The sequence below is a fragment of the Hyaena hyaena genome, unplaced genomic scaffold (genome assembly GCF_003009895.1).
Source record: "Hyaena hyaena isolate Hyena2069 unplaced genomic scaffold, ASM300989v1 scaffold_553, whole genome shotgun sequence".
Classification (NCBI taxonomy): domain Eukaryota; kingdom Metazoa; phylum Chordata; class Mammalia; order Carnivora; family Hyaenidae; genus Hyaena; species Hyaena hyaena.
Window position 1 is genome coordinate 114,550 of NW_024081184.1, and position 70,309 is coordinate 184,858.

Sequence of the window (70,309 nt, forward strand, 5' to 3'; positions counted from 1 at the left end):
GTTAAGCAGCCAACTTCAGCTCAGGTCATGATCTCACAGATTTTGAGTCTGAGCCCCGAGAGCCTGGAGCCTCTTTCATATTCTGTGTCTCCCTCTCTCTCTGCCCATCCCCCCACTCACCCTCTGTCTGTCTCCAAAAAAAGAATAAACTTAAAAAATTTAAAAAAAATTCTTATCACAAGGGAAAAAATTGTAACTATGTATGGTGAAGGATGTTAATTAAACTTATTGTGGTAATCATTTCACAAGACAGTTGACCCTTGACCAACATGGATTTGAACTGTGTGGTGGTCACTTATACGGAGATTTTTTTATAGTACAGTCATGTATTTTCTCTTCCTTATGATCTTCTCAATAACATTTTCTTTTCTCTAGCTTACTTTTTTTTTAAGTTCAGTATAGTTAACATACAGTGTTCTATTAGTTTCAGGTATACAATAGGGATTCAACAATTCTATACTTTCCTCAATGCTCATCCTAAGTGTACTCTTAATTCCCTTCACCTATTTCACCCATCCCCCTACCCACCTCCCCTCTGGTAGCCATCCATTTATTCTTAAAGTTATAGCTGCTTACTTTAAGAATACAATATATAGGGGCACCTGGGTGGCATAGTCGGTTAAGCGTCCGACTTTCGTTTAGGTCATGATCTCGCGGTTCATGGGTTCGAGCCCCACGTCGGGCTCTGTGCTGACTGCCAGCTCAGAGCCTGGAGGCTGTTTCAGTCTGTGACTCCCTCTCTCTCTGACCCTCCCCTGCTCACGCTGTCTCTCTCTCTCTCTCTCTCCTAGAAATAAATAAAACATTAAAAAAAAGAATACAATATATAATGCATATAATATACAAAATATGTGTCAATCAACTGTTTATGTTATTGGTAAGGCTTCTGTCAACAGTAGGCTATAAGTAGTTTTGGGGGAGCCAGAAGTCATCTGTGAATTTTTGACTGTGTGGAGGTCAGCATCCCTAACCTCACATTCTTCAAGGGTCAACTGTACATACATATATCAAATCACTATGCTGTACACCTAAAACTAATACAATGTTTTATGACCATTATATCTCAATTTAAAAAAACAGAGCAACTTTCTCCTAAATATATGGCTGAATTTTAAGAAGGTAAGGAAAACCCTCCAAGATGAAAAATGTAGGAAGAACTAAAGACAAAATTAAAAATTTAAGCTGAGACTAGGACTACCTGGGGGTAAAGAATCTATCTTATGAAGCCAGGGGCTTGACTTTTGGTTTTCTCTTTTTGATTGGTTATGGAGTTTCTTTTTTAAATAAACTTTTTTTAGTAAATGTCTTTGAAGTATGACAAGCACAAATCATAATTGCATGCTTTGATTAATTCTAACAATGTGAACAGATCCATGTAAGCAGCACTCACACCACGAAGCAGACTTTTTTGCAAGCGATCCAGTAGCTTTCCTTGTGTCCTGTTTAGTCACTACTCACCTCTCCACGGGAAATCCTAACAGCGCCAAATTACTTTTGCCTGTTTGGCCTTTATATAATGAAAACACACAGTAGGTACTCCTCAAAGTCTGGCCTTTTTTGCTTAACATCATGTTTGTAAGATTTATCTATGCTTTTGCATTAAGTTGTGATTCACTCGCTCTCGTTGGCATATAGTAGTCCGGTGTATGAATATACTGTAATTTGTTATCCTTTCTACTGCAGATGGACATTTGGGTTGTTTTCACATTTGAGTTATATTGAATAGTGCTACTGTTAACATACTATACCTACCTTTTTGTTAGCATCTGCACATATTTTTCTGTATATACCTAAGAGCAGAATTGGTTGACCATAGAGTACATTCCTATATTCCTACAAAATGTAAGTGTAGGATGCTGATAGTTCAGTAGATACTGCCAAATAATTTTCCAAAGTGGATGTACCAATTTATTTATTTATTTTTAGGTTTTAAAATTTTTTATTTTTTTAAAGTTAACATGTGCATAAAGGGAAACTGAGAAACACAAGAAGCAAAGAACAAAGTCATCCGTAATCATCACAAGCAGTTTCTAGTTTGACTTCTAGGTCCCATGTGTGTACCTACACAACTAAGCATTTTAATGTAATTAAGACTGAACAGTTACGTATCATGCTTTTTTACACACCATGAATATTTACCATTTCAAAGTCTCAAAACTACGAGTATTTTGATAACCAAGAATACACTACACCAACGCCATCTGAAAGAAAAAAATGTAATCCTGCGTTTCTTGGCGACAAACATGGCAGCAGGCCTCAAGATAAAGATACTGGCAGAGTTACAATTAAAATACCGCATTCCCTTAATGTTCAATTAAAAATGAGACAAAGTAACAGAGTATACAAAGTATAATGCTTCTAAAAGAATTCATTCTCCAACCTATACTATTCAAATATTAGCAAGGAGGTATGTTTCCACTGAATCACTTAATGTATTCCTATAGGGATGTACCAATTTATATTTCAACCAGCTGTATGAAAGCTCCACCAACACTCAGTATTGTTTGTCATTTTCATTTTGGCCATTCTGATCGGAGCACAGTAGTATTGCGTTATGGTCATAATTTGCATTTTCCTGATTACTGTTAAAGTTGAACACATTTTCATATGTTTCTTGGAAATTAGGGTATCCTCTTTTGCAAAGAGCCTGTACAAGTCCTTTGCCCATATGTCTTTTGGGTTGTCTGCCTTTTTCTTATTGATTTGTAGGAGTTCTTTAAATGTTCTGAACTATAAGTCCACATATATACAAAAGAAGTCATTTTTTTTCTGTTCTGTACTTGGCTTTTCATTGTCTTCACGATGTCTTTTGATAAATACAAGTTTTTAATTCAATATAGACCAGTCTAACAGTTTCTTTCATTTACGGGTAGAGCTTTTTGTGTCTTTAAGAAATCTTTGCTTAGCCCAAGGTCATGGAGACATTCTTCTATGTTTTCTTTTAAATATTCTATTGTATTTAACATTTAGATCACACTCCATCTGGAAGTTATTGTTTCTGTATGGCCAAACTTCATTTCGTTTCAAATGGATATCCAATTGACACAGAACCATCTTTCTACTGCAGCATCCTGTTTTTCATAATTCAGGTACCATATATGTGTTTCTGGACTCTATGTTCTGTTCCACTGGTCTGTCATCTATCTTTGCACCAGGACCATGCTGGTAAGACTGGTAAGATAAAGACTGGTGTAGAATGAATCCTTACAAAGCTACAAAATAGAAGAAAATCCTGTTGTGAAACATTAGTAGACCCAGTTATGGCATATCAGACACTTCCCCCGAGAATCTCAGGGAAAAGAATTACCATCTAGAGATTATTTTAAAACATGTTTAAGATACATAAAAAGAAGAGATCAGAAACGGGAAAAAAAGCAATGTTTTTTTAATAAAAGACTAAGATGACTGAAAAATGAATCAAATAGAATTTTGAGGAAAGTAACATAAACTCCTTAAAATTGACAGTATTCATTGAATCCATGCAAGTGGCAGACCTTAGTGAAATATGTGATAGGTTTTCACCGTGGAAGCATAAACATGACCCCTGATTATTGTCCTTTCCAACTGCAGACATCAAGCAAACTTCCATCTTTTAAAAAAAAAAAATGTTTATTTTTGAGAAAGTACAAGCAGAAGAAGGGCAGAGAGAGGGGGACAGAGCATCTAAAACTGGCTCTGCCCTGACAGTAGTGAGTCCAGTGTGGGGCTCGGACTCACGAACCTCGAGATCATGACCTGAGCCGAAGTCAGACATTCAACCGACTGGGCCACCCAGGTACCTTCCATCTTTTGTTGTGACATGCTTAATGCAACAGCAGACAAGAAATAAGCAGGAAATATTCTGAATGGACTGGGCATCCCTACCGATTCATCTCCAGAGTATTTGTCTGCCTTAAATGTTAAATGTCATAAATGTTAGTGAAACACCACCAAGAAGTAGTGCTCAAAAAATGACCCAGCATGCTAAAAAAAGGAAGAAGAAGTCTTACACCACTCCCAGGAAGAATAAGCATAAGAGAAAGAAGGTTAAACTGGCAGTTCTGAAATACTATAAGGTGAATGAGAATGGCAAAATCAGTCGCCTTCATCGGGAGTGCCCTTCGGATGAATGTGGTGCTGGAGTTTTTATGGCTAGCCACTTTGACAGACATTATTGTGGCAAATGTTGTCTGACCTACTGCTTTAACAAACCCGAAGACAAGTAATTATATATGGGTCAATAAAAGACATGAACTAAAAAAAAAAAAAAAAAAAAAATGACCCAGCAAAATAGAAATTCAAAGGGAGCTTTCCAGATGGTTAAGCAGTGAGCGTTGGAGGGGTTTTTTAATGCCACCTACGCAAAATAAGCCGCATCTGGTTGATTCAGGCTCAGGTTGTGTTACAGAATTATGGAGACATAATTCTCCATATTTACTTTCCCCAACCTGGACAGTGGAACCGGCTTTTGGAGTCAATTCTGGATTTAAATTCTGGTTATACCAGTTATTGCTGTATCTGGCCCAGAGCGGACATCTAGTCCCTGAGGCCTCCTTTCTCCCATTCCAGAAGCCTTAACAGAGCCCGAGTACACACAACGATCGTGGTTTTGCCCATCTGAGTCATAAGGACCCTCATGAAATGGTAGCGATTTACAATCACCGGGTCGGTCACTGCGCTATTTTACATACATTATTTCATTCCAATCCTCGCAATAACCCTGAGATAGATACAGATACAGATAAAGATAAATTTTCCCATTATTCGCCCAAGATCACACACTAAATTGCACCAGAAATGAGATTTGAACCTGTGTCTGTTCTGGGTTCTTTCCATAACACTAAGTTGCCTGACTTGTGGTTTATTTCGATGCTTTTTATGTTCCGCTTCCTCCTGAACAACATATTTTCACAACTTTTTACACACTGGCAAGTAAAGGCCTCTGCTGATTTTCCTCTAGGCAGCTTTGTGGGGCCTCAGGACAGTCTTGTTTCTGTTGCGGGTCTGGCGGCTCCCCTCAGCTGTACTCGCTGCCCACTCTGATGCAAACCCCTCCTCCAGGACAGGCTTTATTGATCTTTATTGATGTTGCCTTCAAAGCCAGGGCAGCCATCTGAGAGGATGGAAGGAACCAGTAAAAGATTGGATTCTGGGGAGCCATCCCAGGTAGAGCTGGGTTTTTACGCACCAGCACGTTTGTGAAGCAAAATTGGTGTGCTCAGAACTGCAATTAATGAGCACAAGTGAAGTTCAGTTCTTTGTGTCAACAAGGGAGAGAGCGTGTTTCTGAATGTAATTCCGACTGCATCAAGGTCATTTTAGAGCTGGTGGAGCTCTATTTGTCTTAGGAAATCTCGAAAACTTTTATAGGGAATTCGGAAAATATTTTCAGCCAGCAGGAAAGATAAAATCCCTGCACACAAAGTACAGGCATGGGCCCAGAGACTGAACAGACAGACTGCTGTAAAACCCCCGTTTAATAAGGCATTAAAATGCCATCGACCTGGACACATTTAAAAAAAAAAAAAAAAAAAAGAGCAATGAAAACAAATACCATTCAAATAATTAGGATCTTATGCTTGAGGCCAGCCCTGATGCCAAGCAGGGACTCCCCTGCAGGAATCGGCGCTGAGCCTGAGCCGAGCCCCGGAAGGAGGGATCGGCTGAGACAAAGGCAGTTCTGGCCCCGGAATGTGTTCCAGCCCCGGAATGTGTTCCAGCCCCCCTCCTCCCCGCCCGCGCTACCCCGGCCCCTCGACGCTGAAGGCAGGGCATTTGAAGGAGCGTTCCTCGCCGACGTCTTGGGCGACTTTACGGCCCAGGAACTCACGTGGGGCTTCGGTGCTCGGTGCTCGCTCGGGAGGATTACTGAGCTGCCCCGGGAAGGGTCGAGAGCGCGCTCCCTACCGTGGCGGCGAGGCCTGCGGCGCCGCGCTCTTCTGTTCCCTGAAGGACAAGGAGGCATTTGAAGGCCTACTTTATTGGGTAAATATGCTCCAAATTGGGGTGAAGGTTGGAGAGTGAACATTTGTTTACGAACGTAGCCGTGAGGGGAAAAAAGATGTCTTTTCACTAGCTCCTGCAAATACGGAAGCTGCCCCCGAGCTATTTCCTGCCGCCCAAGCTCCCGAGTTGCTGAAGGCCAGGTGCACAGCAGCGCATTTCATTCCCACCCTCCCCCAAGGTAGTTCCCCAGGGCTCAGCCCCAGAAATTAAAAAAATAAAGGACTTGTCTTCTCCTTATTTCTGCGGTGATCATTTGTTTGCTGTGCAGTGCTGTGCAAAGTTGCTGTTACCAAATGATGCCTCCCACGTCTAATTGGAGGAGCTTCCGTACAATTGAATTTTAAATACCATTATTAAGCCTCTGGTACAAATGGAGAGGGTCTGGTACTTTTCACCTTTTCATTCGCTTTTAAAACTTTCTCCTCTGAGTCTGTGTCACTGATCAGTTAACTTTTGTTAAAGACTCCTGTAGACCAACTTGTGACTCCCTGAACATGTTTCTAAGATTTTTGTTTCTTCCTCTTCTTGTACATTTCCTTTTCTTCCAATAGATTGTAATCTCCAGCAAAATTTGTAGAGGAGAGGCTGGAGAAAGGGAGAGAAGAAGAAAGAGAGAAAGGAAAAAGAATGGAAGAAATATAATTAAAGTCTAAGCACTTTCTGGGGTTCATTTGAATTGGACCAGTTGGTTTCGTTTTGCAATACAAAAGAAAAATTCAGGCCTTGGGGCCTAAAACTTTCATTAAATTCAGCTTTGGTGAGTTCTAATAATACAGCGGTTTATTAAAAGCGTGAAAAATGTCATTGCAGAGGCCTTCCCCAAGCAGCAGCCTCACCTCTTGGGTATGACTCATGCTTCCTCCATGGGCGCCCGAGCTGTAAAGTTGTGGGCAGGATATTTAAGTTCCAGTGAACCAGCTCCTTGAATCTTTCTTGCCATTTTACTGGGATCATGTCCCAATTAGCAATCTTGCCATCCAGAGCAGTAGCTGGACAGCAAAAGTGAGAGAGGGGCTGGGTGCTTAGGGCTGTTGGAAATGATTAGGCCAAAAGAGTGGCGTAAAACTTAGAACTTAGTCCCTGGCAGGAGTCTGCTGGAGGAAATGAAGGGATCAACAACGCGAGAGGAGCACTGTGGCCGATTGTTTCCGACCACAGCCACAGGCTTTTCTGTGTGTGCTGGAAATTGACCTCGTCAAACGCTGAGGATGCAGGCTGGGCAAGGATAATGATAAGGCAGGTGATGATACTAAATCATCCACCTCTCGGAGCTGATGAGATTGTTCAATACCTTGCCAATCGTACCCCCTCCTTAGTCTGTAAAGAGCAGTGATTTTTTTTTTCATGAAAATGCAGAAATTGGCGTGGGCTCTTGCTACCTAGACCAACAGGAAGCTTAATAATTGCAATCCCTTTCATTTCTTACTATTTTCATGCAGAGCATCTCATTTGGCCCATGAGCCATGCCAAGCCTAGGCCGTTGGCAGCACGAATAGAGCTCATCCTTCTTTGTAAAGAGGAAATCAGAGCCAAGAAAGACTGAGGGATTGTCTAAGGTCTCCAACAAAATAGTGGCAGAGTTGGGACTTTCTTTCAGGAACAAATTAATGTCGAATGTCACTGAGCATGGCAACGAGTTTTGAACGAAGGAGCAAAAAACTCAAGCTGTCTCTTCTTGAAGGCACAGGTGAAGACGGCTGGCTTCTCTGCTAGAGGGATACCCTTTCCTAAATGTCCTTGAATGATGTCTTGAATCCTGGATGAGCCCCAAACCCCTGGGAGTGTGAGGTGCTCAGAGGACTGGAAAGACAGAACAGGATTCTTCCCAGCATGGCCCTCCGGCTCCCCTCTGCACTCTAGACCTAACTGCACGTAGGCTTTGGCGTCTGTTAAAGAAGGCTTAACTGTGAGACAGGAGAAGCTATAAAGTCCCGAAAAGCAATAAAAGGAATTTCCCAGAAAAGAAAATGTCTACATTTTTTCAGCATCTAAAATAAAACCCGTGCAGATGGGCATCCCATGTTAGGGAAGGGGGAGAGCATTAATTGGGCACAGTTTTATCTGTGTTATCTCATTTGATCTGTTCTTTAACCTTGGAAGATAGGTAGCACTTTATTATCCCTAATTAAATGTAGGGAGATATTGGGGCTCACAGAGATGAGGCATACAGCTAGTAAGTGATAGGCTGCAGGCCCATTGTCTCTCCACTACCTCACTGCGCCTCTCCATCCAAAGCTCGGGCAAAGCCATCTCTGGGAGGTCATGCAGAGCACAGAGCCTCACAGTGACTGCTCTAGCACGCCTTAGTCTCCATCCATCCTTTTTTTTTTTTTTTAATGTTGGGGGGGTCATGCATGTATGTGTGCACACATGAGGAGGGGCAAAGAGAGAGGGAGACAGAGGATCTGATCTGGGCTCTGCACTGACAGCTGAGAGCCCACAAAGCCGCAAACCCGAGATCATGACCAGAGCCGAAGTCGACGTTTAACTGACTGAACCCCCAGGTGCCCTTCATCCTTTTTTAAAAATCTCACCTCCCTTCAGCAAAAAGCTTTAAAGCACATATCCCCATATGTTATTTATTATTTATAAAGTTATTTATCAACTTTACATATTAGATTAGAGCCAGATTAGATATTTGAAAAGGATGAGATAAATATAAATAGAAAAAGGAATTTCTGTATTTCCTTCCATTGCTCTTTTTTGGAGCAAGTCCTGCTATAGATCCAAACACAGCCCTGGTTATCACTAAGAAATTCATGAGTGCAGACGTTATTATTCACGGACTCACAGACCTTCAAGGGAAGGTGAGGAGCGATGCAGAAGAAGGGAAAGGAGGCTCAAAAAGAAGGCGAGCCACACAGCCTTCTTGACGGAACTGTGACTAGACCCCACATCTCTCACACCCTGTCCCAAGCGCTTTTCACTGCAATAAGAAAAAACCAAAAGCTCATTTTCTTGGGCTAGAAAATTCAGGTCTGCAATGTGACAGGCCAGAACCTGGCCTGAGCCTTCAGTGCCGCATCTGGAGTACACTCAGGTCCATCGACTGCCCTGAAGAGACAGCCCTTGGTTTTCAGTCTGGGCCACAGAATATATGGGCCAGGCCATCAGCACGTGGGGTCCAGGGAAGGAAGGCTGTTATTAAAAGCAGCTCACATAGTTTCCATCATTCCTAATGGAAGCACGTCATTTTACAGACCCAGCCCTTGCTTCAGGCACCCCAGCTAGGAATTCTTGGTGTACAGAAGAGTGACTCCAGAACACGTCTCTTCCAGGTCATCCCGAGGAAGGACTCTGTGGCCACGAGTTGCAAAGGCAGGGGGAAGATACCCCGGCTCTGCCACCCAAGCCAAGGGGGTCTTGAGGCCATCCCCCAGACACTTTAAACAGTTGTTGTAGAGATACTTGGATTACTTACTAACCCTGCTAGTTTGGACCAAGCTGACCCAGCCTGGTGGAGAGGATGAGACCTAATGCAGTGACAACCTACCTCCCTGTGAGGTGCAGGACAGCAAGTCCACGGCCAGCTTATGGGAGTGGAGGCAATTATAAATTGAGGTGCCACGAGTTGTTCACTAAGTTGGATTTGGAGGAGTCTCCCAATTCCTTAGACCTAGCTAATCATTCCTAACCATCATTTCCTAAGCATGACCCTATTCTAGGTGCTTTATGTAGGGAGCCACATTTGGGGACTTATGTCTTTGGTTTGGTTTTTCTCTTCTTTTTTTTAAACCACAAATTTATTGATTTTGAGAGAGAGAGAAAATGTGCACAAGTGAGGGGCAAAAAGAGAGGGAGAAAGAGAATCCCAGGCTCCTCGCTGTCAGTGCAGAGCCAGAACCAGGCTCGCTCTCACAAACCTCGAGAGCATGACCTCAACTGAAATCAAGAGTCGGACACTCAAGTGACCACGCCACCCAAGCGCCCCTGGTTTTTCTCTTCTTTAAGGAGAGACAAAGCCAGTCCTCTCTTGGCATAGGATGGGTGGTCTCCCGTGGAAGGGCTTGGGAGAGGGGACAATTTGGAATCCCTGAAAGAGAAAGAGATATAGGTCCGCAGAGGGCAGATGCTGGAAAGAGCACTGATTTGGTATTCCCAGGGCTCATTGGCTCCCTAGCAAGCAATTGGAGAAGTTCACAGAGAGTTGTCATTGTGAGCATCACACTCTCAATGCCGGCCTACAGGGCAGGAGCGTGCTCAGATAGCTTGTGACCCTGGGGGCTAGCCTGTGACCCTACAAAATGAGCTGCAGGAGGGCCCTGCTTTCTCCCCACCCCCATGGTGGCAGCCAGAGCAGAAGAATCAAGCCACACCAAGCTGAAAGCAGAGTCACTGATGAAAACAGCACTCCTCCATTTGAGCAGCCTCTCCTTTTTTGCCTGGGCAGTTCCCTGGCTCCACGTGTCTGAACAGCCATCACCCCGTGAACAATGCTCTAGTGCCCTGGAGTGGTGCTCCGATACCGCCCAAAGCCCTGCAGCCTCCCACATCTAACACTAGAGAGTAGGCAGCCCAGACCCAAGGATTTGCCTCTCTGGTGGACAGACAGACTTCACGAAAGAGAGAAAAAGTAAACAGATGTAAGCGATCTTTAGAAAACAGAATCCGCACAGGGGCGCCTGGGTGGCTCAGTTGGTTAAGTGTCCAACTTCAGCTCAGGTCATGATCTCTCAGTTGGTGAGTTCAAGCCTCGAGGCAGGCTCTGTGGTGACAGCTCAGAGCCTGGAGGCTGCTTTGGACTCTGTGTCTCCTCTCTCTGCCCAGCCCCCACTCATGCTCTGTCTCTCAATATGTTAAAAAAATTTTTCTTTTAAATAGAATCTACAGAAATTAGCAAGTGTTTAGGGGTGGGCAGGTAGGGAACTGAAGCCCAGGTTTCTGACTTGAGCAATGAGACATTGGCTGGCAGTGCCGTTTACCAAGACAGAGACGGCAAGGGGATGTTTGGAGGGCTCGGGTTTGAACAGGGGGAGTTGGAGATCCTGAATCTCTTCAACAGAAACATCCAGAGACCGTCTCAGGAGAGGGAAATGAGATTAGACTGGAGATTTGCCTATATGTTGGTGAAAGAGCCGTGGGAACAGATGGCATCACCCAGGAAGAGTACCTGGTGAGAAGACAAGGCTAAATAAAGCTCCAGTCCGGGAGCAGCGGCAGCACTGAAGGCCCGGGCGGAAGGAAGACAGCCCCAGGATCCGGAGGAAAACCAGGAATGTGAGGGGGCCCAGAGGTCAGTCTCTGTCCACCTGACTGGCAGCAGCAGCCACTTCCCAGGGTTACAGCCATAGCATTGGACGCGGTTTCTTCTCCTCTTTTTATTCCAGGCACTTCTATAATCACAACTTATTTTTCTTTGTTCTTCAATTAAATCTTTTACTTACAGAAGAAATACATGCTCATTGTAACAAGGAAAATAAAACAGAGATGTATGGGGGAACTATCGGAAAAAATTCCTCCTAAGTCTTCTCTTAGCCCCTACCACCCCCCCACCCCCCCACACACACCATGCACACACATATATGCACACACACGGAAGTTTGTTTTTTGCTTTATATTTCACACAAATGGGAAACCATACCTATTACTTAGACAATTTTTTCACATAATATATCATGGACCTATATATTTATCTATATCATTCTCTTGTCGATTGCTATTTAATGATCGGTAGTTTGGTTGCACCAGTGTATTTTTTTCATTCCCAAATATTCCTGAGATCATCCTCTATGTTATGATCCCCTTTTTTCACTTAGTATTAAATCAATTCTCCATGTCACTAAATACACTTTGTAAATATATTTTCAATGACTACATCATAGTCCAGAATATGAGTATATCATAATTTATTTAACCATTATTTACTTTCTGCCAATTTGGGCTATTAAAAATAATACCGTAATGAACATTATAGAGCATTAAGCTATGTCTACATTTCTGGTTATTTTCTTTAGGATATGAACACTTTTAGAGTCTTTGTCCAAGTTACCAAGTTGCTTTTTCTCGAGAGACTATAATAATCTGTGTTCCCACCAGCAATGATTGAGAGGTGCTCCCCACATCTTTTCTTAAATGTTTATTAATTTGTTTGATAAAGGTGATGTTTTCTCACCTTAATTTGCATTTCAGATGATTAATGAGGTTAGCTTTGCTCAAGGTAATTATCATTTTGTAATTCACTTAAGGAGAAGTTGATTGGGGCACCCACGATTCCGTCATTTCTAAATCAGCCCTTCCTCTTTCACGGTCAGCCTTCCCTCACATGCTTATTTCCCACCTGGGGCTCCGAGAGAGCCCTCTCCTTCCTGGCTCAGCATCCCTGGCCATCTCATTCCCTCCCCAATCCCATAGCTGGTCTCCCTCAAGGATTCTGTGTCTGTGGGGTGCCCTTTTTCTGCTTCCCCTGTACTGGAGAACCAAACACGAGCCTAGGATTTTTAAGCAGGCTGTCAGGACCCACCATCAGACTGGGGTCAGTGCTGACCTTGGGCAGACACAGTCAGGGCCCTTCCTGCCCTGCACTGGGCCCAGGAAAATGGGGGGCCAAGGTTGGGGCCTAACCAGCTGGGACTTTGTACAACTCCGTCTCATCTTTTCCTTTCCCATTTGCCTCCTTTCCCCATTATTCCAACTTGGGCTTTAATTTTCACAAATGATACAATTTGGTGGTTTGGGGTTTCTGCAGGAGAATTTCTGTGATCCTCAGAGCGCGGGGACCTGTTTACACTCGTTAGGGAAGAGAGAGTCTGGACGCTCTGCAGACCCCGTCAGGCTGTGGTAATAAGCAGGGGCTGTTTGAGTTGCAAAGTGTAAACCTGGTCCTTCTTAGTGAGACTCTGCAGAAATCCCACTGGAGATTTTTCTGCCCCTGCCCTGTCTACTTTCCTTCATAATGATAAATGGCTGAAAAGAAAACTATCTAATCTCCAAACTGCTTGCTTTTTTTCTACTCGTTCTTCAAGGAGAGAAGGAAGAACACAGTCACATAAAACAGAGTCCTTCATCGCCTGCTTCTCAGGAGACAGTTCTTTCCCTTTTCATCCCGGGCCTGTTTCTGATCTCTGATGGGCTCGCACTGAAAGCTCCAGCCGGCCCCTCTAATCAGCTGCGACAGACGCTGCAGTTGCTTGGGTCGCCCATCGAAATTGAATTGATTACCCGGCCCCTTTGCCATTTTGTTCTGCACACAATTGCTTAATAGCTGTCACCTTGGCTTTCAGTCCCAGCCGGCTGCAGGCTGACTGGTTCCCATTACTCAGGATGGCCAGTGCAAGTTCATCACCTTTACAGGATGTCCCTGATTGATTCCGTATGCCTGGGAGACCTGTAATATATTTGCATAGGAGGGAGCAGGGCGTCGCTGGGGGGACGGAATAGAAATCTCTGGGCTGCAGGGACTGCCAGGGTTAGCTGCGGGCTCGCCATATTTGAATCATTACAGGGCTTCTTGTCGGGAGTCTGGCCTCTGCTGACACAGCTGCTAATGAATTTGTAAATTTTCTAAAAATACAAAACAACCCAGCCTGTCCTAACCTTTGCTGTCGCCACCTGCTGCCTGGGTGGGGAAGGCCAACAGAACCGCACTTTTCCTGCCTGAGCTTGTGCTGGTCTTTTGAAATGACAGTCTCTCCCTCCCCACTCCCTTGCCCTGCCTGCCAACTGGGGCTTGGAGGGGGACATCTTTCAAGTGAAATCCTTTGCACTGGGAACTACTTCAATTAGACAGCAGGGGGAATGTTAACATGCCCTCCGGCCTTTTAAGTGGGTTTTAATTTTATGTTGTAAGATAAGACCCTGCGAGGCTGGGGCTGCTACTTCTCCAGCAGGCTCCATTAGTGGGGCGAGCTGAGGCCTCTTGACCCCCTGAGGCCCAGCCAAGACTGGAAGTTGGTTTGGTTTTTTAACAATTTGTCAGTCTGCTCCAGCTTCTCTTTCATTCTCCCTTTTGTTAGTCCAGGCTCTCCTGTTGTTGGAGGGCAGCCGGGTAGCTGAACTGCAGCTGAGAGCCTAGCCCAGCTTCCCCAAGTGGCTGGCCCTGGGCTGGTGAGCAGAGACCTGGGGCTGCCTGCCTCTGGCCTCACAGCTGAATATTCATCTTTTTACACACACACACACACACACACACACACACACACACCCTCCCAGGCAGGGCACTGTAGAAGCAGACACTTTTCATGTGGCAGGTTTCTGGCCCGATGATGTATGACCTGTTGGCGCTACTGAATGGTGCCCTTTGTTCCAGGGTATCCCATGTGCCCCCTTTTTATTGACTTGTTGATTCAGAGGGGCAGGAAAGTTCCACAAATCCCACTGCAGGCCCTGCTCTCGAGCCATGCCCAGGTGGGAAAGCCCCAGGACCGCATGCTTCCCAGAAAGCTGGTAGGAAGATATGGGCCGCCCAACGCAGAATATCCCATAAGACACAGCTTTCTTTACCTTGGATTCAGGTAACTGTGTATCTGGAGAGAGTCTGGGAACCCACATCTAGCTCCCGGCCCTCTGCCTTGGCTTCTAGAAGGTATGGAGTGTCCCAGATTACAGTCCACCCAGAAAGAAAAGAACAGAGCAGGTGTGAGTTAGGATGCATCCACCGCTTCCCTATGCCCTAAGCCAGGTTCAGTTATGTTTTTCTCTGTGACCAACAAGTCCAAGGTGGGAGCCAACAGCCAAGGAAAGAAGGAGCTTGGCTACCTTCTGCAGGAGGCAGTCCACGCAGAGAGCAGCCCTAAAGCCACAGGGAAGGACTCTGGGGAAATAGGAGACAAGTTGGCTTTTTATCCGGTAGGAAATCCATCTTCATCCTGAGGAAGGCATGAATTTAAAAAACACCCTTACCCTTGTCTTCTTTTCTCCTGGCTTCCTAGACCAGCCTGCAGTGGAGATGTGGGTGACAATGAGGGGAGGGGGCAACAGGCAAGGGGCTGTAAGGAGGGAGCCCCAACACACCTCCTGACACCAGCTTCTCTTCTAATCTAACAGGGTGAACCTGGACTGGATTCATCTCCTTTTTTGCCACTCCATCTTGTGGCCAAGCTTTAGGGATCTGGCTGAGGAGGAGGGTGCAGAGGTCTCTGCCAGGCCTTGACTCCTTTCTCTGGGGTGCACGTGGCTGACGAGCTCATACATCTGACTGCTCCGGAAAGCCTCAGGTTCTCACTCTCACCAGCTCTTCAGTTCCTCATCCGAAGAAGCTGCACAGATCCCACCTGCGTGCTCCCTGAGTGTAAGACCACCTCCCCCAAACCACCAGGTTGTGTGCTGACTACTGAAAGGTGACAGATTCTTGTGTCCTGCCTGCCTTGCCCTTCGGGGGTCTTTGTGGGCCCCGGAATCCAGACCCATCATTTGCAGAGTAGCACGAGATCGAAGGTACAGCTGTTTGTTGCTCCTAAATTCCTTCACTCTAGGCTCAGAGGCTCCATAGTGTAAATGCTCAGAGGCACAGAAGAAATAGCAGCAAAAGGGATGGTGAGACCATTGCTGAGCCAAGAAAGGACGAGTCAGTAGTAAAGAGCATCCACACACTTCACAGTTGTAAAATGGCTTTATGTTCTGATATGTAAAATAAAATGTCCATGCTATATAACAAAACACTTGAAGTTCCATACCCCCTGTTGGCTAATGTGTCTTTCTAATAAAGTTTAATCTGTGGTGTGTGTGTTTATATATATATTTATATTTATATTTATATATTTATTTATTTTATTCTTTATTTACTTATATGTTTTATCTAAACCATTCTTAGCTTTTAACGTCAAGTGTGTAATAAAATTTTAAATAGATGTCTTTCCAAATACCCCCTCCAGCGTTCATTTCATTAAGTTTATTCATTTGTAAAGAGCAAAGCTGAATTTGACATGTGGCCTGCATTTGTGAGATATATATATATTTATTTATTTACTTATTCATTTATTTATATAATATATAAATAGCTATTCAGCATGCAAAGAGTTTAGTGATTTCCCAAATTTGATTACAGAGTTCACACCAGCCTCAGGGATGGTCTGGTGACGTTCAATGCTAAAAGAGCTGGGCTGGGGACTACATGATTCACCTCACTGGAGAATTATCCCGGCTCCTCTGAGCTCACGGGCTGAATTTACTGGAAGAAATGAATGTTTTCTCAATTCTTGTTTTTACTTCTGTTGGGCTTTCTTGCTCCGGAGGCGAGGGTTTTCTGGGAGAGCAGGCTCTGCCTGGCGGCAGCTCCGATGTAACCTCCTGGGGACGTTGCCAGGTGAAGTGTGTTTCATAATTGCCAGTCACAGGATGCAGGTGGTGCCTGCGAGGCCGAGTCTTGTGCACCGGAGAGTGAGAAACTGTATGTTGGGGACGGAGGGGAAGGGCTTTGTACTGTATAAGGAAACCTGAATGATGACAGAGATGCTATTGGTTGCATTTTCCCTCCTCTTGAAGATAAAGAACCGTTTTTTAATACTCATCAGGTAGCACTTAGCACATGACCTTCTCTGAAAGTCATGCCTCAGACCTCAGAGCTCCAGGGATCAATTTCCAGGCCACTAACTGAGCAGTCAGCTCTACTCTCAGAAGCAGGCTTCTGTGGCTTAGCTGAGTGCACGTCTCAGGTAATCTCACAGAATCTCCAGAAGCCAAAAGAGTGGGCTTCCTGCCCCCTTAAATAAGATTTTCAACTTCTCTTGCTACCAGAAGGCCGGGAGCTCTAAGATATGCACAGAGCCCTCCCACCCCGGCAATGAGAATCTGCCCTCAACTTTCCCTGTGAGAGAGACCTCACCACCTGGCCCCTGAGTAAATCAAAGATTATATTATCCAAATCTCTAAATAGCTCACATGAACTCTCTAGTCCCAACCCATCCATGCACATGTCAAGAGACGTGAGATAACAGTGGACCCAGATCCTGCAGCCAAAATCACTTCTTAGATAATTGTAGGTTTTTTCCCTTGTCATGGCCTCAATTGTATATCAGAAGACAGATGCTCTCCAAATGTGTGCATGTACACACACCCCCACACCCACACCCCCACACACACGCATACAACCCACCCTCTGAAATACCTTCCTGTGTTTCTTGGTAGAGCAGGCCACCCACAGAGGTGAACACTGGATGAACATGGTCCTGGGGCTGTCGAGAGACATGGGAGTCATCCGTCAGTCCAGTTCTCTACAGTTCCCATTCCTGAATGGTATTGTAAGGAAGCTTCCCGGGACAAGGAGAAGCTTTGAGAGTAGAGAAACTCATTGGCAGCATTCAGGTGTGGAGAGGGTGGCTTCCTCTCGCACACCGCAGGGAGGCCTCGCTCCCTCGGGAAGGAGGCGGCAGGCCCCCTCTCCCGGACCTGAGACTGTGAGAGCTGATTGTAGACGCTGAAGTGGGTGTTTCCTGGGGGCTGGGAGCTCTGCGCAGAGATAGTAGGCAGCCGAGGCATCATAGTGGTGGCGGTGAAGTGCGTGGGGAAGGATTGGTAAGGCACAGTCTCCATCGTCTGAACGCTGTAGCTTGTGTACGGTGAGACGGATGTCCACATGTTACAGCTCAGTGTGGGTGGGGGCAAGTCATCCACACCAGATACCCCAGCAATCTCGGGCCCTGAACCTGAGTACATACAGGCTTCTCTTGGGGTCACCTCACTGCAGTAGGAGGGGCTCAGCATCTGTTGGTCATAGGGAGGGGGAGAGCGGAAATAATGCTCCTCCCCCACCGCAGGGGGAGCCTCCAGGTAGGATCGCTTGCAGGGTAGGTCCAGGTGGCGGGCACTGTCTGCTGGAAGACAAAGAAACCTTCAGGAAGAGACATTTCCACCAGCCCAGGGCCCAGAACAACCCACCCTTGTGGATGCCAAGATGGCTACCCTTGCCATTCAGGGCTTGCCCTTGCCCCGCGTTACTATAGTACTCCCAGAACCATTTTAATCAGCAACAGCTTTTGTGAGGTGGTGGCAGCCAAGAAGTGGTCAGATTATGGACACTGCTCAAAGGCCACGGGGGATACCACATCGGTAGACACTGAGTGATGTGGTTAGCCAGGCGGCAAATAGCTTTCATCCTTTGCCACCCTGACTCTTGGGGATGGCAAGAGGCCTTAATGTGCACTGGCATTCTTAGTCTAGGCCCACCCTGGCCAAGGAAAGTGGAGGCAGTTGCCAGGCCAAACCAGGCCCAGAGGCCACATCTGTCTGACTTAGCCAGAAAATTAAAGCCACAATGTTTCTGCCTTAATCCTCAGCTCCCAGGAAGGCCTTAGCAAGCCAAAGCTACTCACAGGCATGTGCCTACTACTTTTAGAAGAGGAAGTAACCCATACATATGTTCAAAGAAGTCCCGGCAGATTGTTATTATACCGATTCCAACACAACAGTGTTTATAAAATTAAGAAATAGAACTGATAATAAGTAAAAGATGACTTCTACTTTTAAGGCTAAACTGATACTCTCTATGGAGAAAGAAGACGTCAGCTGCCCCAAACCATGTATGTGTGTCTTTCAACATCCTCAACCAGCTTGACTCTCTGGAGTGTCACATCCTCCCGTGGGACCCAGGGATGACCCAGGCCTGAGGACTTGGGCAACAGACCACTCAACAAATTTAAGAAGACTTGTCCAATGGCTTAACTTGGTCTCCCTCCTTCTGTTTTCTCTAGCGATTCATTCTGGGAGCTGTGTGTATACGCTCAGGGCAGGGGGGCCTGGGGAATGAGTGAACTGAGTTTGAAAGCCTGCACTCACCTCTCGCCTCTGCTCCTCTGGAAGCATCTTCCCTGAAGAGAAGGAACTTGCCTCTATTTCTTGCTCAGCCCTCTCATCTTTACTCATCCCTCCTCTCTTCCCTCCAAATTTCTCCTTTCTCGCAAGAGCACTAAGCTTTTGGACCTACAAAGTGGCCCAGTGACTGTAGGTCAGGAGTGAGCAAACTCTTCCTATAAAGGGCCAGATTGTAAATATTTTAGGCTTGGTGGGCCATAACAGAAGCTGTTATCACACGAAGGTGGCCATGGACAATAGTTGAGCAAGTGCGTATGTCTGTGTTCCCATAAACACAGATATTAAAGTTTGAATTTCATATGATGTTCACATGACATGAAACAGTCATACTTTGACTTTTTTTCAACTACTGAAAGATGTAAAACCATTTTTTTATGGCTCACAGGTTGAACAAAAACAGACAATAGTCCAGATTTGGATCAAAGGCCACAGTTTGCCAACCCCTGCTCTAGGCCATTCATTCTAACAGGACTGGAGCCAGCGGATACTTAGAGCTCTACCAGCTGCTCCCTAGGAACTAGAGAGAACATTCTGGATTATAAGCAAAAGTCCCCAAACTCATTCCCAAGAGAATCTCAGTGGCCCTGAGGGCTCTTCTGGTGTAAACACTAATCATCTGCATTTTATAGATGGGGAAACTGTGACCTGCTACCAGAGCACAGATGTGCCATTTCCCAACTCAGGGCTCTTCTTCTCCAAAAGAAAAAGAAAACAGTTCTTTTGCCTCTCTTCCTGGTCCCCAATCTACATCCACAGTAGTTTATTTCCATTCTCAAGAAGCCTCTGCAGATCCTGATATGATGAGGTGAGGAGCCTATTCTCATGACTCTGGGTCATCTTTGTTTTAGGATGGAGGTTGCTTTGATAAATGACAGCCCCAACCCCAAAACCTCTGGGCTATGATGCTTCAACCTGCTCCCGTGCTTAGAGACAGAGCCCAGCTGACTTTGTGTGATCTCCCCCTCCCATGGAGGCTCTGAAAGTAGTGACTGTAAAGCAACATCTGGAACTGGGGAGGGGCATCAGTGTCTGGGGACACCAAGGCCATAAGCTGTCTCTGAGAATTCTGAAGTCTGCATTAAAATCAAGAATCGGGAGCCTCGGTGGCTCAGTGGGTTAAGCGTCCGACTTCAGGTCAGGTCATGATTTCATGGTAAGTTTGAGGCAGCTTACCATGGTAAGTTTGCTGACAGCTCAGAGCCTGGAGCCTGCTTTGGATTCTGTGTCTCCCTCTCTCTCTCTCTGCACCTCCCCAGCTCATGCTCTGTTTCTGTCTCAAAAATAAACTTAGAATTTTTTTTTAAATCAAGAATCAACATTCCCGCACAGGGCCTGACCATGGTCCCTAACCCTCCAAGCTTATTCTCTCAGGCCACACAATAACCGTGTGTGTGTGTGTGTGTGTGTGTGTGTGTGTGTGTGTGTGTGTGTGAGTGCGCATGCGCATGGGCACCCATGCATTAGTGGAAAGTGTTTGTAGGAAGAGCTTTAGCCCTCCTCTGACCCTCTACAGCTTCCAGACTCGGAGAGAACTACCTCGTCTTTTCAGGCAGTGATAGAAGAGGCTGGAGTCCCTCTGGGCTGGGAAGGTGTTGAGGGGAAGGTCCTGTGGCTCAGCCGCAGCAAACTGCATGTGAGCACCATTCTCATACTGGTAGTGCTGGAGTGCCTGGTGGGCACCATGCAGAGGGCTGACGTCAGGCTTGGCTGAGAGCTGGGTGGAGACAAGCCTCTGTCTCATGATGCTTTTGGAGATCACAGGATATTCTTTGCTGGAGGTGTGGGAAGCCAGTCAGAGGGAGACAGGAAGAGAGTAAAGATACTTAGAGCGTTACCCAGTCTGTGTGCCTGAACCCAGCCGCCCTCACCCCCAAGGCCTGGCAGCCCCACCTCTGCAGCCGGGCCACACGCAGGTCACTGTCGTCACTGCCCCGGAATCCCTTGGCAAAAGGGTTGTTCTCAATTTTCAGCTGTGTGATCTGTCAGGAGAAGACGCACAGAGTGGCTGGGGTGGGGGGCTGGGCTGGCTCCGGGCCCTCCCGCACTGGCCCTGGCACGGTCAGAGCCTGGGGCAGCTGCACACCCAAGTCCAAGCCCAGCGCAGTCCTGCTGGGTCCTCCTCGGCCTCACCGTCCACATCTGGCTCCTCATGAGCTTTCATCCACCTGCAGACCTTCTGATTCTGTCTCTTGTCCTCCTGCCCCATCGTGTCTGGAACACCTTCCCAGCTGTGTCACCCTTGTCTAGGGCAACTGCCACCTCGGCTTCCGAGGGACCATATAAATCTGACTGTCACTGTTCTGCCTAAAATTCGCCACAGCCTGTGGCCCTTCTCCAGAGCCCCAGCTCACCTCAGCAGTCCCAGGATGCATGATGTGAAAAGACCCCCAAGCAGGGTAGCACAGGCAGAGGCAGAGGGGTGGGGGAGAGCGGCCCGTGCAGGGGGCTGGAGGCAATTCGGGATGGTCAGGCTAGGGGAGGGGGCGTAGGGGGGGAGGTGGACCCCCTGGCCACAGCCTGGGAAGGGCCTCCAGAAGGCTCAGTCTTGGCGCCTCCACAACTGACAGTACCCTGGGCTCCTTTCCCCATCCTCTCCCCTTCCTCAGCAGGCCAGAATCACCTCTGAATCCCACCAGGGAGAAGAAGGTTGTAGAACAAAATGGCCTAACCCTCAAGCCACAGGTCAAGCTCCATGCTCTTGGCTTCTACAGTTGCCAACTTTGTCCATTCTCCATAATTACTTTGCACTGGAGATTTAGGAGTCTGGTCCACTTTTCCTGCTCCGCATCCGATTTCTCACTACTCTGAGGGAGAGTACAGGTGTCTGGGGTGTCTCTGCCTCACTGCACGGGTGTGTCACTTCCTGCCTCTTTCTAGTAGCACAGAAATGCCAGACAGCCTCAGCAGTGGGGGCTGTGGAGATGGCCGTACCTTGTGATTCTGGTAGGAGGTCACAGAGATGAAGGAAGTCTCTGGGAACACATGGGTGCAGAAGGCTGTGTTTTTGGAGCCAAAAGCATTGTTCTCATCAGCCTTCACGATGTGTAGCCGTGGCTGGTACTTGTGCATGGAATTGAGGATGATCTGGAAGAGAAGTGTCTCTTTCTGAGCTCCAGGTCCCCGCCTTCTTTGGTTCCTGGTCTCAGTCAGCTGGGTTTGGGTTGGCTTTCATTCTCCTAAAAGCCCAGGCTTCAGGGCCTGACTACTAAGGACTGAGGCCAGAAAGGTGCTAATGCTCCCAAGTGAAGAACCAGGATCCTGAAGCCCAGCTCAGTCCTATGGTCCCCACTCAGCCTCTCTGCTCTGGAACCAAGGCCTGGCCTTCCTAATGGCACAGATTGTTTTACTGCAGTAAGGAGAGCCAAACATTTAAAAGCTCGAGTGACCTCAGTACATTATAGCAGGTGGAATTCCAAGCTGTAAGCAAAGGTCCAGGGTGCCACTGACTTGCTGTGTTACATCAGGCAAATGTCTGGACTTCTCTGAGCCTCAGTTTTAATATTTGTAAAATGGAATCCTAATATATAACTTACCTCCCTCAGGTTTCCTGCTCCAATGGACTCTTTACCCAGATCCTCTCACTCCCTGCTCACGTCTCCTGCTCCTCACCACCCTCTACTCTGTGACCGGCCTTTCTTAGAGATACCTGACCGGGTGTGCAGAATAGCAGAGGAGCTGAGGAAAGGGTCCCACTCTGACTTTTTCCATCTGTTTCGACATTCGCAGAGGCCTGTGGAAGGGGTGCTGGGGAAACCCAGATGCATCCTGCCCTCAGACCTGCCCAAGGCAGCTCACAGCCTGGTGGGAAACTCCAACATGGGCTAGAATTCCAGGTGCCAAGGCAGGAGACAGCAAAGTTCCAGAAATAATGCCAGAGAAGGCCAGAGGCCCCAGGCACCTACTGGCCCTTCGGGATGCCTGGGGCTGGGGAGGCGGGCCACCCCACCAGACACAAAGAGCCCAGGAGGCTTGGCCCCAGAGCCCCGGGAGTAACACACAGTAGTTGCTGCTCCAAACCTGCCTCATTCGGCTGTGCCCCACGGTAGCGGCTGCATCATGTGCCATTAAAATGTATTTTTTTATCGTTGACATTTGCCAGACGCCCTCCCCATTGGAGGCAGGACCAGGAATTTGGGGCATTTTATCAGCACCGCTGCTTTTGTTAACCCTTTGGCTCCTATCCTGGCTGGGCAAGGCGGGCCCTCTGGCCCCATTACTCTCTCACCTTCCTTTCTTTCCTTCCTGGGCTGGCCCTGCTGGCTCCCACCCTTCCCCGTTCCCAGGGACAGGCCTGATGCTGAAGCTTGTTGCAAGATTAAACCCCGGAGCGACCCGAGTGCCCAAAGAAGGGCCAGAGCCAGGCTCTTGCATGGAAAGCCAAGGCAGCAGCCTTAGTCTGGGAAGGCCCCACTTTCAGCTTGTGCTGGGGACAGAGACAGCTCAGAGGGCAGGTTCAGTGGCAGAAGTGGGTGGCTCGGGAGCTGGGCCGTGGCCTCTGGCTTTCCCTGGGCTCCTCGGTTTGGCCAGGTAGCTCCATCCAGCAGGAGCCTGCTTTTCTGCCTTCTGCATTGGCTGTACCCCCCTAAGCTCCCAGCGACAAACTTCTGGATCTTCTCAGGGCAAATACAAGCACCCCAAACCTCAAGCCAGGTCCTGCTGCTGAGGACCCACTGCTCAACCAGGAGCCAGCCAGATAAAAAAAAAAAAAAAAACACAAACAACTCAGAGTGGACCCAACTTCTGCCTTGGGAAACCTCAATGGACGTCCATTCCAAGGAGGCTGGGGAGAGGGGCCCTTCAGGTTACTCTGTCACCCTGCACTGCTCTTGGCTGCAGGAGTCCACAAAGGACCTAAGTTCCCAGAACTAAATACCTGGGAGGTGGCCTGGCTGTCTCCAGAAGTCTCCAGATTCCCACCTCTGGGCCTTTTCACATGCACTTACCTCTGCTTAATCTTCTCCCATTCTCTCTCACCTTCTAGGGCAATCATCTCAAAGCCCGACTCTTCTGGGAAGCCTTCCCAGATGACTAAACTCCAGATGCTGAAATTTCCTCCCCGTGCACTGTCTGCTTGGCTATTGTGTTGCTTCCTAGTGGCTTCCTATTTCCTCTTGTCCCTTCAATTAAACTATAAACTCCTCAAGAGAAAGGGCCAGATTTCTTACTCCTTTTGTACCTGTAGGCTTCTTTACCCCCACACAGGAACTAATAAGTACAAGGCAGGGTTTCAAGAGTGGGGAGACTTGGGCCATGACCACAGGCTTTCCGTCCCTTCCTCTCCTACCTTCCTTTGCTCACTAGAGACAAGGTAACCTCTGAGGCATTTTTCAGGTGAAACACAGTGATGAAACGTGTGTGCAGACATGGGGCACCTGGGTGGCTCAGTCGGCTGAGCGTCCGACTTCGGCTCAGATCATGATCTCATGGTTCATGGGTTTGAGCCCTACGTCAGGCTCTGTGCTGACAGCTCAGAGCCTGGAGCCTGCTTCGGATTCTGTGTCTCCCTCTCTCTCTGCCCCTCCCTTGCTCATGCTCTGTCTCACTCTGTCTCTCAAAAATAAATAAATGTAAAAAAATTTTTTTGAAAAAAAAAAAATTTGTGCAGACAACCTCCCCATGAGCACTTGCATGCTGCAGCTGTCTGGCCACTCTGGCTCTCCTAGGGCGGGCAGAACACAGACACTGGACTGACAGACCCCAGGCAGATGCAGGCACTGGCATGGTGAGGCTGGGCTGTTCTTTAGGGACACCTTCAGACCAATGACAGTACCTACCCTGCTCCTCTGCCAACTGGGTTGTCACCGGCTGTGTTAGTCCAGCCAGAGTCCTGGGTATTATCAACTCCCCTGCTCCTCACTGTCACTCACCTCCAGGTCCAGTCAGTGACCAAGTCCTGTGACTCTGTCTGCAGGATAAAAACCTCTCCATTCCCCTGCACAGCCTTGATTCAGGCCCCATCATCTCTTTCCTGGTTTGGGATCACCTCTTCCCTGTCTCTATCTACTTCCTTTCCATCTTCACATGCCGCACAACAGATCAGGTCACTCCCCTACTTAGAACCTTCCAGTTCACCCAGGAACGCCGCACACTGCTTGAGAGCGGCACCTTTTGTAGTTCCTCCTCTTCCCTCCCACGTTCCCCTTCCCCGGTTCCTGCCAGCATTTAGAGCTCAGTAGATGTCATATATTTATAATGCTACCTTTGCTGGTTCCCTCTTGCCCCTTGGCATAAAAGCCCAACTCTTTAGCCTATCAGACAAGGTCCTCTATTGACTGACGTGAAGAGATTGCCAAACACACCTTCTAGGGAAGGGCTCCAGACTGGCTGGCAGGGAAAACTGGGAAGAGAGAAACTGCCTGCAGGAGCAGGAAGGAGCCACTAGGGATCAAGAAGGGTCCAGAAGCTTCTATGGATCTCTGTTCACCAGCTCCAAGTCTTGAACAAGCTCTTCACCTCCAATCATTGGCAGCCCTGTCTATAAAGTGAGGCCTTCGACTAAGAAGTGGTCCCAAACACCCCTCCTCATTTGGACCCGGACAAGTGTCTGGAAGAAAGTCCCCTCGTTGAACCAATGCAAATATGAACTGGAGCCTCAGCCCTAACAACCCAGGAGAATGTGAAACCAACTCCATGACTCACACCTGGCTTACTCGGAAGTTCCCCAGGCACCACATTCATCTCTTTTGCCAGAGTCTCACATTTATATTTGTGGCAGAGGATGTTGGGCCAAATGGACCAGCCACGTCAACAAACCCCACTACATGACTGGTCCCGTCATTGTTTTATAGAAATGGGATTCATTATGTTCTGGCTACAATTCAGAAGCCTGTTCTATTTTAATGACTGTGATAGCGCCAAACATCCATCTCCTCAAGAGATCACCAGAGCTGCTTGGCCAATGAGGTCCAGATTTATCTGCGTTAGAATCACAGAACACTGGGGCATGCAGAGGCAGGCCTTAGAAATCATTCTAGTCCAACCTCCTAATTTACAGATGAGGAACAGGAGGCTTGCAGTGGGAACGTGACTTGCCCAAGAACACATAGCTGGACGGAGACAGAATCCTGAGAAGATTCCAGATGGCCTTCGAGAGAGTACACATTGCTCTCAACAACATGTTCAGTAATGAATAATAAAGTGTCAACCAAACGCCATACAAGATGCCGACTCACCAGGCCCTAATGTCCATAATAGAAGGCAGCGTATCTGGGTGCTAGCCATACAAGTGTGGCTAATGTCCATTTTGTCATCTATTAAAACCAGATTTTCTCCTGCATCATAGTTTTACTTTCTAAGACTACCTTGTCCATCATCCTTCTTACCCTCCCCAGTCCTGCAAAGAGGGAAGGACAGGGACAGGATCTACAGCTTACACAAAAAGAAGAGGGGCTATCTGGGTGGCTCATTCAGTTAAGCATCTGACTTCAGCTCAGCTCATGATCTCATGGTTTGTGGGTTTGAGCTCCGCATCAGGCTCTGTGTTGACAACTCAGAGCCTGGAGCCTGCTTTGCATTGTGTGTCTCCCTCTCTCTCTGAAAGAGCTCTGTCTCTCAAAAATGAGTAAGTGTTAAAAAAATGTTTTTAAAGAAGAAGAAAAGCAGAAAGGTAAGTGATTGAAAAGATATCTAAACTAGAACTGAGTTAGCCAACTGATATGCCTTAGTCCTCACTCCTAGGGCAGCAACCCAAGGGTCCGGAAACCCTTCTGCCTTCTCCCACAGCCTATGCACTAGCAGCCAATGTTTATGGGGCATAGCCTAAGTGCCAGGCCCTGTTCCAATGAGCCTACACACATCATGTAATTGCTCTTTACAACATATCTGTGAAGCAGGCATTATTACTAGTCTCACTGACTGTGGCTCAGGGTGGTGAAAGAATTTTCCCAATGTCAGACAGCCAGTGGGAGGCAGAGCTAGAATTGATACTAATTTCTGAGCCTGAGCTCATATGCATACCTGGCCGGGAGCCCCAGGCCTGAGCTGGAGTGTATGGGGCATCTGTATCTCCCAACACACCCAGCAATGGCTCAGCACATTGTCAGGGCTCAGCAAATGTGGGAGAAAAAGAGAAAAAGAGGGAGAACAAATAGCTCTGGGTCCCTCCTGACAAGTTGACAGCATAAGCGTTGGAGGGAGATCAGCCCTTAGCGGAGGATATGCCTTCTCTGTCTACATACCAAATACCACCCCCTTCAGTGGGTTCACTCATTTGTTTACTGCTTACTAGCATCCGCTGTGCCACAGTATCAGGCACTGGGATACAACGGTGATTTAAAACCTTATGGTTTCTGGGGCATCAAGGTGGCTCAGTCGGTTAAGCATTCTGACGTCGGCTCAGGTTATGATCTCATAGTTTGTGGGTTCGAGCCCCATGTTGGTCTCTGTGCTGACAGCTCAGAGCCTGGAGCCTGCTTCAGATTCTGTGTCTCCCTCTCTCTCTGCCCCTCCCCCACTGCACTCCGTCTCACTCTCAAAAATAAACACTGAAAACAATTTTTTTGGTAAATAAATAAATAAGTACCCCACCCCAGCCCACAAAAATGAACCAAAAAACCTTATAGTTTCCTATCTGGCAGGGGAGTCACACAGTAATCCAAAAACCAAGCAGAAGTACATAGTGAGAAAATGTACTGGAAGAAAGACTGCATTTTTATTAGTAATGAACAAGATGAAATACCTAACAGGAAACATGTGGGACCTTATGAAGAAAACTTGAATCCACTTTGGAAAGACAAAAAGAAGACTTCAGTCAAGAGAAGGGTATTCCTATTAATCCTCCCTAAGTAAAATTATAATTTCAAGCAATTCTAACAAAAATACAAATAAGTTTCTTTCTCAACAATATAAGCTGATTCTAAAGCTCATATGAAAAAATAGATAAGACTAGCCAAGAAAACTCTGGAAAAAAAAAGAGCAATGGGGGACCAGCTCTGCCAGACACTAAAACCTATCACGAAGTCTCAACAGTTAAGGCACTGGCACATGAACAGACGCAAATTCATATGGAGATTTAGTGCACAGAAATAAGGCATCCTTGGAAACCAACTTGACAATAAACTATTTAAGAAAAAAAAAAAAAAAAAAAGAAGGCATCCTAAGCCAAGTAGGAAAGAAAATCAGTCAATTATTGGTGTCAGGACAACTGGATAGCTCTTTAGAAAAAACGAAAAATTGGATTCACACCTCATATTGGATGCCAGAATAAATTCCAAAAGGATCAATGGTTTAAATGTAAAAGTAAATCCATAAAATATTAGAAGAAAACACAAGAAATTTTCCTTATAAGTAAGGAGTGGATAAGGGCTTTCAATTAGTCAAAATCCAGAATCCATAAGGAAAAGAGCAAAACATTCAGTCAAAAACTTCTGTGTGGGAATACCACTACAGGTAAAATCAAAAGGCAAATGACAAACTAGGAAAACACCTGAGCAATTCCTAACACGTATAGAAGCTAAATCTTCCTAATTTATAAAAGCTTCTAGAATTGATAAATGTTCAAAACTCTGAGAGAAAAAATAAGCAAAGGGTAAAGACAGACATTCACAGAAAGGGAAAAAAGATGCCTAACCTCACTCATAATAAAGGAAATACAAATTGAAACCAGTGTCTACATTTCACCCATCAGACTGGCAAAGGCCACAACTTTACTCTCCCATCCTGTTGGTGAGGCTACAGCAATGGTGGGAATTATACATCAGTAAAACCCCAATGCAGGGCGAAACTATGAATTACAAATCCAAATACCTTCTGAACAAGCAACTTATCACACAGATATACTTGACACAGGAGTAAAAAGATATATGTACAAGTTTAATTAAAAGTGCAAAAATAGGGGTGCCTGGGTGGCTCAGTCAGTTGGGCATCTGATTTTGGCTCAGGTCATGATCTTGAGGGTCATGGGTTTGAGGCCTGCATCGGGCTCTGTGCTGAGAGCTGAGCCTGGAGCCTGCTTCAGATTCTGTGTCTCCCTCTTTCTCAGCCCCGCCCCTACTCGTACTCTGTCTCTCTCTCTCTCTAAAATAAATAATAAACATTAAAAAATTAAAAATACATAAATAAAAGAGGAAAACTAGGCATGTTAATTTCTTCAGTAAGACTGGCTACATAATTTATGGAACAACTGCACACTGAAATTCTATGCGGCTGTAAGAAAAGGAATACAGAAGCTCTACACGGAAAGATCTCCATTTTATACTGTTTACAATGCAAGGTGCAAAAAGTGTTTATAGTATGCTACCTTTTTGTGTATAAAAGAAAGAATTTGAGATTCTATATGTTGTTTGTATATGCAAAAAGAAATGCCAAAATGAAATTAGGGACACTAGTTACCTGTGGCGGGGATTGAAAGAAATTGGGCAAATAGGGAACCATGAGGCGAATAAGGTTCATTAGAGACATTTTTACTTTTTCATTGATTTATTTTTAAGCCACGTGACTGTAATTCCTAATCAAAAATAAATTTGATAAATAAGTATAAAATTCTTAGTGTGGCAAGTACTAGGACAGAAAGGTGCGCAGCTCTGAGGGCATATAATGGGGACTCTGGACCGTCTCCCTGAAGACGTGGCATTTGAGCTTGGATCCCAAGCCTCAGGAGTAGCTAACTAGGTGGAGAGAGGCATGTGGTCAGAGGAGGAAGTAGCACGCAGAGGGGACAGTGCCTGTGCTACTTTGTGACCAAGGAGCTGCAGCCCACACCCCAGCCTGGAGCTAGCTCAGCCTCTGGAACAGTTAGACTTTCTACGTCAGAAATCATATGCTGGTCTTCTTCCTCAGCAATCTGGGAGTCCTGGGACATAAGAGGTGGTGAAGGCCATTCATTCTCCCTCTCTCTCTCTCTCTCTCTCTCTTTCACACACACCCCCCCCACACACACACCATTGCACCATCGGCCGCCTGCCTCCAGATCAGGAGAAAAGGAAGACCCCCGTCCCAGCCAGCCGTCTCCATGTGCTGCTGCTGCAGGATGCAGGCCCTGCCTCAGTGAAGCCCGCCTCAACTTCCTGAGGCAACTTCTCTTTCCATTTCTTGGTTACCTGGCCCAGGACCCTGCTGCAGATGGAAGGGGTGCCAGGTGGGGGACAAGGGGCAGGCAGTCTCTACAGCCAGCAGAACAGAAGTGGAGCCGCCTCGGGGCCCTAAGGCGGCAGCTCAGTCCTGCCCTATAGCCCCCTGGATCCTTTCTGTCCCTGTTTACACTTACTCCCAGAAACCTGTCATCATCCCCTGAACCTACCCCAGGTGGGAACAGAGGGCCTTCCCTGACTACAACAAAAACCCACAAGGAGTTTTCTAGTCAGAACCCTATCCCAAAACATGTGGCCATGTGGTCTGAGGGGTCCCTGTTTCCAAGCCCCAGCTCTGCCCGGAACCCTGGCCCCTTCTCCAGGGGAAAGGCTGCAAATGGAAGGCTACAGCTAAGATTCCTGAGATACTATGAGACCTGAGGGAAAAGCGCAAAGCTCATTTGGCCAAGAAAGGTCCTCAAGGTCCTGGAGATTTTAGGGAAAACTGAAACTGGAGGTGAGCAGCGCAGAAGGAAAGGCTTCTTTGGGGCAAATTCACAGTATACGAGATGGCTCTTTCCCAGGTGCCTGCACTGAGAAGCGGGACCGGGTGATGAAGGGCTCAGCCCTCCTACCACTGCAGGCCGATGAGCAGAAAGCCATGGTCCACGTGGCTTATCTAGGAATATTTAACTCATCTCCACAGACCTCGCCTGCATGGTCAGAAGCTGCTCCCTCTCCAGTGATGCTCCGAATAACTGAAGATATGCCAGCTCAAGCCTGGGTGCAGAAAGACTTTATACTCCCAGCCCCTGAGAAAATCACCTCATCTCAGAGTCTGCCACCGGACACGGGGTGCTGTGGCCAATAAGCTGCCTGTGTTGGGTAGGGGGTAGGTGTGGGGATGGGGAGAAGGAAAATGCTCTGCATCCCAACCCTCTGGAGAGAGAGCTACGTTTGTGTCAGGAGTATCCCTATTGCCAAGGAGACGTGAGCTCCAGGCAGGCATGGCAAGTGTAGCCCCACATCACCAGCCCATCAAGCAGCCCCACTGGCTTGGACTCAAGACCAGGATTGCAGGATTATTGCAAACCCCTCATGGACTCCAGCAGAGCCACCAAAGAGGCAAGCCAGGCTGGGAAAATCTACTGCTGGGCTACGAAGTCCTGGTCTCTCTCTTGCTTTAAAAAAGCTCAGCTTTTCAACCACTCAAATCCCACCCCTGCCACTTTCTGCTGGGGGAATGAGGAGGCAGAGGTGCTCTGAGGCACCCCTGCACCTGGGAACCATGAGAGCAAGCTGTGCATCTGAAATTCTCACCAGAACTTTGATTTTTGCATACTTTTGGCCACTCACCCAAACATCCAGCTCTTGCCAAGCTCTATGCTCCTCTCAGTGGTCTGCCCCATGGGACCTACAGGCACACTTGTGGGCAGAGACCTGCCTACCAGCTACGCTCCCCAACTCCCAGCACAGAGGCTCTCGCTAACCTTTCCAGGTTGGTGTCATGGCCTTGGCAAGCAGAGGAGGCCAGGTAGGGGTCGACTGCGAGCAAAGTCTCAGCCAGGATAGTGCCCAGTAAGACCCAGAAGACCCTTCTATCCCTCAGTTAAAAGGCCCTGTGCTCTAGGTGGTGGGTGCTTGGCCAACCCTTCCCATTAAACCAGTGGCTTATCTCTGCCATGAGAGGTTGGGGCTGCACATTTCTGCCCCCCATGCTACAGCATCAGCCTGCCTTGCACGGGAAAGCCTGTGCTACTCACAATGGAAAACTCAGAGGTTAATTACATTAATTAAGTATTCTCCTACTTGCTTGTTTATAGATCACCAACTCAGAAAAAAACTGAACAAACTCTGAGAAAATCAGAACTAAGAACTGCCTGTCAGTTATATACCAATCAGTCAGAAATGACCCATTGCTGGCATTTTCCATGAGGAACTATGATTCACAGAATTTTGATTTGCACACAACTCCCCAGAAATAGAATTTAGGTATAAAAGAGGCACATACCTGCACACACACACACACACACATACACCCATCTCTGCTTCCCCTACCATCATCCACTCCCTGAGTGTTCCATGTGCAGCCCTGGACAACTGCATCTAGCAGCCTCTACCGCGCCCACGCTCCACCCCACCCCACCCTGTACTTCCAGAGTACCGATGTGGAGTGGAGAGGGGCAGGGCCTGTGCCCTGATGGATAATACCAGGTCCCCAGGCTTCAGTTTACCACACACTTGAGCTAAATATTTCCACATAAAATGCTTTTTGTGGGCCTGCCAGAGCCAGATGGGGAAAGAATGAGCTTCCTCAGCCTGGATGGGGCGTCAGCAGCAGCATCCCTGGGGCTTCAGAGTCTCTCTGGCAAGAGCCAGGTCCCAGGCAAGGCCAGGAAGGAGCTGCCATCCGAGCCAGAGCAAGGCCTTCCCTTCCAGAGGGCAGGGGCTGCCAGGCCAGGCAGGCGACACACTCCAGAGAGAGGCTTTGGAACTCATCAGCGACTCTTTCCCAGGAAAGCTAATTTGCCTTATGCTCCAGCAAGGCCAAATTTGGGGAACCTGAAGCTGAAAGACTTGACCCAGCATCATTGTCCTTGTCATAGCTGCCGTATTTAGAGTCTCCCATGTGCACGGCGCCTCGTGCATGTCCTCTCAGTTAATTCTCACAACCATGAAAGGTTTCTAGATAACGGAAACTAGGCTCAAAAACTTGCCCAAAGTTACCCAGCCAGCAAGTGGGAGGGGAAGGATGTACATCAGAGGGACTCAGACTCTGGTCTCCTTCCTCCAGCTGGCCCGGCAAGTGCCAAAGCCTGAAGCTGGATCCCCAGAGTGGATTCTCCAGAGCCCCATCCCTACCCCCAGCACTGCTCGAGGACTGTCTCTCAAGACCAGGCAGTCTCTTTCTTACATGACCGAAGGGGTCCAGGTGGTTGTTTGTGAGTTTCAGCTTCTGGAAAGAGACTAGCTGCCGCATCCAGTGGGCCCCAGTGGCAGGAGAATCGGGGTGGACATAGAGCCTTCCTGGCATGGCGGGCTCAGCCTTCCCGGCCACCATCCTGCCAACAGAGCAGAGGATTACAGCAGTTGATTATTCTGGGGTCTAGAAAAGCCCAGATTCCCTGTCCCCTGTGAGAGCAAATTCCCATAGACCTGAGAGGGGGAAGAATCACTGCTCATCCTATGCTCTCAATTTAGGATTTTGCAAGTAGTAGTGAGGGTCAGAGGAGAGAGTGCTGAGGAGGTAGAGCAATTATGAACCTCTTTTATTTTACTGCAGTAGAAAGAGAACGGGAGGTTACAGACAAATGTGATTATTTACTTCAAAAAATTGGGCTAATCGCAAATATATTGTGGGGCGATTTAGGCCCCTCTGTGTGTGTTATAGGTACAATTTTTAAATGTTATACGTTATATTATTTGGAGGGAGCTTCTCAGAAGACCTAGACAACTTTCAGATTGGTTGTCCCCAAAAGAGTGCTCTCCCCCAAAGAAATTAATTGGTAACTCTCCCCTCAGCCAGAGCCTGCTCTGAATGATAATCCAACCCAAAGAGAGAAGAAATAGAAACATGGCCCTTGGTAAGTCCTGGTCACTGAATCCAGCCTCCTCAGTCCAGTCTCTGCTGGCCCTACTACCAGCCTACTGTGGGGCCCACATCCTGGCTAGCTGCTAATTCATTCAATCCCTCTCTCTCCTTGAGTGCTGTCCTGGGCTCTGGGGGCAGACAGGGTACTAAGGAGGTGACCTTAGGAAAAGTAGCCCAGTGTTTACTTACCCAGCCCTTGTTTTGCCCTACAGCCCACTCGTTCCCCCTAGCCTCTGGCCAAGGGGTCCTATCATCCAACCATCAGGCAGCTGCCACTCACTCTGGATCGACAGCTTAAATGGAGGGCTCATAGCCAGACAACGGGGAACTATTTGGAAAAGCGGCAGACAGACGTCACTGGATGTCTAAGCAGCCAATATCAAAGTCCCTCAAGCAAACAGTCCCTCCTCCCCAATGCAGCACCCCCAGAGCCTAAATCTATCCAGTGCCCACGACATAGTCACCAATCCTTCTTGTCCATGGCTATTGGGAGAGAACAGACTCGAAATCCACTAAACACTCAAACCTTGCAGCTGCTCACTTTCAGCTGTAGTGGGTGTGCAGACATTGGCCAACCTTGCAGACTCTGCAGGCTCAGTTCCCAAGGCTGCAGATCCGGGCAATCATATGAACTAACTGGTAGTCCCTGGACCAAACATCAGGTAGGGATGGGTGCGGTGAGTGAACACAGCAGTTCAGAGAAGGCAGGTGACGTGAGGGTCCCAGGTTCTTACCATTTGTTGTCACAGAACTTGTAGCGGTGGTCATCTGCAGGGACGATGTCAATCAGCAGGATGTACTTGGTCTTAGGGTTCATGCCTGTGACTTTTACCTTGTAGCTGGGGAACATCCTCCTGGGGGAAGCCAAGGTGTGAGGCAGAGGCATAGACAGAGCATCAGGAGAGATGCCAGCAGGGGTGAGGGATCAGAAGGCCTTGAGAGACACTGGCCCTGGTCAGACTGTGTGGCTTGGCCTCAGCCTCCCCCTACACAAGGGAAGGGCTGCACTAGCTGCTCTCTCTGGGTGCAGGTAGCTTCATCTGGTCTACATGCCTAGGAAGAGGGTTTACATGGCTTCCCCAATGCAATTCCCTCTCCCAACAATCCCCTAATTTTAGGCCTACTGGTTGTAAGCAGCTAAAGCACAGAAACTTCCAGGATCGTGTGAGAGGATTTCAATACCAACCTGGCTGCTTAATTTCCCTCCTGCCCTTTGCCAGTCCAACACAACTAAAGTTCTGGGCTGCCATTACAGGAGGTCAGAGAGAAAGACTTTGAAGCCCTGTCAGTTGCTTCTGTTATCAATGGGGTATCTCCTCTGGGCCTTGTCTCTGTGGAAACCCTCAGGCCTCGAACCAACTCACAGAAAAACAGGAGACTGCTGCGAGGTCTTTGGATTCCTTTGGTGTGTTTAGCAGAGGAGTTTAGCCATGTGAAGACCTTGCTTGGGCTTGTGCACACTAACTGGGTACCAGGTGAAGTCAGTTCAGGAGCCTCATGGAGAAGAGCATGGATTCTAGAACCACTCTGCCACGGTCCACTGGCCTGGCTCACCCTGACAAGTTGTGAGACATCGGGCAACTTGCTTGGATCTCACTCTCTGTGCCTTGGTTTCCTTATCTCTAAAATGGGGATATTACTACCCATCTCATAGGTTGGTCTGTGGATTAACTGAGTCCATTTGTGACTATTACCACTGACCCCCACTGCACTCCTCCCTCCTCAAACCAGTGGATGTGCTACTTCTATGAAAATGAATTCCCCCAAAAACCAGGAAGTTTTACAGTTTCTACAGCTCCTGCTAAGACTAATCGGGACCCTGAGGCTCAGTGAATGTTCTAGAGATGGGCTTCCCCAGACCACTCAGCACACACATAGATACAATCGCATACACACATACTTGCAGGGGCACAGCTCTACCCCCCTCCCACCCCCCCACCCCCCCACCCCCACCCCCCGTCACCAAGTCCCTGACACTGGACTTCCCCAGAGGGAGCAGACAGAACTTCACCACAATCCTCCTCAGACACCCTCACCCCCTCCTAGCTGATCTCCCACAAAGGTGTTTCCCCAAGAGAGAGGCAGGATCCAAACCTAACTGAAGACACTAAGGGCATCAGGAACCAAATGCCTTGAGTTGGGAAAGTGGCCAATGGAAGGAAACCTCCCTAAGAGACCTCAGGGGAACCTCAAGAGAAGCTGTCCTAGACACATCAAACCCCCATTTTGTCAAGATGGGTACCAGCTTACCAGGGTTTTCAGAAGGGATCAAGGCCTCTAAAGGCCGGCAGACCCTACAGCAAGCCCGGGCCAGGACCCTGAGGTGGAAGGTTCAGTTCTACGCCCGGCCCAGCCCCAGCCTGTTCACCCTCTCTCTTGCGGGAGGAAAGGCCTTTTAGAGCGCTGCAGCGGGCCAGGGATGTGGGAGGTATGTGGCCATGTGTATGCACAAGGGCATGTCCTGGAGTACACGGTGGAGTGCGCATGTCTGCATGTGTGCGTGCCTGGAGGGAGGAGGGAAGTTCTAGCTGCAAGTCTAGGGACTTATAAACCGTGTGGAAGAATTTGTCTCAGATGTCAATTGAAAGCATTTTCAAATGTCCACCCCACCCCCTCTCCAGGAATGGGGGAAGTGACAGGGCTCAGGAACCCAATCCTGCCTCCTGCTTACCAGCCCCTGCCCGGCCTGGGGGCACAGCTGGAGCCCGCACCACCTTCTTTCCTGGCCCAGCCTCTCCCCGGATAGGTCTAAAGCTGAGGCACAGAAGGCAGCAGCAGCCTCTCCTCCCCACCCCCAACCCCCCATTGATCCCGATTCCTGGATGACTCCCTGGGGAAGGCCAAGAATCCTGTCCCTTCCAGGCCACCATTTTGTAACTGCTACAGAAACTGCCACAAAAATGGGGCAGCCTGGTTGCGCCTGGGGCTGACCTGGCACGAGTGCCCTGCACTTAGCTTTGTTCTCCTGTAATCACTCCAGGTGGCAACAGCTGAAGGCGGACATGGCTTCCCCCCAGGCCAGCATCCACGAAGGGGGCCAGGGGAAAATGGCCCCTTGCCGCTTAAACAGTCTTCATAACCTAGGCCGAGGGGGGTGAGGACCCTGTCCTTCCCCCTCTCCTACTCTTTCTTCATCTCAGCAGCTCAGGGGGCCAGGCTGACATCCACTAAATGCTTTTTAGAAGCCCTGTTAGCAGCCTGTGCTCAGTTCCCCAAGGCACAGAGCGGGTGTCCTAGGATTTGGCTTCTCCCAGAAGCTGACTGAAGACTGGATTCCTGACCGAAAACACCCTTGGGGAGGTTTTGCCAAGGCTGGGTCAGGGAAGGAAGGTATCTCCAAGGCTCTGCCTCCCACCCCACCACCCCTGTCTACTAATCCCATCCCCCATTTCTAGGGCAGCCGCCCATAGCAGCAGGGAGGGGGATGGGATATCTGCTCTGAAAGGGGACACTTCTCCACGCTGAACTGCTCGGGCTCAGTGAGCTCCAGGAGAACCCGCATTGGCTTTTGTGGCGGCGGCCAGTTTGGTGACTGCTTCTGAGAGCACGGGCCTTGGGGACCCTAGGCACTATCATTTCCCCACCTCAGGGGCTCCAATGCGATGAAGGGCACACCCGGGTCAGGGAAAGGCTGAGTGCCAAGGGGAAGCGCACGTTCCACGCGCCCCAGAAGCCTCCTGCCGCAGCTGAAGTCATCTGCCCTTGGTCCCAGAGGGGGCTAAAGTTGGAGCCCAAAGGCGCTGCATGGGAGCATTCATGGGGGGCGGGGGGGCATGACTCCTGCCACAGAGGCCAGGCTGGGTCCGGAGCTGGGACATCCTCTCTGCCGACCCTACACTATAAAGACCCTCTGCTGAAACAGATGAAAACGATGGGGTGAGATGTAAGTTGTTTCTGTGACTCAGAGCGTAAAATGTCCCTGAAAACTAGCATCTATGGGGGAGATGAACACCTGGGGGAGCCGGCAGGAAGGGGGGCGCCCTCGGAGCCGCCAGTGTCCCGCTCAGCCGCGCCGCCAGCGCCGCCCGGCCTCCCTGGCTCGCCCGCCCGGACGCTCCGCGGCCCCCGAGCCCCGCGCGGCCGAGCCCCCGCCCCCGCCCTGTCCCTGCGCCCCGTCGGGGCTCCGGGACCCCCAGGCAACAGGGCGCTCCCGGCACCCGCGGAAACGGCCCCGCCGGAGGATAAACAAGCCGCCGGCCCCGCCGGCCGGGAGGAGATGAAAGCCGGGGGTTTCTCCTCTGATCACGAAACAGGCTCTGAAAGGATGCGGGGCCGGAGCCTTTATCTACTTCATACTCGGAAATGGTTTTAGAATGAACTGCTAAGATAAGCTTCCTTGGACGTTTCTCGGTGTGGGAGGCTTGCGGGGCGCGGGGCAAGGATTCGGGACGTTGCGATTTTGGCAACAACCCCTCAAAAGCTCGCTGGTAGCTGAGAGGGGACGAGCAAGTTCAGCTGGGCTCACAGAGCCGCGGGGGCCCCGGCCAAAGCGGTCGCCAAATTCCTGGCCTGACCTACTGGTCCCCCATCAATCTAGAATGAGGGTGTAGGGAGTAAGTAGGACCTAGGAGACCAGCCAGATTCTCTCCTCTTAGCTGGACCCCCAAGTCCCCAACCCGATTGCAGCCCGACTTTCTGAGAGAGCCCGGAAACCCCGGGAGCAGTTAGATGTGCCTTCCCTTAAACTAGGCACAAAACCAAATAGAAGGGGTGAGAAGTTTGGAGAGGGGCTTTGAGAGGGGAGGGGAATGTTGGGGAGTGGGAGGGCACACCAGAGGATTCTGCTGTGTTTCTTTATCTGGGTGGTGGTTTGTACCGGTGTATTCATCTTGTGGAAGTCTGTAGAGCTGTACAATTAAGATTTGCTCACACTTTTGCAGGAATGTTCCACTTGAATAAACTTGACATTGAAAATTATACATGTATTTATCATATGTGTCTATACACACATGTATATACATACATGTACCAGCCGTGGAGCCCAGAGTATGAAAGAAACTGGCTGCAGGCAAAGGACAGGGATCCCCAGAAAAGCCCACCTTTGAGCCTCTGGGTCTCTTGAAGGGGGTTTCTGGGTAGGTTAGGAGGCTAAGGCCCATTCACCAAAGCTGAGGTGGCTGGAGGAGGTGGGGGCCGCCTAGCTGGTGCGCCTGTACGGACACCAAACCTTCTGGAGCCAAATGATTTCTGAGAGCAAAGGCAAAGCTTTGTAATTAAGTCCCACTTTTCTCTCTCCCTCCCTCCCTCTCTCTCTCTCTCTCTCTTTCACACACACAATTTTCTAATTCGCTCCAAGCATTTTTAAGAAATATTTTCCCTGCGGTGGGAGTGGGGGGCAGGAGTGAGGGTGTATGGGATGGATGCTGTTTTGGAAGATCAGTTACTTCTCAGATTTTTTTTAAAGACACTTCCTTCTGATAGACTTTTGCTTTCAGAAAATACTTTAGGAAGAGATCAAAGGACTCTCTCCCCAACCCACTTTCCCAGTGTCTTCAACCCTTACTTGTCTTATCACCCACGCCACTGGGCTCTGACGCTCTGTATACAGAGTGAGGGCAATTGGCTTTGAAGCCCCGGATTAAGCCGAGCCAAATCCTTGCCTCAGAATAACAAACAATACAGGTTCAACAGGAGTTCTCATCAGTAGCTCATTTTTCAAACGCAAATTCACTGTCACTAACACAAGCAACATTGAACTCAACAGGCTATGAAGGCTGATAGTGGAGATTTATCTGGTGGCAAAACCATGACCTAGGAGTAGAGCAGTCAAACAGTTAGGAAATTTTCATTTTTGGGAGGTTTATATTTAAATTTTTGTGGAGCTCACTTTTATCTATGTTTGGGAGAAAATGCAGTTTCTCACATCTTTCAAGCTTGGCAGGGATGTGAAGGAGGTAGAGAGAGGAGGGGTCTGCTCTCTGCAGTAAACAGCCTAAAACTTCTGGTTGCAGGGCCCTGAAAGGGACAGAAACTGGCTGGGAGGATTCTGGCCTCATTTTACACCTGACATCAGCGGTTACTGAGCATTCAGAGATGGATGTTCCTCCCAATGTGATTGGCATTTTAGTCCCCGGATCAAATAGTTTGAGAATCTGAAGTTACTATCCAATGAAGGGGCCTATTCTCTACTTTGGTCTTCAGACCTTCAAGAGCTTAAGGCAAGAGGCTTGTGACTCAAAGACTCAAACTAGGTTGAGAAACATTATGGTTCCCCTTGTTCGGGGTCTGCCTCTCCCTCAGCCAGACAGCAAGTATCATGCCCCTAACCGGCCAGGTCTCTAGGGCAACAACCCCATATGGGAGGGCCCTTGTATATAAGGGGACTTTCTCAAAGTTGGGGTTTTGTTCTGGGGCTGGCGTATCATCTGCTTGGCTTGTATAGACCTGGCAACTGCCTGATTTTGCTTCTATCTACAAGAGCCAAGTGACTTCCCTTCTCTGGGGTCAGGCTTACATTCCCTTGGTTCGCCAGCAGTCTAGGAATCTGTGATTCCAGGTTCAGGACAAGGGTTCAGGCCATCTGCTGAGTAATGCAGGTGTTTCAGGAAGGGTGCCGGTAGAGACACAAAGAAGAGAACTGGGACTTCACAGGATGTTGAAGAACCACAAGCCCAAGCAAAGCAAGCTGCCTCAGGAGGCTGCCTGTGGATGAGAGGCAGCGAGGGGGAGGGGGCCACAGGGATCAGAACTGAGAATGTGGTCTCCAAAGTCAGTGAGCAGCGATGCCAGAGGAAAGAGGATCTGTGAGAACCATGGGGAGGGGCGATGAGGCTAGTGACTTTCTTAAGGACTAGACCTGGTGCAAGAATAACTTTCTGCCAGAGAAATGAAAGGCCAAGACCACAATGAAACCATAATTGGTCAACCTCATCACAGCCATTTAAAAATTATTGTCCTCATCCCCTGAGGCCCATCTTTAAGTCTCCACTAGGATCAAACACAGACATCTGCCTGAAGCTGGTCACCTCTGGAAATGTGTGCATGCGTGTGTGTGTGTGTGTGTGTGTGTGTGTGTGTGTTGGGGAAGGGAGGGAGGAGGACCCACACTGATGCAGGAAACCCCACTGAGGAGAATCACAAATGTCTTTTGTTTAAAATGGCAGAGGCCAGGCAAGCCCCGAGAACATGCTAGCCATTTATTTTCAAAAGACAAGGTTATTTCTACTGCCTAAAAAAGGAGGTTCTGGATCTTTCTCTTTCTTCTTTCCATCCCTTCACCCCAGCAGTTACAAGAAATAAATTCCCCCTCTTCACACCTATAATCCACTCAACAATTTACCATATGCAGCTCACGTGACCGCCATTTGAGTCTCACAGCAACTAAGAAAGGAAGGATGGCAGGTAAGTCTACAGTCACCAGCTCCATTTTAGCCAGTACCATTGAGCCACGGGAAGTTTACAGACCTGCCCAAGGGTATTCAGCTAGGAAGAGGCAAGACTTGAGAGACCTGGTTCGCCTCTGTCTTCAAGGACTATCCCAAGTGGTACCCTCCACCAGGCTTCCCTAATGCATCCTCCTTCCCCAGCCCCCAAATGCAGCAAATTCAGGCCCTGACTTCCCCATGCCCCTTCCCTGGATAGAGCCTCCAGATGGCCTTGCCACCTACCAGGGCAGCACATGCCCAGAACTTACCCCCAGCAAAACAAAGGAAACCTTGCAAGGCCTGCCAGTGAGCAGGCGAGAAGGGCCACAGCATCCCTTCACTATACACTGCAAAACTACCAGCTTTTTGCTTCTTTTCAACAACACCGGTCTTGTTCTCGCAGTTCAGCAGTTTTCTAAGAAGACAACTGCTGAGCGGATGCCAGACATTTCTCTAATTACAATTAATTTTGGTTCACATGTATGACACGCTCATATGTGCCAGAAGCTAGGTTAAGTGCTTTACATACAACTGTATGTATTAATTTGCAGAGGGGTGTGAGGAGAAGGCAGAGACCCTGAGGCAACTTGCCTGAGGCTTGCACAGATGAAAGCAGCTGAGCGGAACTGGAAGCCACTGTGGTCTGACTCCCCATCCCTGGCCCTTGAGGCTTCACCACGTTATTCCTTCGAAAACCCAATTATGGGCCCACAGATATTTTCACACCTACCCTGTCCCCCAGGGACCAGAATCAAATGTGAGCAAGTGGGGAGAGGGCAGTTCCTACACCTGAACTTTCCAGCTCCTCCGTCTGCAGCAATCCGCCTGCACTGATAGCCGCTGGCCTTGCCGGTCCTGCCCCACCTGGGACTCCTGGCCCCGCCGGTCCCAGTGAATCTCTCATCTTGCCCCGTATGCACCTCCCTCCTCTCACCCTCTCCTCCAGGCTCTCCCACAGACACCAGCGCATTTTAAAGATGTTTCCACTTCATAAATCATCATCTCTGGCAGCCACCCGAGAGCTGCTCCCCAAACAACACATACACACAGAGCCCAATGGTGCCTTCCCCTTGGCTGAGGTGGGGGGGGGGGCTGGCAGTAGAGGAGCAGCAGCCCACGGGATGAGAGATCTGGGGTTGCCGCTGCCAGGAAAAGTTATGGAAATAGGAAAACGTGGTCCTGTCCCCTTCCTCTATCTGTTGAGAGATATCTCCGGTCCCCAATCAATGCAATTCTGAGAAACCAGGCAGGTCCCCCAAAAGAAGAGGACAAAGCAGCCCCCCAGGGGGCCAATAATACTGGGACTGGGACCTCCAGCCTCCAGATCCTTATTTGCATTTATTTGCATAGCGCTGCCCCTCCCCTCCTTCCATGCCTCGGGGCTCCCTGGAGGAGGCTGGGTCTCCTGGGGAAGGTTAGTGGCCCAGTCAAAAACCGTGGTAGAAGGCTAAGACCGGCTAAGACGGGAAGGGCGAAGGGAACTCCCAGAGCTCCTTTGGCTGGAGTCCTAGAGGACTGTCAAGGGAGCTCCTGGGGGATCCCCACCTCCCCCACCAGTCATCCCCCATCCCCCAAATAAATGTCCCAGCGCTGACCTGCCCGCCTTGGTGATGATCATTTCGGTGCCCGCCTCGTGGAACTTCTTCCACAGCTCCTTCTCATGCAGGCCCACCTTGATGTTCTCGATGGTCTAGGGGTGAGAGGGAAGGGGTCTTATGTCGACCTGGGCCACGGCTCCATGTGGAGCCCACAGAGCAGAGAACACAGGTCCAAGGAGCTATGCAGAGTCCTGCCAACCCCCGGAGCCCACGCCTCAAGATTTCGTTTCATAAAATTATCCTGTACCACTGGTGAATTTCTCAAAATCTAATCAGTAGCTGAAACCCGCTCCTTCCGAGCCGCACCTATAGATGGTTCGCAGAGGACACGTGCTCACCGTGCCAGGGCAGATGACACACCACACGAACGTAAACACTCCACGTGGCGGGACACAGCCACAGGTTTGTGGATGCACACAGACAGAGGAGGGACACACGCCCCCGCGGCCAGGCTTGCGCACCCGCAGACTCTACGCAGACCCATGCAGGTCGAGGGTCCGCACAGGGAGATTCCTTTCATTTCCATCATCAGATTATCAGTGTGACCCTCTCAGCGACGTCCCCGTGCCGGCTCCCTCTCTCACCCGACCGGGATCTGTTCTCCCCTCCCCGTGCCAGGCTTTCGCCTAGGCCCTCTGAGCGTCATCGGAGCCGGACGCTTGGCCTGGGCTCGCCCCACTGCCACAAGAGTCCCCTCTCCCGCCTGTCCCCAAGTAGCCCCGAGGGAGCGAAGCAGAAGAGGGACGAAAGGCAGAGAGCGCCAGCCCTGCCCCGCGGAGCAGAACGCGCAGTCCAGGACCGGCCAGGTGCCCCGGGAAGCGAGTCTTGTCCTCAGTGGGGCGGACTGGCAGACGCAGGCTGCCCTGCGGACAGACAGACCGACGCCCGACCTCTGCCCGACGGCCAGCGCGGCCCTACCTGCTCGGCGGCGGCGGCGGCGGCGGCGGCGGCGGCAGCGTCGGCGCCCGGGCCCGGGGGGCTGCCGAGCGCGGCTCCGCTGAGGCCCGGCGCGGCCAGCGCGGGCTCGGGGTTGTTGGCGGCGTTGGAAGCGCTGGCCTCGCCGAGAGCCGAGCCCGGGGCCCGGAAGGCCTCCTCGCTCTCCGACAGGCCCTTATCCTGCAGCATCTCCTGCGGGCACAGCACACACCGAGTCACATGCCCGGGTCCACACTCGCCAGAGGCCCCTCAGCCGGCTCCTGCCCAGCCGGGGGACTTCGGGCCGCGCGGGAAGGCCGCCCTGGCGCACGTGGACACCGCCCCCTTCTGAGCTGGGGGAGGGAGAAAATGCCGAGGGCTGGACTGTCGCCTCCTCCCTCTGGGTTCTGGACCTGAGAAGGTCTGTGTGCGGTTCAAGGTCTGCCTGCCCCTGGGTGTGGGGCTGTGCGATGAGCAGGTCTGGGGGAAGGACCGCCCTCTCGGCATTGCCCCAGCGGCACCCCCAGTCCCTCCCTCCTGCTGGGCTCCAGGGGAGACTGAGGCCTGGGTCTCTTTTGGCAGTTGCCTAATAACCAGGGTTCAGGCTCACTCGTGGCCTAGGGCGGCCAGGACAGTGAGACCAGGAGACCAGGGCCCGGGCTCCTGGGGCTCCACACCTGCAAAAAGGGCGGAGGGCTGGGCCGTCCCTCAGGCCTCTGCTCACTCATCTGCCCTCATGCTCTCCGTTAGACAGCAGTCAGAAGGCTTTCACTCCTGCACATTCCCACTCACACAGACACCCTATGTGTCACTCACACAGGTACACACTTCACATCCAGACGCAAGCACCCACATAGAGTCTTCTAGTCACTCAAGCAGCCACACTCTCCTCGCTCCGATTTGGGCCCTGAATTTGGCCAGAGGCTTTCTAGCCTTGCCCACACATTCACATTTGCTGGCTCACTCAGTCACACTTTAGCTCCAAAGGGCTCTGCTTTGGGGCAAAGGACCCAGACCCTTCCCAGCTAAGGACCAAGCCAGTTGGGTAGGTCCAGTTCACAGGCACAACCTAGTGCTGCCCACCAGCACAGCCATCCAAGTGTCTAGAACTATTCACCAGGCTGTCCAAGCGCCTGCTCCCTTCCAGAAGCTGGTCCTGGGATGTCAGGATGAGAGTCCAGGCTGCAGAACCTGCTTTTCCCGCCTCCATCACGGATGCAACCCTGCATTATATCAACTTCTTTCCACCTCCCTGCTCTTCTCCCTTCTTTTGGATCTGTTGCGGCTTTCTATGTGCCTGGCTGCCTCGCTTGTGAAGGAGTGTTCGCCCTTTCTCCTGTCTTCTTTCTGTTCTCTTCTGGATCTCCCTGAGCATCCCAAGGCCCAGGCCTCTGGCCATCCTGCCTACTGGTTTCCCCATCCCAGGTCCTAGACATCGGCTCCCAGGGTCTCAATAAGTAAACAAGCCAAGTGCAACAGAGGGAGATAAAAAAGGGGCCTGGGCCAGTCGGGGCTGGGAAAAGCCCATAAAGATAAAGCTGACAGCCCTCCCAGTCCTTGGTCCACAGGCAGCAGGCAACAAGTCTAGCCCGGCCTGGCCAGCCTCAGTACCGGCCTTGGGCCACTTGCGGGTTTCAGTCGAGCCTAGGAAACCCAGAGCCCCTAGGCAAGGGGACATCGCGCCAGGAGGGTAGTTTCACGCTCTGGCCCAAGACGTTGGTTCCGACTGAATCTGGGGTCAGACGGATGGGTCCCGGCGATCGGCTGGTCCCAAGCGCGACAGACCACGGGGGCAGGAAGACCCGCCGCCTGGAGCGATGCTGTTTGGCCACCGGGTCCTCTACGGGGGGACTTGTCACACCCAGAGCCGTGCAGGGCCGCGGTCTGGCACTCGCCCGGCACCCTCAGTCCTGGGCACTGAGCACGTCCATGACCCGCACTGACTCGGTCCCACCGCTCCCACCTGGGACGAGGGCAGCCTGACGCTCTCCTTCCACTCCGCCGGCTTCGCATCTTCCTTTTCCCTCGGCCGCAGAGACACATCTCAACACCGCGCCCTCGATGGGGCTCCCCGCTAATCTTTCCTTCCCTCCGGGCTGGCCCAGACTGGCCGTCCCCTCGGTTCCCCTCTGCCCCCGAGCGCCGGAGCGCTGCACCGGCGCGTTCTGCATCGGCCGGCCGGAGCCCGAGGGCCGCAGCCCACCGCGTCCGCCCCTCTCGCGGACCCCTCGGCAGACCCCCCGGCGGACCCCCCCCCGCCCCCGGCGGACCCCTCGGCGGACCCCTCGGCGGACCGCTCAGCGGGCGCGCCGGCCGGCTCGGCGCCGTTTCGCTCCGTCCATCGCTTTCAGCCTCTCCCTCTCCAACAAGAACAGCGTTTTCCTCTTTACTCTAGATTACTGGTGATATTTTTCTTGCACTGGGGAAATTAACATTTTGTATTATTTTAAATTATTAAATTAAATATTCTCTCTATTAGGAGAGTAGTATTCGGGGCAGTTCAATAACATTAAAATATCCTATCACACAAGTTATTAGCCCTTTTTATTTTTAACACTGTATATTTAAAGCACTGGTTTGACTTGTTAATTCATCATTATTAAATACGTTGCTGTCTCTTGTCCCTGCTCCATCACTGTAGGCCCTCCTGGTACATTAGTGACACTGTTACTAATATCTAGGTGATTACTAAATATAGTATTCCAGTAGGTCATGTTAATCTATTGTTATTTCAGTTTTTATTTTGTACCCCTAAAGTGCTTCTGTTGCTGGCTCCTCAGTCTCTGTATTTTGTCACAGTTTCGATAACTTACTATTTACCATAGCTTGTAATATCATTGTTCTCAATATTGACATTAGTTTTCTTCACATCTTTATAATACTTCTTGTTATTGTATCATTATTTGTTTTGTTAGAATTGTTCTCAATACTCCAGGTATTCTACATCACATCGGTACAAAATCTTGTTACTTTGTCATTATTTGTAATGTTGCAATCTTAATTCGCCCGTTATTTTTCATCACATCATTACTCCTTGTTACTTTGTCATAATTTGTGATATTGCTGTAGTTCTTAATACTCTGATTATTTTTCATCACATTGGTACGATACTTCTTGTTACTCTACCATTATTTATAATGTTGTTGGGACAATTAATACCTTGGTCATAAATTGTCATATTATTCCAGCAATTCTTGTTGCTGTCTTTGTTTATATTAGTATTGCTCTAAAGATTTAGGGGAATATTTATTATAATAATTCATTATAGTATCAATAATAAATTATCTATAGTATTCCATCAATACTGCTAATATTAGTGTTTCCCTTAATAGTATTTTTAATTGTTTGCCTTTTCCCTACAGTTTTATCATTTGTTACTATTTCCTATCCTATCGCTATTGATTTTATTTTTACTATTGATTTTAATACAGTGGTTCTTATCACATTGTTCCTATATGTGGAGTTACTTTGTCTGTGATCCTTTTAAGTTTGTGATTACAATTTTCGCTTGGTTCTGACAGCGACTATTATTTTACTGTTGTTTTAAAAGTGTGAGTGCTGTATTAGTTTTGCCACTTAGCCCTGGTTCTTTGGTAACTGCTCACATTCTGATACTTCTTGATCATCGATAATTCTTTATATGCAATGCTCCTTGCTTTAATTTTGACGAGCCCGTTGCATGAAAGGCTCTGAAGCCCAGGGTTCCGATCACACATTTCTTCATCGATCCCGCCGCAAGCACCCGGGCCCACTTCTTGGCCTTTCTTATTCTGCAAACACCAGTTTCAAGACCACCGCTCCACTAGTCTCGGCTTATCTATGTTCTTTTGGCGCTGGCGCTGTGGTTTCTTTGCCCTTGGGTCCCTAGACCCAATTCATCCCGTTACTCGGTGGAGACGAGGGCTTGCGCCCCAAACCGCTGGGAGTAGGGCTGAGGCGGCAGCCGGATCTGCAGCACAGCGCGAAACCCTCCTGCAGCCTTGCCTTTCCTGAGGTTCTTACCCCGTCCCGTTACTCGCCGCTCTTCCCGTTCATCCTCTACCTACAGCCTAACGCTGGGCTCAGGGTGGCCCTGTCCCGCACGCCCCGCTCACCCCCATGCCCGCCGGAACCCACACTCACCCTAACTGCGCTGCAGTATGCGGAGGCGCCTGCGGCCCGAGGTCCACTGCAGGCTCGGGTCCGAGGGGCAAGGGACCGCAGGGGCACCGACTCGGGGCCGCTGCGTCAGCGTCCCGTCGCCCGCCGCGCCCTCGGGGCCCGACACATCCCGACTCTGGAGCGGGCCCTTGATCTCCGAGGCTGCACTTTGGGGCCTCAGCTGCCTCCTCCTTCCTCCCTCCCTCCGGGGCCGCCACCCCCCTGCGCTGACGTCGCCGCTGTCAATCAGTCTGCGCCCGCCGCCCCCCGGGGAGGGGGGCTCCAGGGTCCCCTGGCTCCGCGGCCCCAGGACCCCGAGCCCCGAGCCGGCCGCGCGCTCCCCCACCGCGTGGCTCGGTGCCCTCCCGGCGGCCCTCGGCCCGGCAGGCCGGGCCGGGCCAGGAGCCCCGCGTGGTTTAGATTAGAGGCGCGGGAAGAGGGAGAGCGGCCTGGCGGTGCCGCACGGCTCTCACGGAGACGCGACAACCGGGACCGAACGCCCGGGGCCGCGGCGCGGCCCGCACACCGGGGTCGGGCCGGGGGCCCACTTGCAGACAGCCGCCCTCCGCCGAGCCTCGGGCCGCGGGCTCGGCGCCCGCACACCCCGCGCGGTGCGAGCCCCGCTCCCCGCGGTGCACGCGGCGGCTCGGAAAGCCCAGGTCCCGGGGGGCGGGCGCCCCGCCGCCCGCCGCCCCGCACTCGTCCACCGACCATGCCGCTCACACATTCTCACACCTACGCGCTCCGGCCCGCGCGCTCGTGCTGCCGGGCTCCGGGCGCGGGCGCGACGGCCAGGGCGCGGCCCCTCTGCTCACCGGCCGCCTGCTGGTTCGGGCCCGGCGCGCCTCGGAGCCGGCCCGCGGAGGTCACGGGTGAGGGCAGGCCCTTCGCTCGCGCGACGAGGAGGCCGGGCGGCCGGGCCTGAGCGGCGGCAGCGGGGAGCTGCCGGGCCGGCCTCTGAATCCGAGCCGAGGCCCGGGCTTCCAGGTGCCGGGGCCTGGCAGAGCCTCTGCGGGAAACTGCGGCGGCCAGGGCCAAGACTCCTCCAGCAGCCTCAGATCCCGGAAAGCTGACGAGGAAGCCCAACGCCTGGCCCGGTCTGGGAAGCGGAGACCGCTGCGCTGGGAGCTACCCTGGCCTCTGTGCCTCAGAGAGTCAGAAAGAGTGGCTCCCTCACTGCCTAGACCTCCCTGCCCAGCCTCTGACTCTCCGTTCCCTCTGTCTCCACTCACCTCTAGTTCCCTATGTCTGTCTGTACCTCTCCACAGGACCCTGGAGCTCCACAGGCAGACAGACGCATGTGGACCTCAGTCCATGCCCAAGCCTCACAGCCTGTCACATGCCCAGAATACTGAGGCAAGGCTAGGTCTGCCCACCTATCCCAAAGGCCCCAGAGTCCCCTGTCAATAGAATTCCCAAATTACCTCCTTGCTCCTCACCAGGGGCTGCATCCCTCCCTCCACTAGTGTCCCCAACCATTCCAATCAGCCTCTGTTCCTATCCAGATTTTTACCTCAAAATCAGATTGAAGGGAACAGGACAGGGAGACTCCTTCCTCGGATAGATCTGTCCCTTTTCTAATGCTAGGAAATGGAAGGCCAACTTCAGTGCCTCCCCCACTACCCTGCACTCAAAGGAGGAGGCAAAACACGAACTCAGAAAAGTCAGCTGCCGCTGTCAGGAGCCTGGGAACCCATCTCCACAATGGGCTCACTGCTCAAGAATCCCTATCACCCTTAGGAGTACCAGATTCTGCTACCCCTTCTTCCCTTCACAATTTGTCTCATGGAGTCCCAAACCAGAAAGGGGAAGTAAGATCTAAAGGGATGGAGAAGCTTAATCTTCCTCCAATCCTGCCTTCTTCTGGAGTGGAGAAAGGAAAGGCCCTGGTGTTTCAGAGATGCCTGGGGAGTCATGTTTCCTGTGTTACGGAGGACTGGATGGCATGTCTCAGCTCCCAAGCCCCCTCCCATGCCCTCTCCAACAACCTGTAGGGAAATCCCTTGCACATAAATAGTGTACAGACTAACCAAGCAACTACTGTGTGGGATGGTGAACAGGGAGGGCAGCGAATCACCAGACACCATGGGAAGACTACATCTAGGCCAGACTCTGGAAAGAATTTGTTGACAATCATTGAAGGAAGTTCATAATGAGACCATCTAGTGTTGCTCTTTAAAGAAACTAGAATGGAGACTTTCTATAAGTGCAAGGCTTTCTGGAGACTCTCGGGAGATACTCCAAATCAGTATCAACTAGTTTATGATGACATGGAGAAATGAAATATGGAAGGGACAGGCAAGGTTTTGGCAATGAAAAGGAAGGAAGGAAGGGGCAAACCAGCCAGCAAGTAAGAGAGAAAGGGAGGTTATGTATACACATTCCCCATTAGTAGAATGGAATTCTTTCTTTCACTGATTAACACATACATTTTTTTTCACATTTTGACATCTTTGAAATTGAGATGCATCTTAGAATCTAAGGTAGTTTAATTCATTGCAGTGTTGTAGTTTGTTTGTTTTTTTCCTTCTCAGTAGTACATAAAATAATAGAAAATAGGCTCATAAATAGCCTGTGGGGGAAAAGAAAAAGACCAGTGTTTTTGTTTTTCCAAAATGGATTTGAGGAGTTCAAAGTATAAAAACTCTCTTCAGCTAGCTAAGCAAATAGTTGACCATAACCAAGCATCTATCACACAGACTTGGGTTGGCTGAGGGGAAAGCCCTCAGGTTTGGTGTCAGGCTTACCTTGGTTTTGAAATCTGGCTTTGAATCCTGGCTCATCATTTAGCAACTGTGTGACCTTGGACAAGTCCCTTAACACTTAAATAAAATAGAGATAATCACACCAACCTACTAGCTTATTGTGAGGTTTGGCTAAGTTCATGCATGTGAATTCCTAATGTGTGGTAGATAGTTAATATGTTAGTTCCTAAGTATTTCTAAAAATTTTTATCCCACCTCTTTGGTTTATAACCAAAATAAGCTAATAAAAATGCAAGTAGAAAGATGAACCAGGATCAAGGAGAAAGGAGAGAGAATACATCCTATCGCTAAGTGTTGACAAAGTTGCTATAATTAAAAGCAAAATCTGGCTTATCAGCAGCAGAGCTAAATGGTAGTTCTCCATTTCAGAAATGTGGAAACAGTATATCTTTGGTGAAGGGTGGGGAACAAACTTTCTCCTGGCCCTGAACTTTAAAGTAGTTTCTCTTCTCAACTTTTATTCTTACGTCTGTATAGTGTCTTACCATTTGCAAAGTGGTTTCAAAGCTACCATCTCATCAGATGCTGGATTAATTCCATTTTATCTCCATTTTATGGATTCATTCATCCAAAGTCCTTACTATGCTTACTATGTGAGCAAGTGCTCACTATGTGCCGGACACATTAAAAAGGAAAAGCCAACTAATTGGTAAGTTCATTGGTTCTATTAGTTGGTCAGCTGATTGGCTAACCAATAACTAACTGCAAATTCATGAAAAAATAACTTGCAAACTTACTAATTAACCAACCCCAAGGGGAACTGGGGCTTTGGGATAAACCTGAGAATCCCAGTCAGTGCAGTAACGTGGCTTATCCAGAGGGGAAGGGAGGCTTGTTGAAGATTACTTGAGCTGGCTCCACAGTGTGGTGAAAAGCAAATTATAACTTAAAAAAATTTTTTTAAATAAAAGCTTTTGGAGTATTTAGTAAATACCAATGTCAAGACCCACCCCAGACCAACTGAGCCAGAATCTTTGAGGATGGGATCAAAGCTGAACACCACTGCTGTATGTCAATCATGGAAATCCTGTCCCCTGCTTTCCTAGTCTCTCTTGTAGCTGGAAGTGGGCACATGATCCAATGTTGGCCAATGAGGCCTGAGCAGAAGACTGGCCGGAGGAAGGTTGGGAGGGAATTTTTTGCTTCCTGGATAAAGGGGAAGACATCATCTTCTTTTCTCCTATGGATGAGATCCTTGGAATTTTCACCCTCTAGAGACCCTGATGCAAGGATGAAGGCCAATATGCTAAGGATGTCAGAACCAAAAAAAAAAAAAAAAAAAAAAAAAGGAGCCTGGATTCCTGATGGTACCACTGAGCCAGTAGACCAGTGCCAAACAGCTTCTTGTAATGTGAGAAAAATAAACCGCATTTCTTTGCATCATTGTTAGTCTGGGTCTCTATACTTACAGCCAAATACACTCCAGAGACATGTGTAAAGGTCCCAGCTCAGTGCTGATTGAGTCCTTAGACACTCCATAATGACAGCTACATATCTGAATGTGTGTCCTTGGGCATCTGCACATGGTACCTTCCCATTCAAATCCAGGATACAAAATTCCTCCGTATTCCCTTCCCAGCCATGTTATTTAGTGTGTGCTGTGACCTAAGGCCTGGGGTCCTTAGTAAGTCCCCAAAAGGGAAAAGATGGCTCAGGAAGCAGGGAATTCACTTGTCCCCTGTGACTTGATTGTTACTGAGTAGCCCCAAATCCTGGTTCTAGATTTTCCAGCCCACATCCCATTGGGTTAACAAGCTAAGGCAACGGGGGTGGTGGGAGCAGGAGCTTGAGCTCCTTCTGGAAATTGGAGGATGGAGCAAGGGGATGGGTAGTAGGTGGCAGCTGCTGCAAGGGCTTCCCCTCCAACCACAGGTGCAGTTCTGCTCACCTGATCTCTCCCCCTCACCTCCCAGGCCTTCTCCCACAAAGAGAATTAGGAAGCTTCCAGTTAGAAGAAACTGAGGACTGTGCTGCTCTGATCCCTGACCTGGGTAGGATAGGCTGGTCTGAGCCCCCTCAGGACTGAGGACAGAGGCAGTGATGTACCAATAGCACAGGTGAGTCCCTCCTATCACTCTCAGTTGAGGCACTACAGAGATAAGGGATGAATGATCAGATCTGGGTCTTGCGTAGTCAGGGTTAGCAATCTAGGCCTTCTGTTCCAGAGTCCTGATCCATAGACGGATTCTCCGCAGATCAGACTTTCTCCCCCTTACACTACATCCTCCTGCTACCTCTTTCCATTTCCTCCAGTAAGACTTTTCTGAAATACACATTTATATTACTACCTGTCTGAGGAAGTTATACCTGCTAGGGTCATGTTCGGTAAAAAATATTCCTAAGTGAGAGAATCTATTTTATTATCCAACCCCCCTTTTCTTTCCTCCTCTTTCTGCCCTCTATTCTTCCTAAGCACGCACAATCCAAAACCGGATCCTCGGGGTTTTTTTAATTTGGGTCCTTAAGCGTTTTTCTTTTGTTTTCTAAATGTTCATTTATTTTTCAGAGAGAGAGAGAGAGAGAGAGGAGACAGCATAAACAAGCACACAAAAAGCAAGGAAGGGGCAGAGAGAGGGGGACAGAGAGGATCTGAAGCAGGCTCCATGCTAACAGCAGAAAGCCTTATGCAGGGCTCAAACTCACAAACTGTGAGATCATGGCCAGAGCCGAAGTCAGACACTTAACTGACTGAGGCATCCCCAGGCATCCCGAGGTATTTATTTATTTATTTATATACTTACTTACTTAGAGAGAGTGGGGTGGGGAGAAGCAGAGAGAGGGGGACAGAGAGAATCCCAAGCAGGCTTCATGCTGTCATCTTGGAGCCCGATTCGAGGCTCGATCCCACAAACCGTGGGATCATCACCTGAGCCAAAATCAAAAGTCAGATGCTTACCTAACTGAGCCCGTTGAATGAGGGGCTGAAACAAATTAGGATTCAAGAATGAAGGAGCTACCAGAGAGTCCCTGGAATTTGAAGTTAAAAAATCTAAATTCAGGTCCTCAGCAGACTATTGACAGAGGGCCCTAAAATATGATCTGCTTTAAGCCCGTTTCCTCATCTGTAAAATGAATTTAATAATAACAGCCACCTCAAAGGATAGTAGAAAGGATCTGTTTATCATATAGATAATCATGCTTGAAGGGCTCACAAAAATAGCTAATGTTTATTGAGCACCTACAATGTGCCTGACGGGAATCTAAGAGCCCTATGTGCTTACCCTCATTTCAACCTTACACCTCATCAGGTGAGTACTATCATAGTCTTCATTTCAACAGATGAAGAAATTGGGTAATATACCCAAGGTCATACAATCAGGAAATGAAGTCAGGATTTGAATCCAATTAGTCTGGATCTTCAGTGGCCAAGCTTTTAAATATACTGCTCTGTGGTCATTTAACCTAACTAAGTTCATTTCATTTGTTAAACAAGGATAATAATACCTCCCCCACTGGCCTGTTGTTAGAGTGTAAAATACTGCCTGACACATACTAACACTATTCTCATTATTGTCAACAGGACTTGCCCAAGATTTCACAGTTAAGAAAAGAGTTCACTCAAGAGCCCAAGATCTTAGCTATCATTATTGTTCGTTTTCTAAAAAATAAAGTACCTACCTAGAGACCAAAAACTTAGTTTCTCTTTAAACTCCCCAAAGAAAGACAGTACATCTTTCATGGTCCCAGGAATGTCATGCTCTGCCTCCCACTGACGCCACCGAGCTGGCCACTGGAAGAGTCAGCAGGACTCATGAAAGTGGGCTGCTCATTCAACAAGACACCTGGTAGTGGAGTGGAGAGCACTGTATAGATAGACTCTACCACAAGCTTTTCTTATCCAGTGACCATGCTGATGGCCCCTTCTAGCTGGTAACACCATATTGGCCAGAAAAAGGCAGGGTTCATCTGGAATAAATGGGCCTTCATCTGGAATAAAATCCTCTATAACAGGCCTTCTTCCTTGCTTCCAAGATCCATACATTCCCTCCACCTAGCTAATGTTTGGGAAGTGCCTCCTAACACCTAGCTTCAACCCTTCTTGCTGCAGTTGGTCCTTTCTCTGTCTCTAAGGAATCAGAGGCATACTGGGTCTCTGTTAACTGGTCAGACCTCCACAGTAAGTTTCCATTCCCTCATTCAGCCACCGAAGCTGGATGGATGGAGCTATTCAAAGAGCCCTGAGCTTAAGAGCTATGCCAGCACTGGCATTGAACAGGGCACAGACCCCGTGTGCATTTTGGGAGGCAAAGCCTGAGGCTGTGGCTCACCTAGAATTCAACAGGCCCTAGAAAGAGAGGGCAGGGAGGAGTCCCCAGGCTCGACCCCCATGTCCCTGTATTTTCTGAAGTTCCTCCTTTGAACATGTCCTTTTATTTATTGGGTCTCATTTAACTTCCGCCTTGTCCTCCTGAGATCATTTATTTGGTAACTGTCACTCAGCCTACTGTGGCATTAACTTCATAATCCTATTGATTTCCTCCAAGCTAGTTGGGGGTTTTCTGGATATCTTCCTGGGCCGGTAGGAGCTGATTCCCAGTTCTGGTTATTACCGAGGAAGAGGCCCCAGATCATTAAGGATTTGCCCAGAGGCCCATCCCGGGGTTCCTTGTTCCAACGTTGGCCCTTCCCAGGATGCGAGATTTGGATTTGCAAGGCTGCCTTGGTTGCTTAAGTGTAAAGCAAAGCGGTGAGGTGCCCACCACCACCGCCAGAAGCTTCCTGAGTGGCTACTGAGGCCGTCCTTCAGCTCAAAAGGCCTGCGCTTCACCAATCGCAGCTTTGCTGGCATGGAACCCCGCCCCCCCCGCCATCTTGGACCCGAAGGAGTAAGGGGCCCAATCACCACGGCATGGGCGGGGGAAAGCGGGTGAGGGTGGGGAGAGGCCGCAGCCAGCGCCCACGTGGCCGACGATCTGCGCCTTCCCGCCACCTGCGGCCGGGGCCTGGCCCCTGTCGAGCTGCAGCTGCAGCCCCCAGACACCACCCCAGCCCGTCGCCAGGGGATTAGTGCCCGTCTGTGGGTTGGGACAGCCTCAGTGGGGGTTGTCCTGGCCCAGTCGAAGGCTCCCCTTCACCCTTCTTCAGGTCCGCTTTCCCAGAGTCCAGCTTGGGCAAAGGAGATTGTGTTGGGGGTTCTGAAAGTCTGGGGTGCTGATCTCTCCCAGAGCTGAGGTGTGGGGTGATAGGAGTCCCCCTCCCCGCCAAGCCTGAGCCACATGTGCTGGGAAGTTCATTTCCCCTTGTTTTGCAGAACGGGCTCAGGGATTGACCCCAGGAGTGACCCCAGTGTCAGGAGGCATTAATGATCTCCATACGGGCAATAAACAGGCAGACCGGCTGGCTTGGTGTGGAGGTGCCCTGGAATGGGGCCGCCTTATTAGCCTCACATTCACTCATGGGTAGAGGCTTAATTAGCAAGGGCTCCCTCATCTGTCTCCCCTCCCCCAAACATCCTTAAGCTCAATGGGAACAAGGTTGGAGACACTGGAGTTCTTTGGCTGGTTCCTCTGCTACGCATGGGCCTCCTCAAGAAGCCAACTCTTCAGGCTCGGCCATTTGTCTGCCTCTAATAGGCCTTCGAACTTAGTCCTACTGATAAAGTCTCTCTTGTTTTTAAAAGCCTCCAGAAGTCAAGTCCATGCATTGAGTCAGCTCACTTTTTTGTCTGAAACAAGAAGGCCTTGCTCTTCTTTAACTTAAATCTCTCCTGACTATTTGAGTTTGAGCCCAATTTTCCCAAGGGGAAATTTCCGGAGGGAATAAATAGGCGCTTGCCAGCCTGTATATGGGTGGGAGGTGGGGGCAAACAGTCCTTAGCAACTGCCTAGACTATAAAAAGCACCATCTGATGTATGACGTCTCTCTCCAAATCCCTTTCCATCAGATTGGTTACTTCTTCGAGGTGTGTGACTTAACCTCTTTGGGCTTCAGTTTTCTGTATAGTTCATTTAAGATTCACCAGACCCTACATTCTAGGCACAGTGCTAAGCGCTAGAGGAATGAAGCAGAGGAAAACCCAGGCTCTTTTTGAGGGGAGCTCCCAATCTAGTGGGGGAGACAGACTTGTAAACAAGTGCAGTAATAAAACGTGCTCAGGGCTGTAATCTAAACCCATACTGGGTATGATGAGAGTACAAAAGAGGGAGTTACCAACTCATCCTGCCTTGTTAAGGAAGGTTCCATGAGCAGATAACATCTGAGACCATCTTTGAAAGATGAATACGAATGGGATCCTGAGAGACAGGGAATGTGAAAAGGGTATTTCGGGGAAAGGGAACAACCTGTACAAAGGCACAGAGGACATATTTGAGGAGCAGCAGGGCTGCAGCGACAGAAAATGAAGCTTTGTGGGAAGGTAAAGGTTTAGAAGGGCCGTGTAAGCCATGTTAATAACTTTACCTAGACAGCCAGTGCAGTACATTGAGCTCCACAGAAATAGCCAGGGCACTTGAGAGCCAAACAGGCCCTGGGTGACCTGAGCCTCACTGAGGAAAAATAGTGAAACATGGGCAAAGGAGATCTTAAGAAGGATTCTGAGTGGCAGTCATGCTATGCGTTCTTTCTGCAAACTTGCCAGGAGGAGCACAAGACAAAGTGCAAAGATGCTTCCGTCAACTTTTCGAAGTTTTCTAAGTAGTGCTCAGAAAGGTGGAAGACTTCTCTTCTAAAGAGGAAGGAAGAAACTGAAGACAAGGTAAAGACCAACAAAGCTCAATATGAGACATGAAAACCTGTATCCATCCCCCCTTAGAGGGGAAATAACAGAGAAGTTCAAGGATCCCAGTGGATCCAAGAGACCTCCTTTGGCCTTCATCTTGTTTTGTTCTGAGTATCGTCCAAAAATCAAAGGAGAACATCTGGGCCTGTCTGTTGGTGATGTTGGACCTGGGGAAGACATGGAACAGCTCTGCTGCAGATGACAGGCAGCCTCATGAGAAGAAGACTGCTGCGCTGGAGGAAAAGATAGGAAAAACGGACACTGCTGCATACTGAGCAGTGTGAAGTGATGCGGCAAAAACGGGAGTCGTCCGGCTGAAAACAAGAAAAAGACGGAAGGTGAAGAAGATGATGATGATGAAAAAGTTGGCTCTAGTGCACTTCTCCCCCCGTCCATAAAACATTTAGCCCCCGAAACTCACTCCTCTTAAAGAAAAAAATGTACAGCTATGTAAGATTTGTTGTTAAACTATACAGTGTCTTTTCTTAAAAATAGAGTTTAGACACTACTGAACGTGTCTTTAGCTAGCCCTAAACCCATGGTATTTTCAGCAGCCTTGGTAGGTGCAGTATGGGGGCTGTACATTGGCATGGGAATTTAAAGTAGGCTCTTTTTGGTGCCTGGCCCAAATTAGATATCTATGGGGATGGTTGTTGCTTCATCTTGAGTTGTTTCTGATGCAGCTTCTATGAAATGTTTTTCTGTTCACTCTGCAGTTGAGGGAAAACAACCATTGCAGCTGTTTTGTGAACATTCTGAGTGCTTCTAAGTAAATACAGTTTTTTAAAACTCGTGTTGTCCTTTTCATAGATCTGAAATTTTTCTTCTTAAGGGGAAGCTTTAGTCCTTTTGCTCTTACCCTTATTGGATCCCATGAATTATGTGTATATCTTTTCATGTAGTTAGCTGATAAAAAGCTTTTGTCTACACACTTGCATATAATAAGGGTAATAACAGTTGAGACAAAAACAAAACAAAACAAAACAAAAAAAACACCTTTATCTAAGGGCAATGGGAAACCATAACAGGTTTTCAGGAGAGAACAGGGCTGGACTAATCAGGTTTGTATTTTAGAAGATGACTAGTTGTGGGGCGAGAAGATTTGGGGGTGAAGAGTGGCAGCAGGGAGATCACTTATCAAGGCAGGGAAATTGTTAGAATAGTATTTAGGAGAAGTGGGGCAGGAAAGAGGCAGGAGTTAAGGATATTTCTGGGCAGGAATATGTTAGACATTTGTCATTTTGCATCCCCCAATTCCACTACCCCTTTTCACATTCAGAACCCCAGTATAAAGGTGCCTGGGTGGCTCTGTTGGTTGAACTTCCAACTTCAGCTCAGGTCATATCTCACAGTTTGTGAGTTCAAGCCCCTCATCGGTCTCTGTGCTGACAGCTCAGAATCTGGAGCCTGCTTTGGATTCTGTGTGTGTGTGTGTGTGTGTGTGTGTGTGTGTGTGTGTGTGTGCGCTCCTCCCCTGCTCATGCTCTGTCTCTCAAAGATGAATAAACCTTAAAAATTTTTTAAAATAAAGAACCCCAGTATAGTTTTAGGGGGAAAGAATCATTTCCGCTGAGGATTTTGGTGGGATTGTCAGTGAAGGGGATCTGTCGGCTCCAGCCATGACCATATCAGTTGCTCTCTTCCCAGGATTCTCATCTTGAGCATAATGGCAGAAAGAATGAAGGAATGGGACTTTAATCATGTTTTGGGGCCTCAACTTGCTTGTTTGTACAGATCATTTAAGATTGAACAAATACTGCATGGTAGGGTAACATTCTTATACTACATTCTTCAGTCTTCATGCCCTGAAGGAGTTATTACCTGAATCCACTGGTGGATTCTGTGGCTCCCCAGAACTACTCCAGCCTCCATCATTTCTAAGCCTGGATCTTCAGCTTGTCCTTCAAGATGGTGAGTGGACCCATCCTTTCAATAGATCCCCTCTCTGCTTAAGCCAGCCAGAGGTTCCTTTCAGTCTTGATAAGACTAAAGTTGAAAATACAGGGTCTCTGGCCACCTGGGTGGTTCAGTTGGTTAAACATCCAGTTTCACCTCAGGTCATGATCTTACCATTTGTGAGTTTGAGCCCCGCATTGGGCTCTGCTGTCAGTCCAGAGCCCGCTTTGGATCCTCCGTCTTCATCTCTCACTCTCCCTCCCCACCTCTCAAAAATAAAATAAAAACACATTAAAAAAAAGAGCTGAAATACAGGGGCTAAAGATTTGAAACACATTGATACGGGGTGGAGGGTGATAGCTTATACTGGTAGCTGATGAATCACTAAGGGTGAATTCTTAGGAAGGGTGAATTTTCTTAGAAAGGGTGAATTTTCTTTTAGAGAAAAGAAGAAGCCAAGAAGAGAGTCTGGAAGGTATGGAAAAGGAGAAAGGAAAGCAACGATGCAACCCAAGAAGAATCAGTTAGAGCGTCCAAGACAGAGTGCAGTCCTGGCAGAAAAAGAGCAAGGGAGAGGTCAGCAGTGTAAAATACTTGCAAAGGTGTCAAGGAAGAGAATGTAAATGATTAGGGGAGGGGGGCAATTAGAGGTCACCCGGGACCTCAGGAAGAGAGCAGATCGAGTGCAAAGGGAGAGAAGTCTACCTGCTTCCCACATTGTGGGAGAATCAGATGAGCTGGTTCTCGTAAATGGGGAGGGACCACCAAATCAAGAGAGAGCAGGCACTCTGGTGTCTCTGGGCTTCTGGAAAGAGCAATAGTGCTGCCCTTCTATATCATCCTTCCCTCTTATGGGGAATACCTAAAATTTGTCAGCAAGTCTCTACACACCACCAGAGCCCTCAGCCACCCAGAGAGCCTGTACTGGGGGGCTCTCATCAGACTCACTTAGCCACTCAGGAGCCTAGCTGAGAGGCTGAAGACAGCTTTGCCATCGTCCTGGATTCTACTCTGCTGCTTTAGAGTAAAATATCCTCCTTGTAGCGAATCTGGCAATCAACAGCCAGATGCAAAGGAAACAGAACAGATAACCAGTGTCAACATTTTGCCAGATCTTTTTTCTTTACTTTTAGAAAATATTTTTTTAAATTATGAAACAAAATAGATCTAGAAAAGCCAGTCATTGGCTTTTCAGATGAAGGTGTTTTGATGAACCATCGAATACCCTTTGTGCCTATTTAAGCATTAGTGCCCAGTTATTATAATTTTTCAGGTTTTCTTTTTTTCTCCCTAAGTAGCCAATCACTTACATCCCTTACTACTTGTAAAAGCAAAGAGTTGTAACAAAGCACAAAAATGTTACTTAATTTAATCATGGCCACTTACCAAATTGTATATATGGGGTGATCGAAATTTTACAATGAATTACATCTGAAGGGACCCACAGCAAGGTGTGCTTGGTGGTTGTCTCAGATAGGGTAAGATTGTGAATATTCTTCTTTATTTTCTTTGGCTTATGTTTTTCTTTGGTTTGTACATAAATTTTTCTATTATGTGTGTGCATTGCTATTTTATTTTACATAATTTTAAATGTTTATTTATTTTGAGAGAGAGAAAGCACATGTGGGGAAGGGACAGAGAGAAGGAGAGAGAGAGAATCACAAGCACTGACATTGCAGAGCTCAAGGCGGGGCTTGAACTCACGAACTATGAGATCATGACCTGAGCTGAAATTAAGAGTCAAATGCTTAATCAACTGAGCCACCCAGGCGCCCCTATATTGCTATTTTAATAAGAAAAATGGAAGCAGGAACAATAATGATAAGTAATAGCTAACTTTAAACACCATACGCCAGTATGCTAAATGTTTGATATAAATTCTCTTACTGAAAGCAACAACATAACATAAACACTATTATCCACTTTTTTTAATTAAAGTTTTATTTATTTAAGTAATCTCTACACCCAACATGGTACCCGAACTCACAACCCTGAGATTAAGAGTCGCATGCTCTTCTGACTGAGCCTGCCAGGTGCCCCTATTATCCACTTTTTAAAATAAACTTTTTATTTTAGAATAGATTTATGGAAAAGTTGCAAAGATAGTACATAGAATTCCCATATTGCTCACACTAGTTTCCCTTATTGTTAGCATCTTACATGAATATGGTATAATTGTCACCGTTAATGGACTGATATTTTACATTATTATTAACTAAAGTCCATACAGACTTCATTCAGATTTCGTTCGTTTTAACTTAATCTCCTTTTTCTGCTCCAGGATTCCACCCAGGAGATCACATTACACTTAGTCATGTCTCGGGCCACTCTCTGCTGAGACAGTTTCTCCAGCTTTCCTTGTTTTTGATGACCTTGACAGTTTTAAGGAGTGTCAGTCAGGTATTTTGTAGAACGCTTCTTGATTGGGGTTTGTCTGATGTTTCCCTCATGACTAGACCAGGCTTATGGGCTTGGGGGAGGAAGGCCTCAAAGGTGAAGTGCCCTTCTCATCACATCCTATCAAGGGTTTGTATCATCAAGATGACTTATCACTAATGATGTTGACCTTGACCACCTGGCTGTTTGCTAGGTTTCTCCTGTTAAGTTCCTCTTTCCTTCCCTCCCCTGAAGTAGTTGAGAGGAAGTCACCGTGCACAGCCCGAGTGTCAGGAGTGGGGTTATCCTGGCCTAACTTGAGGGAGGAGCATCTACAAACAGCGTTTGGAATTCTTCACAGTAGAGTTAGCTCTTCTCTTCCATTTCTTTATGTATTTAGTCATTTATTTATATCAGTACTACCTCATGAATACCTATTTTATACTTTGTGTTAAATCCAATTTTACGTTATTTATTTTGTCATTCAAATTGTTCCAGTTTTAGCCATTGGGAGCTCTTTCTCTGTCTAGCTTCAGTGTCCCTCTCACATACCATCGTTATTACCCACCTTTTACAGACGAAAAAACCAGTCAAGAGGAGATGGGGTCTCTTTCTAACTTCTGGGCAGAAAGTACAGCCACTATCCTCCACCACCTCCTCTAAAAAGAATTAGACACACATATGCACATTTCTGCTTATGTCCTTAACAGGAATTTGAACTGCGCAGGTCCACTTATGTATGGATTTTTTCTTTGACAAATACAGCACAATACTGTAAATGTATTTTCTCTTCCTTACAATTTTCTTAGTAACATTTGTTTTCTCTAGCTTGCTATATTGTAAGATTACAGTATATAGAATATATAACAAACAAAATATGTGTTAACCGACTGTTTATGTTATCATAAGCCATCTAGTCAACATTGGTTATTAATAGTTAAGTTTTGGGGGAACCAAAAGTTACTGGCAGATTTTTGACTGTGCAGGAGTGGCCACCTCTAACCACTGTGTAGTTCAAGGGTCCAGGCCATATGTGTTACAGGAGATCAACCTGGGGAAGGAGATGGTGGAGCGAGTGAGTGCCGTGTCATTGGCCCAAGGCAAATTGATTGGTTGTGAAGTGATGGACACTTACACTCACAGCTAGATGTTCTGAACATATTCATATTTTTCGTTCCTTGTGAAGTGATTTTGCAACATTTAGGTGTCTTTACGCATTTCCGTCCACCTTTTTAAGGTGTTTTAAATCTAACTTTAAATTTCTAATTCTTTTGTAGCCATTTCTTCTCTATGTTGTAAATATCGGTACAAATTTGGAATAACTGAAATGTCTAATAATAAACACTAGTTGGAACAAAATTCAGTATCTAACAACAGAATGTGTGGGAACAAACTAGCTGTTCTCTTCCACACACATGCAGGAAAAGAAAACCATAGCCAAACATTATGGATGAAGAGAAATTAGAAAGTTTAGTAAGCAAGAAAAATTTTTCCAAACTCCTAAATTCCTAAGAACTTTGGGACTCCTGAACAGCTCTACAGCTCCTGCCCCCTCTGTGTGAGAGCTATGAGAGAAAACGGGATCCTCAGAGGAAGGCTCCATCTGCCTCCCAGCACTGTGCTGCCGGCCACCCCCATCCCCTCCTCCATGCTCTGCTCCGTTAGCATCTGGTTGTTTGTAACCCCACAGGCTAGCGGTTCCGATCTCTCAGCCCAGAGTCATCCTCCCGCCTCCCGCTGGCCACCTGGGAAACCCCTGTATCCACACGCACAGGGCTACTGTGCGGGCTGCCTGACATTTGAGTTTTCCAAAACCCAGTCACACCCTTCATGTCCCCTGACCCTCACAACAACCCTGTGAGGAAGGCGAGAACAGGCACCTGTACCCAGAGGAGGAACTGAAGAAACTAAGGCACAGAGGTTAAGTGACCAAGTCAGAAGCAGAGTCAAGCAGAACTAGAACCCTCCAAATCCAGGGCTCCTCCCTGCCCCTTGCTGCAGCTGGTGTCTGCTGTGGATACTCTTCCAGGGGAAATACGGACGCAAGACCTTGTCTGACTCTCATCAAACTTGGGTTGGTTCCTGGGCACCTCTTCCAAGGCAGTTGTCTTCTTACATCTGCTGACAACAAGAGGAAGCGGCAGAGAGTCGAGGGGTCCCAAGCCTCCCCCCCTCACAACAACATCAAGGCTGGGACCGAAGTAAGTAGGACAAAAACCAATGCCGGGGCCAACACACTGGGGTCCACAGGGACAGCGCCAGAGAGCCTAGACCAGGGCTTTTGGACCTGGGCACAGGCTGACATTTAGGCTGTTGTGGGGCTGTCCTGTGTGCTGTGGGATGTTTACCAGCATTCCTGGTCTCATCCCTACCCTCGGTTGTAAAAACCAAAAATGTTTCCAAGTATTGCCAAATGTCCCTTGGGAGTCAAAATCACCTCCATTTGGAACCACTGGCCTAGATAGTTTGGGGCAGTGTCTTACCTTGATTGCATTCTTTTCTAGAAATATAATTTATTTAGTATGTAACTATGATGTAATTTATATACCTTTAAAGGGCTTTTGGCATCAATCAATCTACAAACTTTTTTATCAAGCATGATATCCTGATTTGAGATTTTATTTTATTTTATTTTTATAGGTTTTTTTTAAAAAAACTTTATTTACTTATTTTGACAAAGAGAGAGAGAGTGTGCACACACATGAATGGGGGAGGGGCAAAGAGAGAATCCTAAGCAGGCTCTGCACTATCAGTGAGGATCCCAACACAGGCCTGAGCTCACAAACTGTGAGATCATGACTTGAGCCAAAGCCAATGGTTGGTCACTTAACTGACTGAGCCCCCCAGGTGCCCTTATTTTCTTTTCTTTTAATATTTATTTATTTTTGAGAGAGGGAGAGAATGCGAGCATGCATGATCAGGGCAGGGGCAGAGAGAGGGGGGGGAACCAGAGGATCTGAAGTAGGCTCCAGACTCTGATTGACAGCAGCTAGCCCAATTCAGGGCTCGAACTCACGAACTGAGAGATCATGACCTGAGCAGAAGTCAGACGCTCAACTGACTGAGCCACCTAGGTGCCCCCTGATTTGAGATTTTAAAATATGGTCCATGGCATGTTCTCAAAGAGAGGACAGTTTTCCTTTTCTGGGAGAAGGATAGCACTAAGTCCTAAATGCTTGCCTTTTGCCCAAAGTCCTGGCATCCCAGGGAGAAACCTGGCCAACTTTGGGAAGGGTGTCTAGCTGCTGACCCTACAGTACTGGGTGATCTCTAGCTGTGACAGAGAACTTTTCTCAGTGTTGTGTCCCCGTTGATACCACACATCCTCCTGATGTGTTGGGGCTTTGCTCATGAAAACAAAATGGCTGCCTGCAGAGTAGAGAGTGTTCATTGACATAGTGACCACCTCTCCCTGTGGCCTGAATGAGCAGAAGACAGAATTCCTTTCCTCTCTTCTCCCCCAACAGCTTCACATCCACCACTCTGAGCATGGGGAATGTGTTCACTAGGTTTACTAGGTTAGCATTGAATTCTCAGGCCAGAGGAGCAGAAACACTGTCTAATCAAGGGGCCTATGTGTTTGACCCAAGTTGCAGAGCTACTTAATAAAACATTTACCCTTCTAAAAGATGGTGGGATTTGGAGAGGGGGAACTTTTTCTATTTTTCCCCAAGATGGACCAAAAAGTCAGGAGCTTCTGAAGGGGGAGAGAGTTAACTAAACAGGGGACTCTCTGGCAGATAGGCTGAGACTCTAGGAGCAGAAAGGAAGGAGGAGTTGGCAGATTCCCATTGGCCAGAGGTAGGTAGGTGGGTGGGAGGGAAGAGTTACCCTTCACAGGCCCTTCTATTTCAAAGTGTTCTAATCGGTTGGGGACAGTGATTCCCACCTCTGCCTAAAATGGGGACCCAGTTAAGCATTTTCTCTAAATTTACCTGATGTGAAGATTTCCCTGAGACACTTATTAAAACCAAAGATTCCTAGGCCTTTTCAACAATTCTGAGTAAGTCAGGGATGGAGCTCAGGCATTTTTAATACTTGTAACAAGCATCTCAGGCAAGGAAGCACCAAGAACACAAATTCTTGTTCTTTGCCCTTGGCACATTCCTTTCATCCTAGCTCACTCTCTTTGAGAAATTGGCAAGCTCTCTTTCAGCCCTGGCTTCCTGAGGGCACAGCCTACATTATGGACCTCCCAGTGCCAGCCAGATGCCCACACACTGGGCTGATATGCAATACATATCTGTTGTCTAAATAAGTTCCGGGGGCACCTGGTAGTTCAGTTGGTTGAGCGTCCAACTTCAGCCTAGGTCTTAATCTTGCCATTCCCAAGTTCAAGCCCTACGTCAGGCTCTTTACTGACAGCTCAGAGCCTGGAGTCTGTTTTGGATTCTGTGTGTGTGTCTCTCTCTCTGCCTTCCCCTCACTCACGCTCTGTCTCTCTCTCTCAAAAATAAATAAACATTAAACAAAAAGTTCTCAAGTAGACTTCTCCATATACAAGATGCATATTTTATTTTTATTGAAGTAGAGGATGTAGTATTTAGGGTCCACAGCTTCACAGAATTTCTTTTTAATCAACTTTATTGAGATACAATTCACATACAATAAACTGAACCTATTTAAAGTTTTGATTTGATGAGTTCTGATAAATGTATGCATCAGCATAACCATAACCGTGATCAAGATGCATAATATTTCCATCACCCTCAAGAGTCTCCTCCTGCCCCTTTGCAGCCAGTCTTCCCTTACCCCAGCTCCAGGCAGCTTCTGATCTTCCTGTCACGATAGATTAATTTGCCGTTCTCTAGAATTACATATAAATGTAATAGTAAGTATGTATTCTTTTGTGTCTGGCTTCTTTCATTTAGCGTAATGACTGAGATTCATCAATACTGGTGGGTAGATTAGTCATTTTTATTGCTGAGTAATATTCCATTATAGGGATATGCCACCATTTTAAAATTTAATTTATTTTTTAAATTTACATCCAAGCTAGCATATAGTGCAACAATGATTTCAGAAGTAGATTCCTTAGTGCCCCCTACCCATTTAGCCCATCCCCCTCCCACAGCCCCTCCAGCAACCCTCTATTTGTTCTCCATATTTAAGACTCTCTTAGGTTTTGTCCCCCTCCTTGTTTTTATATTACTTGTGGTTCCCTTCCTTTATGTTAATCTGTTTTATATCTTCAAGTCCTCATATGAGTGAAGTCATGTGATATTTGTCTTTCTCTGACTAGTTTCACTTAGCATAATACCCTCGGTTCCATCCACATAGTTGCAAATGGCAAGATTTCATTCTTTTTGATTGCCAAGTAATACTCCATTGTATATATATACCACATCTTTATTCATGCATCGATGGACATTTGGGCTTTTTCCATACTTTGGCTATTGTCAATAGTGCTGCTTTAAACATCGGGGTGCATATGCCCCTTCAAAACAGCATACCTGTATCCCTTGGGTAAATACTTAGTAGTGCAATTGCTGGGACATAGGGTAGTTCTATTTTTAATTTTTTGAGGAACCTCCATACTGTTTTCCAGAGTGGCTGCACCAGTTTGCATTCCCACCAGCAGTGCAAAAGAGATCCTCTGTCTCCGCATCCTCGCCAACATCTGTTGTTGCCTGAGTTAATAATGTTAGCCCTTCTGACAGGTGTGAGGTGGTATCTCATTGTGGTTTTGATTTGTATTTTCCTGATGATGAGTGATGCTGAGCATTTTTTCATGTGTCGGTTAGCCATCTGGATGTCTTCTTTGGAGAAGTGTCTATTCATGTCTTTTGCCCATTTCTTCACTGAGGATATACCACCATTTGTTTATTCAGTCACCCGTTGATGCAATTTGTATTGTTTCCAGATTTAGCTATTGTAAATAAGCCTCTCTAAATATTTGTGTACAACTCTGTGTATGGACATGTTTTCATTTCTCTTAGAATTTTCTAAGACTAGGGTAGAAGTGGGGACACCAGCAAAACCCCTCCCTCATGTCTTAAGTCAATAAACATTTATTTGGACAATGATGTGCCAAGCCTACACTACAGACCAAGCAGCACAAAGAGGGCTCTCATGACCTTTCGGTCTGGTCAGTGTTTGGGCAGAAGTGCCCTCTGCAGAGTGAGCCAGCTCAGCCAGGGAGACCAAGAGAGCCTTGAAAGTCTTCAGACCCACATTCAACCAAGAAGGCTTCATTTGGAATGCAGGTGTGTGAGGCAAAGTTTTTAATGCTCAGAGGGAAAGACTTTTTTTTAGCTAAATTATTATTTTTTTTTTCCACTTCACACCCAGGTAGGTTTCCCCAAGAGGTGGGTATTTCTGCCCAGGAGGAGAGAGAAATGTGAACAGACCTTTGCAAGAGAGAGTGAACCTGGGCAGGGCCTCTGGACAATTGGAAAGAAAGGTGTATTCATTTCCCAGGGCTGCCATGACAACCCACCACAGACCTGGTACTTTAAACTATCATCATTTTTTCTCTCACAGTTATGCAGACCAGAGTTGAGACTCAAGTTTCCTGTAGAGCCACACTGCCTCTGAAAATTCTAAAGGAAAATCTTTGCTTCCTCATTCCAGCTTCTGGTGGCTCCACTTCTTAGGCTTGTGGCAGGCATAAATCTGTTCTTCACATGGCCTTCTAGACTCTGTGCCTCTCTTTATGTCCTTTCTCTTGTAAGGACACCAGTCATTAGATTTAGGGCCCACTCTAAATCCAGGGTGATGTCACCTTGAGATCCTTAACAGCCTACCCAGAAAAGGTCATATTCACAGGTACCAGGGGATGGGGCTTAGGTATACCTTTGGGAGGGGGAGACACTGTTGAACCCACTACAGATGTGGAAATACCATTAGTTTAAAAAACTCTGGCCCAGAATCTCATAGTAATGAAATCAATATTATTAAGAATTTCCCATGTGTCAGGATCTGTCCTACGCACTAGCCATAAAATATCATTTACTCTTCTCGGCAATTCTGAGGCAGGTGAGATCATTAGCTTCAATTTGACAAAGGAGGAAATGGCATGGTACCAGAAGCTTCATTAACATATCCATGGTTGCACAGCCAGCAAACAAGCAGTCCAGCCCCAGAACCACTGCATCATTGTACCCGCAGCAGGCTCTGCCCCTACAGTTCTTAGAGGTCTTGGACATTTTTCTCCTTTTAGGGCTTGGGAGAGTTGGGGGTCGTGTGGGGAAGCAGTGAGAGGGGCCTCTCAGACCTAGGCCTGTGAACTTGGGGGAGGGAGGCAGAGGTGGTAGATGAACCTGCTGCCTGTCTGGCTCTGTCCATAAGTCCCACTCAACCTCTGAGCCCAGGGACGGCCACTGAGGCAGAAGCACCAGGCAGGAACAAACAGACTATTGGGAATAGTAGTGACATCTCAGTTTTAAACATGCATCTCAAGAGTAAGGCAGGAAGTGCAGCATCTGAGGTGTGGCAGGAGTGAGGATGCTCAGAGTGAGGCGGGGGCTGCTTTGAGAGTCTCATCCATCTGGGGCCGAGGTTTCCCTGTCTGTAAGCTAGCCTAGGCTGGGCACCCATCTTCTTGACTTGCTCTCTATGAATGGGCTGTGGAAAGTCGGATTCTGACAGTATTATAAGTATGCAGCTAAGAGACAAAAGAGAAACAGAGGGTAGAGGAGTCCTCCCCCAGTTCAGCCAGTGCTCCCTCCTCCCAGTTGAAGGATTTATTCTCTTCTTTTCATTCTGTATTAGTTAATCAATCTACGTTCTTAAGGTAACCAATTTTGAAACATACCCACTACCCAGATTAACCAAAGAAAAGCTGAGGCCAGTAACTGACCATCTCCTGCTCCAGTGTGCAGATGGATGATCTAGCAATGGTCTGTGAGCACTTCAGAAGAGCAGCCAGTGCAGATTCATTACCAAGTATATTAATATGAATCAATGTTTATTGACCATTTATGTGCTAGGCACCGAGCTAAGTGTTTTTATGCATTCCCTTTTTAATCCACAGCTACCCTGTTAGGTGAGATTATTATCTTGATTGCAAAGAAATTGCAGTGGAGGGTCAGAGAGAGGGAGTTAGAGAATCCCAAGCAGGCTCCGCACAGAGCCTGACATAGGGCTCAAACTCACAAATTGTGAGATCATGACCTGAGCTGAAATCAAGAGCTGGATGCTTAACCAACTGAGCCACCCGGACATCCCAACCCATCATTTCTGATTAAAACAAAAATCACTGTCACTTGTCCACAATGGAGAGATGATGTGGCCAAATAGCAGACTCCATAGAACCAGTTAATGCCAACAGTGCCTCATGGCTGCCAAAAAGCAAGTGATAATGGGTTCTATTCAAACCAGTGCAGGAAGAGAGAGCCCCTTGTGTTCTGTGCTCTACCCACTGAGGCCCACATTTTTCAAAGGGTCTCTTGAGACCAGAGAGTCTCATTAGTGGAGAGCAGTTGAGGAAATTGGGGAGATGACTGGGTGAGTTAGAGGAAAAAGGGTACATGACAACTTTCAAGTATTTGGATGGCCTCCCTCTGGTTTTCTGTCTCTTCTTCCACTTAAAATGCAAAAGCTTTCCTACAGATGAATGAAGGCAAACAATCAGGAGCCAGCCCAAACTGCACTGTTCTAATCATTGGGGATGTTTCTAGCCATTAGACTAACTCAAGTCTGGAAGAAGCTGCCTACCTTGAGAGGTGGTGAGTTCCTTGTAAGGGCAATGTCCACACAGAAGCCAGGTGATGGATTACTAACTCAGTGATTCAGTATGGCAACAGGAGTTAATGACCTCAAAGACTCTTTCAATCATGGAGCAAGGCTTGTAAAAAACCTGAGAGTGCGGCCATCCCCTCCTCCCAGGGCATCCTCTCTGTGACGGCTGCCTCAAGAGGTGCTGGGAACAACATAGCTGTCAACAAGCATCTATTTCATCCGGTGATGTTTCGATATCACTTTAAAAGGGTGCAGGGTGATGTTCTGGGAAGAGCAGACAGACATAGGTTTGCATCCCAGCTGTATCTCTGGCCCTGGTGAGTTTTCTAATCTCCCCATGCCTCAGTTTCCTGATTTGTACAATAGGAAAATTATACCAATGATAGCTGGTCATATGCAATCTGTTTGCTCCTTCCCAATTCTTGTAGCACCACTGCCCATTGATCTATCCTATCTTCTGATTGCAGGGGTGGGCATGTGACCTGGCCCGGCCAACTAGAGTTGCCCTTTCTCTGTCCATTGAATAGATAT

General features: G+C 48.2%; 3 protein-coding genes and 1 pseudogene across 4 annotated transcripts; 3 read left to right on the forward strand and 1 right to left on the reverse strand.

The window, feature by feature from the left end:
• The first annotated feature begins 3,950 nt into the window (after positions 1-3,950).
• LOC120247899 (ubiquitin-40S ribosomal protein S27a-like) lies at positions 3,951-4,240 on the forward strand. The gene has a single exon (XM_039255988.1). The coding sequence runs from the start codon at positions 3,951-3,953 to the stop codon at positions 4,203-4,205; it is 255 nt and encodes an 84-aa protein (XP_039111919.1). The 3' UTR covers positions 4,206-4,240.
• Positions 4,241-15,534: 11,294 nt separating this feature from the next.
• On the reverse strand, positions 15,535-47,428 carry TBX4 (T-box transcription factor 4). Of its 2 annotated transcripts, none has more exons than XM_039255995.1 (9): positions 47,324-47,428; positions 43,205-43,414; positions 42,284-42,378; positions 34,059-34,178; positions 32,647-32,794; positions 21,658-21,810; positions 20,617-20,705; positions 20,263-20,498; positions 15,535-17,726 (listed from the first exon to the last, which is right to left on the reverse strand). In XM_039255995.1, the coding sequence occupies exons 2-9, from the start codon at positions 43,409-43,411 to the stop codon at positions 17,110-17,112; spliced, it is 1,665 nt and encodes a 554-aa protein (XP_039111926.1). In that variant the 5' UTR covers positions 43,412-43,414; positions 47,324-47,428; the 3' UTR covers positions 15,535-17,109. The 2 variants fall into 2 exon arrangements, with proteins under 2 accessions (XP_039111926.1, XP_039111925.1); XM_039255994.1 differs by having other exon boundaries at positions 15,535-17,729.
• On the forward strand, positions 45,263-48,266 carry LOC120247900 (basic proline-rich protein-like). Its single transcript, XM_039255989.1, has 2 exons — positions 45,263-45,577; positions 47,070-48,266. Exons 1-2 carry the CDS (start codon positions 45,263-45,265, stop codon positions 48,264-48,266), a joined length of 1,512 nt encoding a protein of 503 aa, XP_039111920.1.
• Positions 48,267-56,611: 8,345 nt separating this feature from the next.
• LOC120247901 lies at positions 56,612-57,254 on the forward strand (annotated as a pseudogene).
• Positions 57,255-70,309: the final 13,055 nt, after the last annotated feature.

What these genes read in the sequence shown, in the direction of transcription:
- LOC120247900 (XM_039255989.1), top strand. Translation starts at nt 45,263, where the DNA reads ATGGGGCTCCCCGCTAATCTTTCCTTCCCTCCGGGCTGGCCCAGACTG. An exon ending in CCCTCTCCAACAAGAACAGC is followed by an intron (nt 45,578 to 47,069) that starts GTTTTCCTCTTT and finishes TTGGGTCCCTAG; the next exon opens with ACCCAATTCATCCCGTTACT.
- TBX4 (XM_039255994.1), bottom strand. Translation starts at nt 43,411, where the DNA reads ATGCTGCAGGATAAGGGCCTGTCGGAGAGCGAGGAGGCCTTCCGGGCC. An exon ending in CCGCCGCCGCCGCCGAGCAG is followed by an intron (nt 42,379 to 43,204) that starts GTAGGGCCGCGC and finishes TCTCACCCCTAG; the next exon opens with ACCATCGAGAACATCAAGGT. An exon ending in TCACTGCCTGAAAAGACGAG is followed by an intron (nt 17,730 to 20,262) that starts GTAGTTCTCTCC and finishes TTTGTCTTCCAG; the next exon opens with CAGACAGTGCCCGCCACCTG.
- LOC120247899 (XM_039255988.1), top strand. Translation starts at nt 3,951, where the DNA reads ATGACCCAGCATGCTAAAAAAAGGAAGAAGAAGTCTTACACCACTCCC.